The sequence below is a fragment of the Phyllostomus discolor genome, chromosome 4 (genome assembly GCF_004126475.2).
Source record: "Phyllostomus discolor isolate MPI-MPIP mPhyDis1 chromosome 4, mPhyDis1.pri.v3, whole genome shotgun sequence".
Taxonomy (NCBI): Eukaryota; Metazoa; Chordata; class Mammalia; order Chiroptera; family Phyllostomidae; genus Phyllostomus; species Phyllostomus discolor.
The window spans coordinates 81,815,231-81,887,319 of record NC_040906.2 but is presented as its reverse complement, the minus strand read 5'-3'; the positions used below and the strand labels follow the sequence as shown (position 1 = coordinate 81,887,319).

The 72,089-nt window shown below is 44.7% G+C and overlaps 1 long non-coding RNA gene and 1 pseudogene across 1 annotated transcript; both read right to left on the bottom strand.

The window, feature by feature from the left end:
* Positions 1-2,519: 2,519 nt before the first annotated feature.
* On the bottom strand, positions 2,520-7,948 carry LOC114494876 (annotated as a pseudogene).
* A 43,632-nt stretch (positions 7,949-51,580) lies between these two features.
* On the bottom strand, positions 51,581-56,499 carry LOC118499878. The gene is made up of 3 exons (XR_004902422.1): positions 56,489-56,499; positions 53,423-53,425; positions 51,581-51,677 (listed from the first exon to the last, which is right to left on the bottom strand). It is a non-coding gene; the product is annotated as an uncharacterized LOC118499878 (long non-coding RNA).
* Positions 56,500-72,089: the final 15,590 nt, after the last annotated feature.

Here is a 72,089-nt window from a genome sequence, read left to right as displayed (position 1 = left end):
CAAAGTAGGAGTGATCACAACACCTGATACCAAACTGTATTACAAGGCCACTGTAATCAAAACAGCCTGGTACTGGCATAAAAACAGGCACATGGACCAATGGAACAGAACAGAGAGCCCAGAAATAAACCCAATTCTCTATGGTCAATTAATATTTGACAAAGGAGCACAACAACATAAAATGGAGCAAAAATAGCCTCTTCAACAAATGGTGTTGGGAGAACTGGACAGCTACGTGCAAAAAAAAAAAAAAATGAAACTTGAGCACCAACTTACACCATACACAAAAGTAAATTAAAGGTGCATAAAAGATTTAAATATAAACTGTGACACCATTAAATCCCTAAAGGAGAACATAGGCAGGAAAATCTCAGATATTTCACGCAGCAACATTTTTACTGATATGTCCCCTAGAGCAAGGGACATAAAAGAAAGAGTAAACAAATGGGATCTCATCAAAATAAAAAGTTTCTGCACAGCTAAAGAAAACACTATTAAAATAAAAAGAAAACCAACTGTATGGGAAAACATATTTGCCAATGATACCTCAGACAAGGGTATAATCTCCAAAATATATAAAGAACTTACACAACTCCACTCCAAGAAGACAAGTAACCCAATTTAAAAATGGGCAAAGGACTTGAACAGACACTTCTCCAAGGACATACAGAAGATCCAGAGACACATAGAAAGATCCTCAATATCGGTAGCTATCAGAGAGCTGCAAATTAAAACCCCAGTGAAATACCACCTTACACCAGTCAGAATGGCCATCATAAACAAAGCAACAAACAACAAGTGTTGGAGAGCTTGTGGAGAAAAGGGGACCCTAGTGCACTGTTGGTGGGATGGCAGACTGGTGCAGCCACTGTGGAAAACAGTATGGAATTTCCTCAGAAAACTAAAAATGGATCTGCCTTTTGACCCAGCAATTCCACTGCTAGGATTATATCCTAGGAACAGTGAAACACAATCCAAAAGAACCTATGCACTCCAATGTTCATACCAGCACAATTTACAATAGCCAAGTGCTGGAAGCAACCTACGTGACCATCAATAATTGAACGGATCAAAAAACTGTGGTACATTTACACAATGGAACACTATGCAGTGGAAAGAAAGAAGGAGCTCCTATCCTTTGTGACAGCGTGGATGGAACTGGAAAGCAGTATGCTAAGCAAAATAAGCCAGGCGGTGAAAGACAAATACCATATGATCTCACCTTTAACAGGAACCTAAACAACAAAACAAACAAACAAGCTAAATATAACCAAAGACACTGAAATAAAGAACAGGCTGACACTGACCAGAGAGGAGAGGGGATGGAATTTCAGGGGAATTTCAGGAAAAGGGAAAGGGTTTACAGGAACAAATATAAAGGACACGTGGACAAAAACTAGGGGGAATGGAAATAGGAGGGAGATGAGGAGGAAAGTGTGGGCAGCCTGGGGTGGGAGTAAAAAACAGAAAACTGTACTTGAACAACAATTAAAATTAAACAATTTTTTAAAAGAGGAAAGGAGAGGGTTACCTACAAAGGGGTGACCATTAAACTATTAGCTGATGTCTCAAAAGAAACCTTGCCGGCAAGAAGAGGCTGAAAAGAAGTATTTTAAGTCATGAAAGGCAAGGACCTACAATCAAGATTACTCTATCCAGCAAAGCTTTCATTTAGAATGGAAGAGCAGATAAAGTGCTTCCCAGATAAGGTCAAGTTAAAGGAGTTTATCACCACCAACCCACTATTACATGTAATATTAAAGGGACTTATCTAAGAAAAAGAAGATCAAGAATATGAACAGTGAAAAGACAACAAACTTACAACTATCAATGAATGAACCTAAAAGAAAAGAAAAACAATGAAAACAAAAACTAAGCAAACAACCAGAACAGGAACAGAATCCAAGAAATTGATACCACATGGAGAGATTTTATTGGGGAGGGCGAAAGGAAGAATAGGGGAGAAAGGTACAGTGAAGAAGAAGCATAATTAGGAGGCATAAAATAGGGAGAGATAAAAATGGTATAGGAAACAGTGGATTCAAAGAACTTACATGTACAACTCATGGACATGAACTAAGGGAGGGGAGGGCATGCTGGAGGGTTGGGATGGCAGGGTGGATGGGGGATAAAGGGAGAAAAATGGAAAAGCTGTAATAGCATAATCAATAAAAAATACTTTAAAAAAGTTTTAGAGTCAGTCCTTCTTTTCCAAATACTGAACCACCAGTAGCAATAGCCATGCCTTTAAGGTGGTTCTTTCTATCATCACCAAAACATGGAGATTTGACTGGTACAAGCTGAAAACTAACTTTTAGTGTATTCAAAAAAGTATGCTTAGAGCTTCTTCATCAACATCTTCAGCATTTATGATGAAGGGCTTTCAGCGAGAATTGGCAATTTTGAGAGCAGGTACAATGGACTAAACACTAGAAATTTTCACTCAATAGAACATCGGTATCTTGGAATTCACATTTCTGACCTTTTGCTGTTGTAATAAAGTATGGATAAATGTAACCTCAGTCAAACTTCATGCCTTCAATAATTTCTAACTCAGCATTCAGTGGTTTTCCATCTTTTACTGTGGTGATGCCCTTTGACAGCCTTTCTTCTGACCTTTTTCACTGTATCAGAAATTACATTGCCCACTTCTTTGTCTCTATTTGCAAACATTGTAACAACCTGAGTTATTTCTTCATGGATTGCCAAAGGTGTGGACTACTTCTTAATTCAAAAAATACAGCATCAGCAGCTGACATCACACCTTTCCACTGGATTAGCACCTTTACTAATCTTCTCAAAGCCCTCTTTGGCAATAGTAAGTGCCAATACAGTAGCAGTGGTGGTGCCATCTTCAGCCATTTCGTTTGTATTGTTGACAACATCTTGCACAAGTTTAACGCCAATATCTTTATATTTATCTTTTAAGTCAATGGACTTTGCAATGGTCACACCATCTTTTGTTACTTTTGAACTTCCCCTGCCATGTTCAATAATCACCATTCTCTTCTTTGGCCCCAGAGTTATGCCTACAGCATCAGGTAAAAGGTCTACTCCTTGAAGCATTAAGGCTCAAGCACCTGCACCAAATTGTACATCTTTGACATAAGCCCAAGTGAGATGAGGAGCCAGTGCCCTGGACACTGACCTAATCTGTCCAAAGACTTTGTGTAATCAAAGGATTTCTATGAGACAGTGGCAGGGGTGCAAGTGGTGAAGCAGACCATAGGTGGACAGTGAGGGACAGTGCTCAGAGTTTTTCTATACTTCTTTTCAAGTATGTGCTACAGTCACTTGGTATAAAAGTTCATATGCCTGGATTAAAAAGTTCAATCAGCAGCTTTACTACTGTAAAGGCTGTAGTTTTTTGACAAAGAATTCTTCAATCCATCCTGAAAATAGGTATGTAATAGCTAAAATGTACTTAAATCCCATGGGGGCTGGAAGTTTGATAAAATCCATCTGGTTTTCAAGGGGCCCTTGAAGATTTGGTTTCTGGTCACACCCCACTTTCACAGTTTTTCCAGAATTATGTTCTTGACAGGTGACGTATAACCCCATTAGATTTTTTTTCTTTTTAAGTTTTCCCACAAATGTTGATTTAAGATAGTAACCAGTTTAGGTATACCATAAGGAGCAGCTTCATGGAGAAATTTAGTTCATATTTACTTGAATAATCTCATACCAGCTAGTAGACATCTTGGTAGCACCAGAATTTATCTGAATGAAGGGTGCAAAATCAGTGGCTAATCACTGATATTTTATAATAACCTCTTTAAATATTTTGTGTTTTCAGTTAAGGTTTTAACCTTGGTTAAGACTGCTTGTGTGACATAATCTGCTGGAGCATTTCTTTTAGCTTCCATGTTCTCTCTCTTTTCTTGGGCCTCAACATTTATCATAGCAACTTTCACAAAAAGCAGGTATATTTCTAAAGATTCCTTAAGTTTAGGAAGAAGTTCCAGCAGGGGTAAGAAACCTCCTTTGTTTGCAAAGCATCACAAATTTATGTACTACTCCAAAAGCATACCTGATATCTATATATTTGTTTGCTGTTTGTTTGTTTATTTGTTTGTTTGTCTACAAGGCAAGTTTTAGTAAGTGCAATATGTTTTGCCAGCTGGGTTGATTTTACCTCAGGTAAATACATTTCAGAGGATGGAATAGATTGGTATAGCATATTTTGCTTGATAGCATCCAATTTCAGCTTTGAGAAATTATCCACCAACAAATACTGTTGGAAAAGAGTTATCAGTGGAAGTCTCTAGTAAATCTGAGTGAATACAAAAAATGTTCTACTGAAGGAATAAAATTAACTGTGTCCTCCTAGTTCTTATAGTACAGGTGAATGTCAGGATTCAGGGTGTTGCAGCAGTGAATAATAATGTAAATCACAAGGGAAATTTAAATCTTTTAAGTCTTAAAGATCTGGAAAAAATAGGTGGAGGTTTCATTGAACCTTTGGGGCATAACTGTCTAGGCATATTTTTGCCCCAGCCAATTGAAAGCAAAATGGTATTGACCTTTCTGGGTTAGAGGCAACTGAGAAAGAAAGAGCAAAGATTCACTGCAGTGAAGCAGGTGACTCCAAAAGGAAATGATGACACTGTTGTTTTGGAGGTTAAGTAGTGTAGCAGAATAAAGGATAGTGATTTTGTTGGTGGCCTTAATTGTGTTGAACAAATCAATATCCTTATTCATTTGATTTCTTTACTGACAGGACAAGAGTGTTTTAAGGGCTACTGCAGACTATGAGAAGGGTTTTAAATAGAAGACATCTCTTTATAGATTTGAGTCCTTCCTTTGCTTCTTGTTTCCAGGAATGTTGAGAAAATTTGTATAACAGTTACATGCTATCTCAACTTTGATAGACTCTGCTCCAATTATTTTTCCTATCTCAGTGGAATTTTTAATCCCATAAAATGTCAGTATAGTTGTGATATGAATCAAATAAATGAAAAAGGCAAAAGTATATTCAGAGCAGAAATTACTCAATTATAAATAGAGGAGTCCTCTGGAACCTCAAGAAATAGTCCATCTGCTGTTCATATTATATTGCAATTCCATTTGCAAAATAAGTCTGTCCCTATTAAATGTACAAGGATTATATTACAGTACAGGAAGGACTATTTTCAGTCAAGGGCCAAAACATTACCAGTGAAATCTGGGAGATTGGAAAAACTGTGGGTTATTTAAAACATTTACAATTTGTTGTATGTTTACTGTGATGAAAAATTTGAGTAAAGGTAGTAGGGTTTAAAGTAGGAAGAGTAGCAGCCATATTCAACAGGAATTGATGAAGTTGGTCATCTATATTTATAGTTAATTTACTTTCAGTATTTAAGGGTAGTACAAGAGAGTGGGTGCTTTTTTCTTTCTTGTCAAATCACCCTCACAAATTTGAGTTAAGAAATTTTTCTTTGTCTTTTTACTTGCGAGATGAGACAATATGCTTTCCTGTGTATCTTCTATTTACAATATCTATGTGTCCTTGTCAGAAGGTGATCCACTGGGCAGTGTGCCACCTAACTATTTGACCTACAGGGCATACATTTATTTTCAGTCTTATTTCATTTTTATTTTAAATTTCTTTCAGAATGGTCTCACAGGTGTTGTATTTTAAATAAAAGGGACAGTTCTCTCTAATTTCTGTCTTCGTATTCTGTCTCCAATATCAGATTTAATTTCATGGCAAAATAAAATAATATTGCCTCTGTTGAAATGGTATCCTCTTTAGCTCCTGAGTGTTGTTGGAAAGTGTGTGTGTGTGTATGTGAAACTTGAATATCTATAGTTGAGTGTTTTCTCTGTTTTTCATGTTATCAAACTCAACCAGTTTGCATGTGAAACTGAAAGAAATGTACAATCAGTGTAGAAAAATAGCTTAATAGGAGAAAAAACACTTTATTAGGATTGATACTACTTCAGAGAATGGATGAGCTTGTGTTTCAAAACACCCAGCTCCTCAATGGCTTACAGACAAGAGGCATTATAGAGTAAAATTTATGTCATCATGAGCAAGGTATTTGTAGTAGTGGGTGAAACTGATTGGTCAAGAGTGAGGTAAGGGCAACAGATCCTGATTTCATGCCTTGAGCTTACATTCAAAGTCCATCAGTCTGGTTAAATAAGGATCTGGCCAGAGGATCATCCACTTTAGGGCTCAGGAGCTTAAACACAACTAAGGGTATGATGTTATCATTAGCTTAACAAAACCCATACCTTGTGATCATTTTTCAGGCCCTTGCCATTTTTAATGACTGCCTCAGGAAGTTAAAGATCAGTAAAGGAAAGGGCTGAGGTTTACCAGGAATTCTACAAAGAAACTGAATTGATTCCTCAGAAAACTAAAAATGGAACTGCCTTTGATGCAGCAATTCCACTGCTAGGATTATATCCTAACAGCCCTGAAACACCAATCCAAAATAACCTATGCACCCCAATATTCATAGCAGCACAATTTACAATAGCCAAGTGCTGGAAGCAACCTAAGTGCCCATCAGCAAGTGAGTGGATCAAAAAATTATGGTACATTTACACAATGGAATTCTACACAGCAGAGAGAAAGAAGGAGCTCCTACCCTTTGTGACAGCATAGATGGAACTGAAGAGCATTATGCTAAGTGAAATTGGCCAGACAGTGAAAGACAAATGCCACATGATCTCACCTTTAACTGGAACATAATCAACAAAAGAAAAAAGCAGGCACAATATAATCAGAGATGTTGAAATTAAGATCTATCCAACAATAGCCAGAGGGGAGGGGGAAAAGTGGGAAGAAGGGTTTTCAGGAACTACTATAAAGGACACATGGACAAGACCAAGGGGGAGGGTGGAAGCAAGGGAGGAAGATTGGTTTGACTGGAGTCAGGGGGAGGGGTGGGGATAAAATGCAGACAACTGTAATTGAACAACAATAAAGTAACTAAAAAAGAAACTGAACTGAGTGCTGGTTCTGCATGTTAAATCAAACATACTTTAAATCAGGACTTGGGTTTCATTCATGATGACATTGCAGTCTAATCAATTTTTATTGGAAATGTTTCAGGTATGGCTTTTAGGAGACAACTATTTTATACATTTTTAACCCTCCAGTTTATTATAGAAACAGGAATTCTGTAGACCCCTTTCTGGCTCAGCCTAATCAACTTTTAACTGCCAGGATTTAAAATCTGGGGTCTAACTAACAAGTAGGTCAGGTAACCCTAGATCATATGCACTCAAAATAATTCTGAAATTTTTTTTATAAAGAGTTGCATATCATGACTATGTTTAAAGAATTCCTTAACTTTGCTGAGGTCCAAAATTTAAATTCTACATTTGTAAGAATATCTGACCCATGGGAAGAGTGGATCTTTAGAGGCACTCATATTTTGGAACCCTAGGATAGTTTAGCAAAAAAGTAGGTGCTCTGGACAAAGGGAAGAAAAGGAAGAGGTTGACAATGGTGAGGAAGGAAAGATATCAGAAGGAGAAGGAGAAAGAGAGAAATGTGAATATGGAGAAGCATCTGGAGACAAGAAGGGAGACTTACTAAGAAAATGAGTCCAATTGTTGCATAAGTTATCAAGTTGCTCAGTAGCTTTGAGCAAACACTTTTAGTGAAGCAATTTTTGAATCAGAATGTCATCTGGGTGCTCTTCACACCAATCAAAAATGGTGCTCATTGGGTCTGAGGAAATCTATTCCTTTTCTTTTTAAGGTACCTTTTAAATTAACATTATTCCAGTCAAATCTTCCTCAGAATGGCCACTGAAAACCAAAATTTCCCTTGGTGAACTTATGCATCTTAGAGATAGGCACAAGAATTAGGATTGTAAGGAGAGTACATGTAATTAGCAAAAGGAAAAGATCTGGATTTAGACAAACCACGTGAGCTGGCAATGGTCAGCAGAAATGTGATGCTCATGCACTTCAGTTCTTGGGTCTCCAAAGTGATGGCTGGCATCCTCCAAATGTAAACCTGACAACCTGTGACTACAGCAGGAAGAGAGACAGAGACAGAGACAGAGACAGAGACAGAGATCAGAGAGAGGTCTCTTGGAATCAAAGTCAAGAAAGTAGGACAAATAACTAAGATGGAAGGACAACCTCATACAGTACCATTAGTCTCAGTAGACTCAAAATTTGCCCAAGTAGATATGCAGTGAGAATTGCAAAGTTGCCAATATATGAGGTGATTTTCCTTCTTATGAAAAATGATATTTTTAGAAAACTGAAATGTAGTAGCTACAAGTTGGGGAACTGCCCTTGCGCTTGTGACATTCCAAAAAACCACCCAGATGACCAGCAGGTGTGGACATGCTGTTTACTACTTAGATTGTGGGAGGTGATCTATGGTAGCAGGTTGGGCAGAAGAGACCACATCCCATCTCTGGCCTTGGCACTATTTATGGAGTTAAGGAGGGGACCAGCAGTGGGTGATAGAACAGCAGTAGCCTGTGATAACTCTATATTGTTATGATAAACACAGTTGCCTTGAGAAGGCAATCTCTGGATATATCTACCTACATCCAGATATAGACTGTTTTCTTCATTTCTTATGGCTACTGGCCTGGCAGCCACCTATTCTTTGAGGTCATGGAGGGTCCATGTTCTTAGTTACCCCACATTCCACCTGACATTGCTCCTTCACCTCACAATCTTCACATTTAGTTCTTCCAGACAGGGAGTCCCTGGTTGGTGAAAGCATTGGCTCATTAAATCCATATACCACAAATACAGTACAAAATACACTCTAGGAGGAGGAAAAGGCAGAGGCTGATAAGATTAAGGAGACCATGACACTACTAGCTTCCCAAAGAATTCCACCAGGAGGTGAAGGGGTTCAAAGCAAAAGCTGAGATGTGCATGACTTCATCACCCAAAGTGGCCAGGGCCTGATACACATTATGGAAATTATCAGCCAACTTCTGGCAAGATGGAGGCATAGGTGGATATACCGTACCTCCATGCACAACCAAGATTAGAACAACAACAATTTAGAGGCAGAATAACACCCAAAACTGACAGAGAATTTATCTGAATGGAAGTCAGACAGCCAAGAAGTTGAAGTAGATCCGTTCATCCAGACCAGTAGGAGGGGCAGAGAGGAGCAGCCAGGTGAGGGTCCTGGAGCATGGAGAACTGGGCACATAAGGCAACCGGGAGGGAGCGCATAAGGCATCTGGGGCGCACAAGATCACAGCGGGTGGACCCTGAGTACGCAAGTGGCAGCTGGCAGACCCAGTGAGGCAGTGATTGTGGACCAGGGCAGAGTGCACAACCCAGGATCCCAGAGAAGGGACTGAGGTCCCAGGAGAATGGAGCTACCGCCATTGTTCCCTCGCGCCCCCGCCCTCACATACAACCTCACAATCTAGCGACTGGGTTGTCCAGCCCCGGTGAACACCAAAGGCTCCACCCTCATCCTAACAGGAGCACCAGACCAAAAAAAAAAAAAGAGAGAGAGAGAGAGAGAGATGTCTCAAACAGAAGAACAGATCAATGCCCCAGGACTCATCCTTTTGAGCGACCAAGAGATAGCCAGTCTATCAGATGCACAGTTCAAAACACTGGTGATTAGGAAGCTCACAGAATTGATTTATTTAGGCACAATTAGATGAAAAAATGCAGGTTACCATAAAAGAGATGAAGGAAGATGCATAGAGAACCAATAGTGAAGGGAAGGAAACTGGGACTCAAAACTATAGAGTGGACCAGAAGGAAGAAAAAAACAACCAAACAGGAAAGAATAGAGAAATAAGAATTCAAAAAAATGAGGAGAAGCTTAGGAATCTCCAGGACATCTTTAAATGTTCCAATATCTGAATTATAGGGGTACCAGAAGGGGAAGAGGAAAAGCAACAGATTGAACATGTATTTGAACAAATAATAAAGGAGAACTTCCCCATTCTGGCAAAGGAAATAGACTTCCAGGAAATCCAGGAAGCTCAGAGAGCCCCAAAGAAGTTGGACCCAAGAAGAAACATACCAAGGCACATTATCATTACATTAGCCAAGGTAAAAATGAAGGAGAGAATCCTAGAAGCAGCAAGAAATAAGGAGACAGTAACCTACAAAGGAGTTCCCATCAGGCTGTCAGCTGATTTCTCAAATGAGACCTTATAGGCAAGAAGGGGCTGGAAAGAAGTATTCCAATTCATGAAAGACAAGGACCTATATCCCAGATTGCTCTATCCAGCAAAGCTCTCATTTAGAATGGAAGGGCAGATAAAGTGCTTCTCAGATAAGGTCAAGTTAAAGGAGTTCATCATCACCAAGCCCTTATTTTATGAAATGTTAAAGGGACTTATCTAAGAAAAGAAGATAAAGTAAAAACATGTATAGTAAAAGGACAGCAAACTCACAATTATTAACAACCACACCTAAAGCAAAACCAAAAGAAACTAAGCAAACAACTAAAACAGTAACAGAACCACAGAAATGGAGATTACATGGAGGGTTAGCAACAGGGGAGTGGGAGGAGGAGAGAGGGGGAAAAGGTACAGAGAATAAGTAGCATAGATTGTAGGTTGAAAATAGATAGGAGGAGGGTAAAAATAGTATGGGAAATGTAGAAGCTAAAGAACTCATAAGTATGACACATGGACATGACTAAAGGGGGGATGTGGGTAGGAGAGGGTGTACATGGTGGAGGGGAGTGAAGGGGGGAAAATGGGACAACTGTAATAGCATAATCAATAAAATATATTTAAAAAAAGAAAAAATTTCCTACAAGAGCCTGCAGAGTTTGTGCTGCCCATGGAAAAAGGAGTGAATCTAGATAGTTATGTAAATTTTGTTTGGTCCCTCTTCATAGAGGGAAAATGTTTTACGCAGTACCATATGTTAAAAAGTAGTAGGAGCTTTAATTGTTTAATTAGTTGTTTAATTGTTTTTGTAAATAAAAATGTTATAATTATTGAAAAAAATTATCAGGGATTTACACATGACATTCAGTATGTAAGATGGCACAGGTTCTTTCCTGGGCTGCCATTGGGGAGATATATAGCCATGTGGATCTGCAAAACAACCTTTTTCATTTCTGAGATCCTGGAACACTAAGGAAGGCTAGTGTTTCTCATGTGGTCAAGAGCTGAGGCAATATTATTTGCTAAAGTGGTTATGCAGTGTGCATAAGAATTGTGCCAGCAAGGGTTACAAATATGACAAAAGGGTAGAACCCCAGTCATCCTGTCTGACTCAATCGTGGGCCCAAATGCAGTCTCAATTCTAGGGGATACCTAGGAGAATGTCTATCACTTGACCTTGGATTTAGGTCTTCCCCCATGTACAGCATCTAGTGCAGTTGAGCTTAGGTAGGGCCACCTACAAGGTCCACAAGTCTAAAGGGTTCTCCATGCAACAGGGTGAGCCCTCATTCAGAGTGAAGCATTCTGTTTCTCCAAGGCATCTTCTGCTGTCAGGATGGTGATGTTTTTGCATAGGTCTCTGGGCATCCATCCCATTATTCAGGCAGTTTGGTTGGTGGTTCTATTGCAGTGTTCAATGCACAATGGCACAGAATGCTGCAGCTCTACCTGTGGGGCCACCAAGCACTCCAATATGTCCCAAATTGCATAGCTAAGACATGGTTTGGTCTGGTTTACCTGTTCCCATACAAGTGCACACACCGAGGCATGGGAGCAATTATAGAAGGGGTCAGAGTTGTTGCATGTTTGCAGCCAATTCCATTTGATCTGGTTGGCAGGGTGGCTCCACAAGAGGAAGTTCTGTGAAGGCCATGGTCAGGAGCTCTGTGCAGACCCAAAAGTCAGAATGGTTGTTTACAGTGGCCAGCATTCTCACCAACTGAAGAAAGGTACAGCTTCCATAAAATCCAAGCAGACAACCCCCAAGGATTTGGTAAAGAAACCAGGTAAACAAGGGCATAGTATACATTCTATGAAAACAGAAAGAACACAAAGTTTAATTAATGCAGTAAATCATAAGCAAGTTTCTTAGTCTGTAAGAGTGACATATGAGAAGATTTCCAAATTCAAAGCTTTTGTTGGAATGAAATTACTGAAATATTCCAAAGGAGGCAGACCTCAGATGTGGGGAGTAGCAATAAGGATTAATTTGCATGGTACAGAATTAGAAATTTTACCAGGTTAAAAGTCATACATTTATTTGTCTCCATGACAGAATATCCAAGGGCACTCTATTAGGCATGAAGAAATGTGGATGGATGGTGCTGGGATCCCCATAACAGTTTTCTGAACTTGTACCAACAGAAATGAAAAAAGGCTTTCAGGTATGAAAATTCCCCAGAATTTGCAGCATCTATATATCAGCCCTCATGGTTGCAATTTGGAAAATCAGATCCCACAGGAGCAAGGTGGTAAGAAATGATTGACAGTGAGACATGGCTAGAGAAATGAAGCTTACAAAAGAAAAGGTAAACTATCTATCCTCAATTCTTGCAAATTAAGGAAAATAGAATTCTTCCTCCAGAAAGCAAACCTCACAGAGATCTGAAGGTTTAGGCTCAAATTACCAGAGTCAAAGCTTATGCAGGAGACTAAAACCCCAACAAGGAAGGGTCCTTGGAAGATATTATTATTGAGCTCCTCAATTCTGGTCAGAAGGTATATTCAGAAGAACTCAGAAGCTTTGAAGAGTACTACACTTGTTCCCTTCCAGGTATGATGTCCCATGCAACATCCACAATATCCTTCAGAATACAAGCTCTTGTGGAACAAATTCAAGAAAATGTAGAACAATGCTTAACACTTTGGGAACAGCACTACAATTGTTTTGCCTTCAACTCTCAGTGGACATTCTGGACAAATTGCACCACAAAGAAGAATTCTATGTGGATTCTCCATAAATTGAGATCAGAGAATAAAGAAGAACCAGTTAATACAGATTTCCTCTCACAGTGGTAGCTCCCAAAATACATAGTCAGAGATATTTGCATAAACCCTGGCTCTAAGAGTGGAAGAAGTTGTAAAAGATCCAACCTAGGCAGCTAAGGTTCCACCCCTTGCAATACAACAGGTGCACTGAGATAAAGAAATATGGCCCAAATGAAAAAAACAGATCAGCCCTGGCTGGTGTAGCTCAGTGGATTGAGCACAGGTTATGAACCAAAGTGTCACAGGTTCGATTCCCAGTCAGGGTACGTGCCTGGGTTGCAGGCCATGACCCCCAGCAACCGCACATTGATGTTTCTCTCTCTTTCTCCCTCCATTCCCTCTCTAAAAATAAATAAATAAAATCTTAAAAAGAAAAAAAAAACAGATGAAAACTCCAGGAAAAGAACTAAGCAATGAGCAGATAGCCTACCCATAAGATGCAGAGTTCAAAACACTGGTAATCAGGATACTCACAGCAATGATTGAGTATGGATATGAAATAGAGGAAGAAGTGAAGGCTATGCAAGTTAAATAAATAAAAATATACAGTGAGCCAACAGTGAAGGGAAGGAAACTAGGACCCAAATAAATGATTTGGAACACAAGGAAGAAACAAACATTCAACTGGAACAGAATGAAGAAACAAGAATTTTAAAAAGTGAGGAGAAGCTTAGAAATGACTAGGATGACTTTAATCCAGCATGCATCTCATAAAGGTGCCAGAAGGAGAAGAAGAAGAGCAAGAAATTGAAAACTTTTTTGAAAAAAATAATGAAGGAAAACTTCCCCAATCTGGCAAAGGAAATAGACTTCCAGGAAGTCCAGGAAACTCAGAGTCCCAAAGAAGTTGGACTCAAGGAAGCACATACCAAGGCACATCATAATTACATTACCCAAGATTAAAGATAAGGAGAGAATCCTTAAAGCAGTAAGAGAAAATGAGACAGTTACCTATGAAGGAGTTCTCATAAGGCTATCAGCTGATTTCTCAAAAGAAACCTTGCAAGCAAGAAGGGGCTAGAGGGAAGCATTTGAAGTCATGTAAGGCAAGGACCTACATCCAAGATGATTCTCTCCAGCAAAGCTGTCATTTAGAATGGAAGGACAGATAAAGTGCTTCCCAGATAAGGTAAAGTTAAAAGAGATCATCATAACCAAGCCCTTATTTTATGAAATGTCAAGGGAACTTATCTAAGAAAAAGAACATAAAAATATGAACAGTAAAATGACAACAAACTCACAACTATCAATAACTGAACCTAAAAAAAAAAATGAACTAAGCAAACAACTAGAACAGGAACAGAATCACATAAATATATATCACATAGAGGGTTATCAGTGGGGAAAGGGGGGAAAATGGAGGAAGTACAGGGAATAAGAAGCATAATTCATAGGTAGTAAATAGGCAGGGGGAGGTTAAGAATAGTATAGGAAACAAACAAGTCAAAGAACTTACGTGTATGACCCATGGACATGAACTAAGGGGGTGGGATGCTTGTGGGAGGCGGACAGAGGGTGGAAGAGGAGAAATGAGAGAAAAAATGGGACAATTCTAATATCATAATCAAAATAATATACTTAAAAAAAGATATAGCCTGGGAATTATGGCTGTCCCCTTCAAATCCTCATGTAGTTGCCTCTGTACCCATGACAGTCAGAGGCTGTCAGTCTACCTGATCATACTGCCCTAGCTTGGCTAAGCTCCATATAAAAGAGAAAAGCTGTATCCCATATCCAGGCTATCAGTGAAATGGACCCCCATGCAGTGTCTCAGAGGAGAGCACACTATTTAACCTCCATCACACACCCCAATGTCTTTCATAAAGTCTCTCAGCATACAGAAGGCTGATCATATTCTGTGACAATTCTCCACTCTGCACCCCAACATCCTTCACAAATTTTCACAGCACTCAGGAAACTGGCCATAATCAGTGACTACCCTCCTCCTTCCCTAACACCCTAACATCCTTCAAAACATCTCTCAGCACACAGTGCTTGGCTGGAGTAGCTTTTCTCTTTTTGTGCAAATCACCTAAACAGAATACCCCTGAGCTCAGTTTATCATGGGATGTTACTGAGCCGACAGGAACTTCAGCAAGAGTAGAGACACAAGCCTCTGCTGAAGAAAAAGCTGAAAAACATCTGAGTGTGGGAATGTTCAGAACTTTCACAAACCCATAAACTTGGGGTAGAGCCAGTTTTAGCCAAATTTTCAGAGACCCGTGAGACTTCTAAGTTTATGAGATTTAATTAAAAAATAAAGAGTAGATTCTACTAGTATTTAATGCACTGCTTACCTCAGAATAGGAATTGATTCAATGTTTACTAAATGAAGGCTGACTTTTGGGTTTAAACTTTAAACATACTCTATGCATGAAGCTCTGCCAGGGACTATATCTCTGTTTCTAAGCATCTTACATTCCTTTGGAAAAGTCAGGGCCTATCCTCAATGATACCTGACCAATGGTTAACAAAGTATGGAGAAGTGCTCATGGAGGAAAGTGGAGACAGTACCAGGCTGGAAGGAAGGAGGCTGCACTAACACCAATAGTGACACCAAGGTTGGGGAATAATCAGGCAGTAGATGTATGGGATTTGTATATGTGTTGAGGATCAAGGAAGATGTTTTTTATTTCATACCACAAACTTGTATATAATATTTTGTTAAATATATTTCAATATAATTACATTCTTTTGTAATATTATATGTTTACTTTTCATTGAGGTCTAATTTACATACAATAAAATTTATAAGGTCTGTCCAGAAAAACTCTAGCCATTGTTAATATAACAAGAATGGTTTATGCAACATCGATGTAACCTGGAAGCCCAGGAAAGTGGACTAGAATGTACATACGTGGACAATGACTTCTCTACTAGTCAGTGGGTGTGGTATATATGCCGTTGAGTGAGCATGTGTACTGTGTGGTCCTTACATTCAAAATGACTGAGTAGAGTGATAAATCTGCATCAAATTTTGCATTAAGCTTGAACATTCCTCTGTGGAAATTAATGTATTTTGCCATATATAACATGCACTTTTTTGACCAGAATTTTTAGGGAATAAAATAAGGATGCACATTATACATGGATAGTGCCCCAAATACCTTGTATCTGATCTTGAATTTTGTAATTATTTGTTACATAAAATTACTTGTACCATAATATGTTCAAAAATGCTAAAATTCTTTTAAAATACAAAAAAGCATCTAAATATAAATAAATAGTTGAAGTAAGAAATTAAAATGATTTTTTTTTTCATGAAAGTTCGGGCCAAAATTTTGGGTATACATTATACATGGAAAAATATGGGTAATCAGATGATTCAGAAGGTCGCGGCTATGGGCAATTGGTGATTGACAACTTCATCACAACAACATGCCCACTCATACATCATGTCTCATGCAGGGTTTTTTAGTGAAACATCAAATAACCCAGGTGACTAAGCTCCCTCTACAGCCCAGATTTGGCTCCCTGCAACTTCTGGCTTTGCCCCAAACTAAAATCACCTTTGAAAGGAAGAGATTTCAGACTGTTAATGAGATTCAAGAAAATATATTGGGGCAGCTGATGGTGATTGGGAGAAATGTGTGAGGTCCCAGGACACCTAATTCAAAGGGGACTGAGATGTCATTATCGTATGTCCAATATTTCTTGTAGTTTGTGTCTTCTTCAATAAATGTCTTTATTTTTCATAGTACATGGTTGGATACCTTCTGGAAAGACCTTGTATATATAGGTTCACTGAATTTTAACAATTATATTTATTCACATAACCATCACCTCAATCATGGTAAAAAGTATTTTCTATACCTCAGGAAGTTCCCCCCTAGTGAGCCCGCATCTAAAACCATACACTTCCCCAGCTCTGCTAACACCCTGGGTTATTTTTGTTTGTTCTTGAACTTCACATGAACTCTTTGGCATGGGGTTTCTTTGCTCCACTTTATGTTCCTGTGATGTAGACCCAATTAGCCAGTGTCTTGGAAGGAAGATTCCATTTGGGAAGGGTTAGAGGAAATAAAGTGACTACAAAGTTGTGGGCATAGAATCAGCAATGTATCATCACTTTGGCTGAGTCACAACTCAGAGCCAGCACCTGAAGGAGAGGGCATGAGAGTGATCTCTTGACCCAGAAGAAAGAAAATGGCTGTGTTAGGTGGGGTGACCTACAGTCAGTGACACAACCAACTTGGGAAACCAAGCAGGAAAGAAGCTGGGACAAATCACATTGAATTGCCTGTCAGGCATCCAAGGGAATCTCTTCTGCAAACTACATGGAGGGAGCAGAGGGAGCAGAAATGAAGAACACATTCTCAGAGAGGCCAAGTGCTGGTCAAGTACTGAGAGTAGAGGAGACTGCTCAGACAGAAAGATGCTGACAAGAGAAAACAGCTGAGGCTGAAGTCCTTTCTTTTTTTAATGGCATACTCATTTTGGCATTATATTATTGCTATTTTTTATTTTTGTTCGAGTACAATTGTCTGCCTTTTCCCCCACCACTCTCCACCTCAACAAAACATTGGCAAACCACATCCAACAATACATTATAAAGATCGTACACCATGATCAAGTGGGATTCATCTCAAGGATGCAAGGATGGTACAATATTTGCAAATCAATAAACATAATATGTCACATAAACAAAATGAAAGACAAAAATCACCTGATCATATCAATAGATGCGGGAAAAGCATTTGATAAGGTACAGCACCCATTTATGATTAAAATACTCAGCAAAGTGGGAATAGAGGGAGCATTCTTCAACATAATAAAGACCATATACAAGAGACCTATAGCCAATATCATACTCAATGGGTGAAAACATAAAGCTTTCCCACTAATATCAGGAATAAGGCAAAGTTGTCCACTTTCCCCACTTTTTTTAACATAGTACTGGAAGTCCTAGCCACAGCAATCAGACAAGAAAAAGAAATAAAAGGCATCCAAATTGGAAAGGAGGAAGAAAACTGTCACTCTTTGCAGATAACATGATAGTGCACATAGAAAATCCTACAGACTCTACCAAAAAATTGCTGGACCTAATAAATGAATTTCGCAAAACAGTGAGATACAAAGTCAATATTCAGCAATCAAAGGCATTTTTGTTTACCAACAATGAAATATCAGAAATGGAAATCAGGAAAAAAATACCATTTGATATAGCAACAAGAAAAATAAAGTACCTAGGAATAAACCTAACCAAGGAGGTAAAAGACCTATATTAAAAAAAACTACATAACACTAAAGAAATAAATTAAAGAAGGCATAAACAAATGGAAGCATATACCGTGTTCATGGATTGAAATAATTTACATAATCAAAATGTCCATACTACTCAAAGTAATTTATAAACTCAATGCAATACCTATTGAAATACCAGTGGCATATTTCACAGATACAGAAAAAACACTTCAAAAATTTATATGGAACCATAAATGAGCCCGAATAGCTGCAGCAATCTTGAGAAAGAAGAACAAAGTAGGAGGGATCATGATACCTGGTATTACACTGTATTACAAGGCCACTGTAATCAAAACAACCTGGTATTTTCATGAGACTGAAGTCTTGAGGTCCCTCTACACTTGGCTCTTCAGACACCACAGCGTAAGCATCCAAGGATTTAGCAATTGTCAAATTACTAGCTGGCTGGTTTGTTTGTTTTTTGTGGGGGGGGGGGATATTTCAGAAGTACAATAATATTCCTTAAACCACAGATGGCATGTACACTTTCCTTAAGTTAAAAGTTGCTAGTGGTACTTATTTCTAGATCACTCTTTATTTATTTAAATCAAACCATCAGGAATTGTACATTGGGATAATGCTACACCAAACATATTAAATATTCAGCCATGCAGTTTATTTTTGTATTTTTCTTAAGAGTAAAAATTAAATTTTTAAGGGTCTGACATTTCCAAAAAGGCATACAGATCTGCCAGCAGGATCTCCCTGAGGTGTAGGGTAAATATTTCAGAGAAGGATTTCTTCACAGGACATGGGATTTGAACTGCAGTGGTAACCTTACACTGTACCTCTTTAAAATTATTTAGTTAGTTGATATTTTCAATTTGTGAAATGAAGCCATCAAGTGGAGTCATGGGGTCCACCTCTGACACAAAGAGAATACCACATCCCAGAGGAAGCAGACCAAACCTTCAATCAGGCCTTGGTTTCATACCAACTCACCAGAGGCACACACACAATGGCAGAGACAGACTTGAGAATATCCTAGGTTCAGCTACATCCCAACACAGAGAAGTACAAAAGCTGCCTAGGAACCTCCTCTGCCAGCAGTATCTCCCCAGTCCATTCATGCATTTTACCACTTAGGTAGTATTTTTACCTGAAAATTTCACAATATCATTCCCTGATTAAAAACCCAATGTTCCCACATTTATCTAGGACACTATGAGGGTCCTGAGATCTAACATCATGTGGCCTTTATACACCCACAGAATTCTAAAAAGTCTATGGGTATAAAAATTAATGGGTTTTATAACAGGAATTGTGTTCTATCCTATTCATCATGGAAATTGGCCCCAGCTCCAGCAAAACCACACACAGAGGAATCTCTTAAGAAATGTTTATGCAATCAATATAAAAATAACTAAATGATTATTAAATAAGGAAACATTCTTCTCTGAGGATTATACCTGGAAAATGAAAATAATTACAGTATGTACAAGATTTTAACAAAGATGGCACACACAAATGTTCTAGCTAAAGAAGATAGAAAAAAGGATGAGTTACAGATTCAGGCAGCCTTAAGGGAATCAACATAGGATGGGAAAACACCAGGACAGGAAGGGCAAAGAGAGAGAACACAGCCCCTGAGCCCAAGGGAACACTGAGAACGCTGTTTCTATACCAATAGTCTGCCTGTGGCACCTGAGATTCCAGGGGGATCAGCACCACCGGGAAAATTGTTAGACAAGGCAAGTCTTCAGTCCCCATTGCAGGTCTACAAAATCCTAATTCTGAGGTGGGCCTGTGACTGTGTGGGAATAGCCTTCCAAATGGTTCCAGAGACACACTGAAGTTCCACAAATTCTGCTCTAGACCAGGGGTCAACAAACTATAATCAGTGGACCATATCTGGCCTGCAGCCTATTTTGTTATAGCTCATGAACTAAGAATGATTTTACATTTTCAAATAGTCACATGTACAAATGGTCACTTATATAAAATGATTATATAATTACTTAAATCAAAATCTTAATTTTATAGTTGGGCCACAAATCTTAAAGCCTAAAATATTCACCATCTGACACTTCATTGAAACTGTTTACCAATCTCTGCTCCAAGGGAAAGCAATTAGGAAATAGGACAAAAAGCTACCCTGCTCTCTGTTCCCTGTCTTACTGCCTTCATGAGTTAGACATATGGGAAGCCAGAGAGTGAGGGAAGAGTCACAAATTTGAGCCCCTGTAACATGGAGCAGGGCAGAGAGAGCCAGAGAATCTATGAAGAAGTAGTGGGAGAGATGGCAAACAGAGAAAAATGAGTACACAGCATACCTACACTGTGGTTTTACAGAGACCACCTCCTCTTTACAGTAATATGTGTACTCTAAGAGAAGCAGCAAAACCATGAGTGAGGACAAAGGCCATGAAAAGAAACAAAAGATAGAAATAGTCATGTATCAAAGTGGTTAGACCAGAGCCTTCAAAGCATGATAAGCCAAGATTTGCTCCTATCTCCTTCACTTAGAGCTAAAAAATCCTAAATAAGTTACTTAACCTTTCTGTGCTTCAGGTGCCTCATCTGTGAAATAGAAGAAATCTATCTTACTGAGATGTTTGCAGATGAAATGAAATATTGCATGTGAAGTACTTAGCAGAAGGGCTGTGTTAACCATAGCACACATGGAAAGACGTCACTTAGCTCTCCTTGACCAAGCACAACTCTACATCAGGATGTGTGCTAAGACATAATGATAGCTATATAGGTCTAGTTGGGAAGAGAGAAGGGCAGACAATAAGGACTTCAAAAGGAAAAATGCCCCACTCATTAGCAAGGCTCCTCCCAAAGGAGGAGCCTTGGGCATGGCTATGGAGAAGGATTTTCTGAGGACATGTAATGGCATGCAAAGGCACCTTTGCAAAACCTCTTCAAGATATTTCAAAGAGCTCTGCATAACTGCAGCTTGGTTCCCATTTCCACTATAAGGGCTGGCAATGAGGCCAGAGATATCAAAGGAGGGATTACAGGGGACTTAACATGCAATAATGAAAAGTTTACATCCAATAAATTGGAAACCGTTTATAGAGGGAGTAATGAAACCACTGAGAAACATTCAATATAGAACATGGGGAAAGGAATGAGAGTTTGTTTGCAGAAGCACTAATTATACATCCATATTAAATCTCAATAGTTTCCTGGGTACCTTAAGGAACACACATGTTTGAATATTCCAGAGTACACAGATAAGAGTATACATCTTGATTAGATGATGACCATGTGGCTGCCAGAGAAAGTAGTGGAAGCTCAGGTCTGTGGTCAGAAGTGTAGCTATATGGGCAGTAGATGCACATTGGCAGGGGCCAGTAAATTTCTCCCAAAATGTACATTGAACAAAAGTCTCCTCTCATCACCCCAAATATGCAAGAAAACAAATGAAAAGTATTCATGACCATGGAAGGCCAGCAAAGATCATCTTCTCTTATCAAATAATGAGAGAGTGGTCTTCAGGAGCTGGACATAAAAGTAAATATATTACAAATATTGATTCCAGACATGATATAAAATACAGCATAATCACAGACTACCTGTGTTATTTCAAAAAATAAAAAATATATACTCCATCAATTCCAGGCACAATTAAAAATGCAAAGGTAATGAAGTGATAGAGGGAGAAAGAAGAGAAAAAAATCAGTTATAGAAGTATAGTTAACATTGAAGAAAAATTAATATTACTTTCTACTTTAACAGCAGAAAGTTTAATCCTGCTGAACTGGGGATTCAATTAACACACCAAATTTTAAGCTAAGCTCCAACAACAAAGTTAGCTGTGTTGACATATTAAAATTTTGCTCAAATCAATTTAAAATGATTTCCCCTCTGGTTTTGTTATAAATTAATTAGTAGACTCAATTGAAAGAATTATTTCATCCCCACAATTGACCTTTGAGATACAAGCCTAATACCTGAGGTCTACTAATGGAAAAATTGAAGTAAGAGAGACAGAGATGAGAAAATATGCACTTGGATGCCCACTCCACCATCCATATTTCTTGATGCACCAAAATGACAGTAGAGCAGACCAGACAAGAGTGGCTTCATTGCTGGGCAGATGGCATTTGCTCACACATCAGTGTGAATCAATGCATTCTGTAATAAACAAGAATACACCCAGAAAACAAAGACCAAATTTCACACTTTGGACTGTCTGTCCCAAGTGTGTGACCATAGTCACACTTGAAAGAAATTATAAAAGAAGGGAGGTGGATACAAGACTATAAAAAGAAGACCAAGCAGTAAGTGCTCCCTTTACCTATCTCCAACTGAACTCAAAACAATTGCCAAGTCCTGTGAATTCTGCCTCTTAAATAGCTGCTTTGCCAGTTCTGCCTGGTGCCTCTACTGACACTTTTCTGTTCAGGCCCACCTGCTATCCCCTGGATCATCTAGAAAGCCTCCCTATCCATCAGCCTTGGACAAGTCCTTTGTCACCCTTATCTATCCTCCCTTGAAATATGGCCATCAGAATGGCATGCCAAAAGGAAAATTATGGACTAAGCTCTTGCTTACCATTCTCCAATTGCTCCCATTTCCTAATGTGTAATCCTATATGACAACCATGGCCCTTCAGCTTATTTCACTACAGCCTTTATCTGTCCCCAGCTTTCCCACTAGGTCATCTCATGACCCTGGTCAACTTCAGTCTCCAGGGTGCATACTCGGGGGCTTCTCACTCCATGCCTGGACTCACACTGTTCACTTAGTCTGCAATGCCCTCCTCCTGTTTGTCCACCTGGAAAAATCCTGTCTGTGTTAGTCAGGTAAGATTCAGTCTTGTAAAAAACAACCCAAAACCTCAGTGCCCCAACACTAAGGAGGTTTGTACTTTCACTTCACCATTCAGTGCAGGTTGACTTGACTGAGGACTATTCAAGAATAAGGGCCTTGCTATCTGGTGGCTTCATATCCAGGGCCCCAGAGTTCTCTAGTGAATATTCTATAGCTTCTGGAGAGCAAAGGAAAAGACAGCTGGAATATTGGCAGGGTGGCTTATGGGCCAGGCCTGTATGGAGAGAGGCTGTTGTACCTTATTTCTGCCCACATTCCATTCTCTGAGAGGTGGAGTGTATCCATGTTCCCACTGGGAAAAAAAATCACCCCTTGAGAACAATTAGACTGTGTCTTTGGCAACATCTTCTCAGGGACAGGCACAGCACAATCTGCTCCTGAAGACTTTACTGCCTACCCCCTTCTTCCTAGCTACACTAAAAGATCTTTATCCTCTACCACAGCCAGACATTAGGAGCATTAAAGCACTGAGTCTTACTTAGCTTTTGTACCCCACGCCTATACCGCCAAAACAAGCCATAGAATATATATTTGAAAATGCCTATTTGTCTTTAACATACTGCAAAAAAGTGAAAGAAACAGAAGAGGAATTTATGCAGATGTGGATGCAGGAACTAAAGAAATGAACTTTTTCAAGTACCTCTCTCCTGCAGTGAAAGGTACTAGACAAACAGGTGTTCTAATGAGTGGATACAGAAGGAATGAGTGAGCAAGATTAAGATGAAAGAGTGTGTGTATCATTGAAGAAACAGTGACATTTTTATCTAGTTCATTGGTGGTCCAGGCACTGTGCTAAGCTCCTTTTATCTTTTATTTATTTTAATTCCCAGCCATCATCCCATTAGGCAGATGATATTAATATTACTCTTTTAGAAGGAAGCTGATATTCAGAGACAATCTTTCCAGATCCCTTCTCCAGAGAGTGATGCAGTTAGGATTTGCAAACTGCAAATTACTTTCAGATTACTCTTAATTTCAATGTCTCTGGCTATATTTTGCTTGCTTTTTTCTTTTGTTGATCTCACTTAAAGGTGAGATAATATGGTATACATTTCACCACCTGGCCTATTTCACTTAGCATAATGCTCTCCAGTTCCATCCATGCTGTTGGAAAGGGTAGGAGCTCCTTCTTTTTTCTGCTGCATAATATTCCATTGTGTAAATGTACCATAGTTTTTTATCCACTCATTCATTGATGACCACTTAGATTGGTTACAGCATGTGGGTATTATAAATTGTACTACAATGAATATTGGGGTGCATAGATTTTCTTGAATTGGTGTTTCAGGATTCTTAGGGTATAATGCCAACAATGGAATTCATGAGTCAAAGGGCAGTTCATTTTTAGTTTTCTGAGAAAATTCCATACTGCTTTCCACAGTGGCTGCAACAGTCTGTATTCCCACCAAGAGTGCACTAGGATTCCTTTTTCTCCACAACCTTGCTAGCACTTATTGTTTGATGATTTATTTGTGATGGTCATTCTGACCAGTGTGAAGTGATATCTCATTGTGATTTTAATTTATATCTCTCTGATGGCTAGTGATGCTGAGAATCTTTTCACATGTCTCTGGGCCTTCTGTAAGTCTTCCTTGAATAACCATCTGTTCAGGACCCTTGCCCATTTTTTAAATGTGTTGTTTTGTCTGCCTGGAGTGGACTTGTGTGAGTTCTTTATATATTTTGGATATCAAATCCTTGTCCTATGTATGTATCATTGGTAAATATATTTTCCCATATGGTTGGTTCCCATTTCACTTTGCTGATATCTTCTTTAGCCATAAAGAAGCTTTTTAAATTGATGAGCTCCAATTTTATTCTTTCCTTTATGTCCCTTGCTGTAGGGGACAAATCAGTGAAAATATTGCTGCATGGACTGTTTGAGATTTTCCTGCCTATGTTCTCTTGTATGACTTTTATGGTGTCACAACTTATATTTAAGTCTTTTATCCACCTTGAGTTTCTTTTTGCGTATGGTGTAAGATGGTGATCATTTCATTTTTTTGCATGTAGCTGTCTAGATATCACAAACTCACTTGTTGAAAAGTCTCTTTTTACTCCATTTTATGCTTCTTCCCCCTTTGCATATATTAATTGACCACAGGTACATGGGTTTTTTCCTGGGCTCTATATTCTGTTGCATTGATTTATGTGTCTATTCTTATGCCAGTACCAGACTGTTTTCATTACAGTGGCCTTGTGATATAGGTTGATGTCAGGTATTGATTTTTCTTACTTTGTTTTTCCTTCTCAGTGTTGCTGTGGCTATTTGGAGATGTTTATGGTTCCATATACATTTTTGAAATGTTCATTCTATATCTGTAAAATACATCACTGGTATTTTTATAGGAATTGTAATGAATCTATAAATATTTTGGGGCTTTATGAACATTTTAATGATGTTAATTTTTGAAATCCATGAACATGGTATATGCTTCAATTTATTTCTATCTTCCTGAATTTCTTTCTTCAGTGTTGTATAGTTTTCTGAGTACAGGTGTTTTATCTGCTTAGTTAGGTTTATTCCTAGGTACTTTAATTTTCTTGTTGCTATAATGAATGGGATTTTTTTCCTAATTTCTGTTTATTTTTTATTTTACTTTTATTCCTTTATTTTTTTAGAGTGGGTAATGGAGGAAAAAAGAGAGAGAGATCAAAATCAATCTGTGGTTTCCTCTGGGATGCCCTTACTGGGCACCAGGACTGCTACCCATGCATGTGCCTTAGACTGAGAATCGAACAGGGGACTCTTTGATATGCAGGCCAGCACTCAACCAATGAGCCTCACCATCAAGGCTGATTCCTATTTCTTAAATTTTGTTGTTGATGTACAAAAAAGCCTTCAATTTCTGAATATTTACTTTGTATCCCACTGCTTTGCCAAATTAACTTACTAGGTCAAGTAGTATTTGAATGAAGTCTATAGGATTTTCTATGTGCACTATAATGTCACCTGCAAACAATGACACTTTGCTTCCTCCTGTCCTATTTGGATGCCTTTTATTTCTTTTTCTTGTCTGATTGCTGTGGCTAGGACTTCCAGTACTATGTTGAATAGAAGTGGTGAATGTGGACAACCTTGCCTTATTCCTGATATTAGTGGGAAAGCTTTATGTTTTCACCCATTGAGTATTGTATTGGCTGTAGGTCTCTTGCATATGGTCTTTATTATGTTGAGGAATGCTCCCTCTATTCCCACTTTGCTGAGTGTTTTAATCATAAATGGGTGCTGTACCTTATTAAATGCTTTTCTCACAACTGTTGATATGATAATGTGATTTTTGTCTTTCCTTTGATTTATGTGACTATGTGTATTATGTTTACTGATTTGCAAATATTGTACCATCCTTGCATCTCTGGGATGAATCCCATTTGATCATGGTGTATGATCTTTTTTAATGTATTGCTGGGTGCAGTTTGCCTATATATCATTGAGGATTTTAGTATCTATGTTTATCAGCCATATTGGCCCATAATTTTGTATCTTTGTTGTATCTTTATCTGGTTTGGGGATACAATGATGCTGGCTGGATAAAAAGAGTTTGGGAGTCTTCTATTTTCTTGGGTTATTTGGAATAGTTTGTGAAGGATAGGTGTTCTCTCTTCCTTAAATGTTTTGTAAAATACCATGGAGGTAAAAAAAAAACCTATAATCATAAAACTACACAACACTGAAAAAAGAAATTAAGGAGGACACAAACAAATAGGAGCATATACCATGTTCATGTAGTGAAAGAATTAACATCATCAAAATGCCCATACTACCCAAAGCAATTTATAGATCCAATGCAATACCTATTAAAGTACCAGTGGCATATTTCACAGATATAGAATAAAAATTTCAAAAAATTATATGGAACCATAATGACCCTGAATAACTGCATCAATTTTTGAGAAAGAAGAACAAGGTAGGAGGGATCACAATACCTGACTTCATACTGTATGACAAGGCCACTCTAATCAGAACAGTGTGGTACTGGCATGAGAACAAATACATAGACCAATGGAACAGAATAAAGAGACCAGAAATAAACCCAAGTCTCTATGGTCAATTAATATTTGACAAAGGAGGCAGAAGCATAACATGAAGTAAAAAGAGCTTCTTCAACAAATGGTGTTGGGAATGCTGAACAGCTACATGCAAAAAAAAAAAAAAAAAAAAGAAATGAAACTCAATCACCAAACTTACACCATACACAAAAATAAATTCAAGGTGGATAAAAAACTTAAATATGTCATGACACCATAAAAGTTATACAGGAGAAAATAGGCAGGAAAATCTCAGATAATACATGCAGCAATATTTTCACTGATATATTCACTAAAATTTCATTATTTTCACCTAAAGTAAGGGTCATAAAGGAAAGAATAAACAAATGGGATCTTGTCAAAATAAAAAGCTTTTGCACAGCTAAAGAAAACAGCTTTAAAATAAAAAAAGGAACAAACCATATGGGCAAACGTATTTTCCAATGATATCTAGGACAAGGGTTTGATATCCAAAATATATAAAGGACTCACAAGACTCTACCCCAGTAAGACAAACAACCCAATTAATAAATGGGTGAAGGACTTGAACAGACACTTCTCCAAGAAGGATATAGAAAGTTTCCAAAGACATATGAAAAGATGCTCAGCATCACTAGCCATCAGACAGATGTAAATTAAAACCACAATGAGAAAGCACTTCGCACCTGTGAGAATGGCCATTATATACAAATCAACAAACAAGTGTTGGAAAGGATGTGAAGAAAAGGGAACCCTAGTGCACTGTTGGTGGGAATACAGACTGGTGCAACCACTATAAAAATGTATGGAATTCCCTCAGAAAACTAAAAATGGATCTACCTTTTGACTCAGCAATTCTACTGCTGGGATTATCTCCTAAGAACCTTGAAATACTAATCCCCAATACCTATGCACCCCAATGTTCATAGCAGCACAATTTACAATAGTCAAGTGCTGGAAGCAAACTAAGTACCCATCAGCAAATGAATGGATCAAAAATTATGGTACAATTAAATGATGAAATACTATGTGGCAGAAAGAAAGAAGCTTCTACCCTTTGTGACAGCATAGATGGAACTGGAGAGCACTATGGTAAATGAAATAAGCCAGGCAGTGAAACAGATACCATATGATCTCACCTTTAAGTGGAACCTAATCAACAAAACAAGCAGGCAAAATATAACCAGAGACATTGAAATCAGGGACAATCTGACAGGAACCAGAGGGAAGATGGGAGAGGATAATGGGGGGTAAAGGGTTAAGGGTTTACAGGAGCAACTGTAAAAGGCTGATGGGCAAAAGGAAGTTGGGGTGGAATCAGGAGAGAAAGGTCGGAATGGCAGGGGTGCAATGGAGTAGTTGGAGGAAAGACAGACAACTGTACTTGAATAGCAATAAATAAAATTAAATAAAAGTTAAACAACACAAATTATCTTTCTTGAAAAAATAAATTAAAAGATTATATTTTTCCAGAAATTTGTCCATCACCCAGGTGTTCATATTTCTGAGCATATAACTGTTCATCGTAATTTCTTACAATCCTTTGTATTTCTCTGATATCATTTGTAATCTCTTCTCTTTTACTTCTTATTTTGTTTTTTGCATCCTTTCTCTTTTTTTTTTTTTTTTTTGAAGAATCTGGTAAAGACTTGTCAATTTTTTTTGATCTTTCAAAGAGAGAGCTCTGGATTTATTGATCCTTTGAATTGTTCTTTTAGTCTCTATTTCATTTAATTATGCTCCAATTTTAGTCATTTCCTTCCTTCTACTTGCTCTGGGCTGTTTTTGTTGTTCCTCCATTTCTTGTAGATATAGGGTTAGGTCATTTATTTGAAACATTTCTACCTTTTTTAGGTAGACCTGTACCTCTATGAACTCCCTCTCTGGACTACCTTTGCTGTGTCCCATAAGTTTAGTACTGTTGTGTGTCCATTTTCATTTGTTTCCAGGAATATTTTGATTTCTTCCTTGATCTCTTTATTAACCCATTCATTGTTTAAGGATGCTATTTAATCTTCAAGAGTTTGAATGCTTTTCTAGTTTCAGGATGTGTGTTCTGACAAAATGCTTGATAGGATTTCAATTTTCTTGAATTTGTTGAGGCTTCTTTGGGGTCTTATCCTGTGGTCTATCCTTGAAAATTTTCCAAAGCTTTTAAATAGAATGTGTATTTTGGTTCTTTGGGATGAAAGGTTCTATATATATATGTGATCAGTCCATTTAATCCAGGTCACTGTTCAATGCCACAATATCCTTGTGGATATTTTGTTTGGAAGATCTATTCATTTTTGACACTGGGTTGTAAAAATTCCCTACCATCTATATGGTGTTGCTATCTATGTCTTTTGTAAAGACCTCCAAAATTTCCTTAGATATTTGGGTGCTCCTATGTTGAGTACATATACATTTACAATGTTTATGTCTTCTTGATGGATTCTTCCCTTGAATATTATGAAGTGCTTTTCTGTGTCTCTCTTTATGGGTTTTGCTTTAGGTCTATTTTTCTGATATAAGTATTGCCACCCCAGCTTTTTTTCTTGTCCATTTGCTTGGAATATTTTTTTCAAACCCTTCACTTTCAGTCTGTGTAGGTCTTTTATTCTGAGGTGGGTCTCTTATACGCAGCATGTGTATGGGTCATGTTTTCTTATCCATTCAGCTAGCCTGTCTGTCTTTTGGTTGGAGCATTTAATCCATTTACATTTAATGTTATTGATATGTACTTATTCATTGTCATTTTATCTCATTTGTACCTCTGTTGCTTTCTATCTCACTGTTTTTCTTCCTTTTCTTAAAACAGTCCTTTTTTAAAAATATATTTTATTGATTATGCTATTACAGTTGTCCCATTTCCCCCTTCTCTCCCCTCCCCCCTGTACCCCCTCCCACCCACATATCCCCCCTTTAGTTCATGTCCATATATCATACTTATGAGTTCTTTAGCTTCTACATTTCCCGTACTATTCTTGCCCTCCCCCTATCTATTTTCAACCTACATTCTATGCTACTTATTCTCTATACCTTTTCCCCCTCTCTCCTCCTCCCACCCCCCTGCTGCTAACCCTCCATGTGCCCTCCATTTCTGTGGTTCTGTTCCTGTTCTAATTGTTTACTTAGTTTCTTTTGGTTTTGCTTTAGGTGTGGTTGTTAATATTTGTGAGTTTGCTGTCCTTTTACTATACATGTCTTTTCTTTATCTTCTTTTCTTAGATAAGTCCCTTTAGCATTTCATAAAATAAGGGCTTGGTGATGATGAACTCCTTTAACTTGACCTTATCTGAGAAGCACTTTATCTGCCCTTCCATTCTAAATGAGAGCTTTGCTGGATAGGGCAATCTGGGATGTAGGTCCTTGTCTTTCATGACTTGGAATATTTCTTTCCAGCCCCTTCTTGCCTGTAAGGTCTCTTTTGAGAAATCGGCTGACAGTCTGATGGGAACTCCTTTGTAGGTTACTGTCCCCTTATCTCTTGCTGCTTCTAGGATTCTCTCCTTCGTTTTTACCTTGGCTAATGTAATTATGATGTGCTTGGTGTGTTTCTTCTTGGGTCCAACTTCTTTGGGGCTCTCTGAGCTTCTTGGATTTCTTGGAAGACTGTTCCCTTTGCCATATTGGGGAAGTTCTCCTTTATTATTTGTTCAAATACGTGCTCAATCTGTTGCTTTTCCCCTTCTGATTCTGGTACCCCTATAATTCGGATATTGGAACGTTTAAAGGTGTCTTGGATGCTCTTAATCTTTTCCTCGATTTTTTGAATTCTTATTTCATCATGCTTTCCTGCTTGGTTGATTCTATCTTCCTTCTGGTCCACTGTATTGTTTTGAGACTCAGATTCCTTCCTTTCACTATTGGCTCTCCTCCGCGTATCTTCCTGCATCTCTTTATGGTAACCTGCATCCTTTCATCTAAATTGCGTCCAAAATCAACCAATTCCGTGAGCTTTCTGATCACCAGTGTTTTGAACTGCGCATCTGATAGATTGGCTATTTCTTGGTCGCTCAAAAGGACGAGTCCTGGGGGACTGATCTGCTCTCTTGAAAACATATTTTTCCCCTATCTCTCCCTTTTTTTTTGTTTCTCCGGTCTGGTTGCTCCAGTTACGGTGGGGGGCAGAGCCGTAGGTGTTTCACCAGGGCTGGGCACCCTAGTCCCTAGATTGTGACGTTATACGTGGGGGCAGGGCGGGAGTGGGAGCGGGAGCGGGGACGGGAGAAAATAATGGTGGTAGTTCCGTTCTCCTGGATTCAGACCCTTTTCTGGGCTCCTGGGCCTCGAGTTCTGCCCTGGTCCACAATTGCTGCCCCTCTGGGTCTGCCAGCCTCAGCTTGCATACTCAGGGATCACCGCTGTGTTCTTGCGCCCCGGATGGCTGTCGCGCCAATTTCGCACCAAACTTTCCCTGACCTCTGCGCGCCGCCGACCCATGCCAGCCCCGCGCCTGCCCGGCTCATCTTCTCCTACCAGTCCGGATGAACACATCTACTTCAACTTCTTGGCTGCCCGACTTGCATTTAGATAAATCCTCTGCCGGATCTGGGCGTTATTCTGACTGTAAATTATTATTGTAAATTATTGTTGTTCTAATCTTAGTTGTGCGAGGAGGTACGGTGCGTCCACCTATTCCTCCATCTTGCCGGAAGTCTCAAAACAGTCCTTTTATAACATCTTGCAGTTCGGGTTTGATGGAGGTGTATTCTTTCAGCCTTCTTTTGTCTGGGAAACTCCTGATTTCTCCTTCCATTTTAAATGAAAGACTTGCTGGGTAGAGTAGTGTTGGTTGCACACATTTGCTTTTCATTATTTGGAATATTTCTTGCCATTCTCTTCTGGCTTGGAGCATTTCCATCAAGAAGTCAGCTGCTAGCCTTATCAGGGCTTCTTTTTATGACACTTCTGGTTCCTCCCTTGCTGCCTTTAAGATTCTTTCTTCATCTTGGAATTTTGCCATTTTAATTATGATGTGTCTTGGAGTGGGCTTCTTTGAGTTCCTCTTGATTGGGACCCTCTCTGCTTCCTGGACTTGTGTGACTTTATTTCTCACAAAATTAGAGAAGTTTTTATCATTACTTTTTAAAACAGGTTTTCTATCCCTTGCTCCTCTTGTCCTTCTTGTATTCCTATTATATGGATATTATTGTGCTTCATTTTGGCCTGTAGATCTCTTAACCCCTTTCTAGTTTGGTTTTGTTTTATTTTGTTTTGTTTTAGCTTTTATTCCTTTTCCTGCTCTTTCTTAGTATTTTTTATACCTTACCTTCCAGCTCACTGATTTGATCCTCTGCTTCACCTAACCTGCTTTTGATTCTTTTTACTGTATTCTTCTACTCAGAAATTTTATTATTCATTTCCTCTTGGCTCTAGGTGATACTTTCTATGTTTTTTTTATGCTCATATACTTTGCAGTAAATTCCTCTTCACTTCCCCACAGATTTTTGTAATTCTCACTGAGTTCATTGACCTCCCTTATAACCATTGTTTTAAACTTAATATCTCATAGTTTTCTTGCCTCTATTTCATTTAGCACTCTTTCTGAGGATTCCTCCTTTTCTTTCATTTGGGGGTTGTTTCTTTGCCTTCCCATTATTTGTGAAACTTCTTGTTTGCTTCTGCTTTGTAAATTGATCTGTTTTGACTCCCTGAGTTTGTGGTGTAAACTTTGTTGGTAGTAGGAGACCTGTGAGATTCAGTGGTACAGGCTCCTTGATCTCCTGAACTTGATGTTCTTGGAATGCTCTTGATGCCATTTATGTTGACTCTCTAGAGTGGAATTGGAATTGGATTTTGATTATGTTGGTACATTCTTTGGTGGATCCTTCCCACCAGCTCATTTACTGAGGTTCACTCCACCTACCATATCTTGTATGTTCTTGTGAAGGTGCAGTTTTTTCTATCTGGATCCACCTCTGCTGATATCAGATGTTGACTCTGTCTTACCTTCTTAGTCAGCCATTTCAAGAATTTCAAGGTTCAGCTCTCTGCTACTGTCTCTTCACTTGTTAATCTAATCACTCTGCACTAAACAAGCCAGTTTAAGCACCATAGGGTGGGGCATAACCCCTCTTAGCATCAAAGCTATTGTTTTCCCTCAGGTTGCTACCATTCTGAAGAGAATGGCTACCCTGAGCATGATGGCTGATGCCATATGGGGAATGGCTCAACACTGGGATCTTGGTAGGTACCCTCTCAGTTCTCTTCACAAAGACTCTGTCCCCAGTCTCTCCTCAGGTGTCTCTAGCTCCTTGTGTCCCCACCATTGCCAGAGCCCAGGATTAGTGGCTACAAATGAAAATTTGTGTGTTGGTCCTTTAAATGGTTCTTTGTATCTGGCCTTCTGTGTGTGGCAGAGAGCAACCTAGCCACTTTATCTGTGTACTTTTGGGGCTCTGGTGCTCTAGGCTTGGAACCCTAGCTTATGGTTTAGACCTCACTCTTCTCAGGGGGATCCAACCATTTGCTTAATTATCCCTCTGGTGCTGGTGCCTGTTAGCATACAGCCAGCCTTCTTGAGAATCCACCACTCCTCTTACAAGTCTGGTTGTGCTGAAGCTGATTCTTCCGTGTGAGTTTATAAGGTTTTTCTCTTGCTATTGTTCAGTTGTTTGTTCCAGGTGGTTGCTACACAATTTGGTTGTAATTACAGATTGGTCTTGAGAAGTTAGTGTGACTTCCATTCACTCTTCTGCTATCTTGTGCCCAAGAACCTTTGTTCATTTTTGTAATTGGATTGTTTTTTTTTTTTTGGGGGGGGGGTTGTTTTGTTTTGTTTTTGGTGTTCAGTTGGATCAGTTCTTTATATTTTTGGATATCAAACCTTCATCAGAAGCTGTTGCTTGCAAAAATCATTTTTCATTCAGTCAGTTTCCTTTTTGTTTCATTGTTGGTTCTTTTTGCTATGCAGAGGCTTTTTGGTTCTTATTTATTTTTGCCTTTACTTTCCTTGCATTTGGGGTCAAATTCACAAAATGTTATCTATAGCCAAGGTCTATAATTTTGGTACCTATATTTTTATCTATGTACTGTATTTTTCCAGTACTTGTATTTTAGTCTTTGAGCTATTTTGAATTATTTTTTGTATACCAAAACTGTCATCCAGGTTCATTATTTTGCATATCTCTTTACAAATTTCCCACCATTTATTGAAGGGGGTTTTCTCTCCTTTGTATATTTTTTGGTTCTATTGTAACAAATTATTTGACCACATACATGTGGTTTTATTTCTGAGTTCTCAATTCTGGCCCATTGGTTTGTGTGTTTGTTCTTCAGCCAAGACCATGCTAATTTGATTTCTAGTCAGATACTTTGATACCTCTGGCTTTGTCCTCCTTACTCATGGATTGCTTTAGCTTTGGGGGGTCCTTTGTGGTTCCATACAAATGTATCAATTATCTGCTGTATTTCTTTAAAAAATGACATTGGGATTTTGATGGGTATTGCATTGATGGGCTATTTTAACTATGTTGCTTCTCCAACCCATGAACATGGAATATCTCTATTTCGTTTTGTCTTTTTTTAACTCTCTTTTAACAATGCTTTGCAGTTTTCATTATGAATGCCTTTCACATCCTTTGTTAAGTTTATTGCTAGGTATTAGATTATTTTGTTTGCAAATGCAAAAATTTTTTTCATTTCTTTTTCTGAAGTTTCAGTACACAAATTTTAAATCCCTCCCAAGTTTGTGCTCAGGCTTTCCTTCCAGGGCCATCCTCTTCTCTCACTTTTTAAGAAAAAATGCACCCTTAACATTTCAAGTGTTCTGAGACACTCTCTTGGCTTTCTTATCTGCCCAACTTTATTGTAAACATTTACTTTCCATTTTGTTTTGTTTGTCAGCAAGTCCAACCTAAGGGTCAGGGAACACTTAAACCTTTCAAATACAGTGAAATGCAGTTTTTAGTTTTAGAAACACCTTTAAAGTAATTCTAAACACCATGCTAGAACTTGGGATGTTTAAGAAAAACCTTAACTTAGACCATCCTCCAGAAAACATAATTTGAATTCTGTTTTACTTTTGTGTTTTGTAGTATCATTCTGTCTATGTGTTTGTATATGTAGGTATAAGACAGATGGGGCATAATTTTACTGTTAAATGGCATTACCAAAAATTAATTTCCAATTTTAATATTAGGTTACAATACAGACATGTCCAATTGGCTTAAAATAAATCAGTACTCATAGGAAATTAACAAATAATAGAAACTCACCCAACTGCTTTTCAAGTGCTCATGAACTAGGATTAATTTTTCATGTATAGTACCAAGCTTAAGGATGTTGGTTTGATTAAAACAGGAAAGAAGGGGGAAGGGTCAAGTCAAGAAACATGTACAAAGGACCCATGAACTAAGACAATGGGGGGCAGGATTGAAAGTGGAAGGTGGGGGTGGGTAGGACACTAGAGAACAATGGGGGGGAGGGGATAGGGACAACTATAATTGAAAGTAAAAAAGTAAAAAATAAGTAAAACAGGCATGCTTTTAGAGACAATGGCTTATGTATGGATAGAGCTGACTCCATCTTAAAAAAACAAAAAACTTCATCTTTAAACTAATCCACAATCTTAAGTTCTTAGTGAATAAACCTGGACTTTGATCTCTTCCCCTTCCCTGGGGTCTAATCCCTTTTGGTCTAATCACAGAATTTCCACTATTTTTTTCTCTGAGGTGAGCACCCTCAATGTTATGCATCTCTTATCTCATCTTGGTGCCAGAACTTCCTCAGAGCTGATCTCTTTGTTTCCTTTAATCACCCATGCATTCCTTTCTAGCATGTAGGTATCTCTCTAAGGCAGAGGGACGGGGACAGGCAGAAAAGCAAGTGGTTTGGGGGATAAAAGTTGTAAATATCTGAATGTCCTGCTGCCCCCATGGACCACATTTCTATACATAGTTCCCTATTAAACTTATTAACTAAGAAGCTAAACTCGTCTGTCTCATTCTTTGGTCTCTTGGCTCCATCAGTATTTGGGGACCACTTTTTATATATGGCCTTTTCACAAAACAATTGGCAGATTAGGGAAGACATATAAGAAATAGCCCTTTAAAAGAGGTATCTGTGGGGAAAATCATGGGTTGGTCATCTATTTTCATACAGAAAGGAGTGTCCCTTATGCCAGATGTGTTGTGGGGACACCTAAAATCACTAGCTGCTTTGATGGATTTGTTGAAGAAGCATGCATCATGCACTGTGCCAAGGAAGAAAACTGTATGGCTACAGCTGTGCCCTGGATCCCATGGGTGGTTCAGCTATCAATTCCAGCTAGAGGCAGATCCAGGGTTAGAAACTAAAAACTAGAGAAAGAACTAAAACTACAAAATATTAGAATGTCCACAACTCCATTAACATGGAAAATAGCTGAAAAGGTGTTGGGGAGGAAAGACACTTAGAACAGATCCCATTTCTTTCATAGAGGCCATTAGATCTTTCTTTACATCTGTTTATGTGCTCATTGTTCATGTGCTCATTGTCCATGTGCATTGTCCATGTGTGTGTGTGTCATTTTCCATCCTAAAATGGTATTGCTAATTTATAAAAGAGCTATGTTTAACTGACTTAAAAGCAAACAAGTACTCGTAAAGTCTGGGTACTTAAAATTCTCAGGAATATAGAAATTAACCCAAATGCTTTTGAAGTTTATGTGATTTAAAATTAATCTTTACTAAATAAAATCTAGCTTACTTGTTTGTTTATATAGAAAATGTCAATAGACTTATGTAAAGATTGATAATTCCAATTAAAATGAAAGAAAATAACATATATTGTTAGTAAATAAGAAGGTGTGGGGGTTTTTTGAGGAAAAAGAAGTAATTTTGTTCTCTGGAGTGGCTGGTTATTTTAGAATAGGAAAGAGAAAAGCAGAACCAAATCTGAATGTAAAAATAAAAGTATAAAAGATTTGTAAAAAGTTATCTTGAGAAAGGAAATTTTGTGTGGTTAAGCTGAATAGATTGGAATAAATTTAATTAAGTACATGAATTTAAATATCAAAGGAAGCTGATGCAAAAGGCTAGAGCCTTTCTCTTGACCTGGACATGGCTTTGGAGTGTTCCAGAGGGCTCCTGAAATATTTTAAAAGATCTGTTTGTTTATCCTTAAAAAAGATATTAAACTAACAAGTCTTATTCGGTATGTTGAAATTCCATAGGGAACATTGTAAAATAATAGATAACATTGAGCCTTCTTTATGTTGTATTTGTATAAATATATAAGTGTTTCAGAAATTATATGAAATTCATGGAAATCTGAGATGCGCTAGCTTAAGATGTCTGTCATCAAAATTGAGGCTCTAACTAAAAGGACCGAACTTAAGTATCAGATTGTGGCACATGAAGATGAAGTACATTCTGTTTCTGCAAGAGTGATTACTCAGTGCCAGACTTTTATCCCCATAATATGGCAAAAGTCTGCTCCTGAATCACACATTAAGATGGGTTAAAAATGGTTGTAAAAGACAATGGAATACTACACAGCAGAAAGAAAGAAGGAACTTCTACCCTTCCTGACAGCATGGATGGAACTGGAGAATATTATGCTAAATGAAATAAGCCAGGCATTGAAAGACAAATACCCAAGGGTGACATATGATCTCACCCAAGTAGAGCCTAATCAACAGAACAAAAAAACTGAGAAAAATAGAACCAGAGACTTGGAAATACAGGAAAAAATTGGCAGTGACCAGAGCCGAGGGGAAGGGAGATAATAGGGGAAAGATGGGGAAGGTGCAAGAAAAGGAACACAAGTAAAGGACTCATGGGCATGGACTATGGGTGAAATGACTGTGGCAGAGGGGGGAATAGGATAGAGCACTGGGGAAAAATGCTGAACAACTATAACTGAACAACAGTAAAAAATAAAATAAAATAATGGTTGTAAAAGAAATGAATACCTGGGCTCTAACAAATCCAAAATGGCTGCTTGGTTCTTCCCTAGCTCTCTAACAATCCTTATCTTTCATTTTTTTTCATTCTTTTATGCACAATAGTGCATTTAAAATAGTGTTTATCCAACAGCTATGTAGTATGATTTATCACTATGTTCTTGTTATGTGTATATTTTCTGGATGGGTTGAGGCCTTTTCATGCTGCAAGGCCTAGAAAATGTTTTTCACTTGGAATATACCTTCCAAGTACTTCTTCAAGGGTATTTAACCTCACCATGTGCCATAAGATGGTAGTTCAGGACCAGTCACTAGTCACTGCCTTCCTTCCCCACTTCTGTGAAATGGGGTGAGTATATTGATGACACAATGTTAACCAGTGAAAAATTTGCCTCTGCTGCAGGTTTTACTGGACCAACCACAGCAGGGAGGATGGGCAGTGAATCTGCAGAAAATTCAAGGTCCCAAAACCATTGTAAAATTTTTGAGAGTCCTATTTTCAGTTAAAACCTTTATTGTTCCTAAGGTTATCATAAACAAGTTTACTCCATACCAAAAAAAAAAAATGGAAAAAAGGTAAAGGCTTTTGTGATAATTCTGGGGTACTGGGAAAATGATAAACCCATTTAACTCAATTATTTCACCCATTTATCTCCTAGTTAAGAAGGGACATGTATGGGACTGGGGAGAGTCAAATAACAGGCTGCCTTTGAGAATGCAAAAATACTATTAGATTAAAAACCCCTAGAACCTCACAGGTGGGGCTATTATTTGAAGGTGTTTCAGTTACCCCAAAAGGCATAGGCAGGGAATTAAGGCAAAAACAGCCATAGGAATGAGTGCCCTTTTAATTTTGCTTCTAATTGTAGAAAGGGACAGAAATAAAATAGACCCCAAAAGAACAGGCAGTACAGTGAGAACTTTCTTTCCCAAAAAGAGGTGGATAGACAAGATGGTCTACTGACCAGACTCTGTTTGGCTCAGACTCTCATGCTGACCAAAATGGCATGCCTATTTTAAACAGAAGGATTCTTTGTCTCTAGAAATGCAGCACCTGTTAAGCCCTGTTGAAAATATATATATATATATATATATATATATATATATATAGATATATAAATAAACCCTCAAGTTTTTTCTGCTCCTATCCTGTGTCAGCACCTGCAACCTGCAAAGAAACAGGGGAAGTTTTGCCTGGAGCCTGGTACAGTGATGGCTCTAACCAGAATAATTGTCTACCGGGATGGCAGTTGTCATTCAACCATCTGTTGACACCATCTGGAAGAAAACAAGAAGAGTGGCCTGATTGGTAAATCATGTTGAACCTGGCTGTTGACCCTGTGTGCTGACACTTGGGCCATTCTAAAGGGAATGACTCTGGCTTGGCCAGTGGGAGACAAAGGGGTGGATGACCATGAACAAACCTTTATTGGAACAAGAGATGTGGAAAGATATCTGGGCTTACTTACCAGATCCTGAGGCAAATCTTGTTGTCTTCCATGACCCTGCTGATAGGGTGTCTATACCTCCAGTTAATCAGGAAGCAGATGTATTAGAAAAACTATGTGGTTTAGCAACTGATTCATCAGTGGAAACTGAAGATTGAAAACATGGCAAAAGTGCACACCATAGTGCCCTGCAGGATGCACATACTGAGGAGGAGATGCTGGAGCTTAAGCTAAGGGCAGAGGCTCTGAAATCAGCAAAGGGCCTTGTTTAGCCTATCATACACTAAAATTCCCAAACTGGAAGTGACTGACAAATTAACTACATGGGGGTCCCTTTCCTTGAGCAAGGGCTCCAAATATGCTAAGGTGTGTACTAAATATTTGTCTTTTCTACCATACTAACTTCTACCTTTGAAGGATTTAGTTACAGGGATTGTTCAAGTGAATTTTGTGTATTTCCTACCAGATGAATTTGATGAATATTTCTCTTCTTCTTTGTTACCACATATAAACACCAAGCAAAAACCCTAAGTGATTCAACCCAGCCTAAGAGACCATTAGCACACTGGTATTGGTCTTGGTAGGGAGGTCACAGAGAAAAAGTTGTTACCAATATTTGGGTTGCTTCTTTTAACTTGTCTTTTTTTTTACATGTGTCTATGTAGTTTCGATTAACTGTGTAGCAAATGTAGTCAATTGGCAACCAAATGAGCTACCTCCCTGCTAATAAAGCCCCTTATTGACCACTCAGGGCACCTTGTGCAAGATGGTAGCCTGTGAGATTATGAGAGTCAGTTATGAGGAGTGGATTATGAAGAAGAGACTGTCACATGACATGACCACAGCCTGATCCTGCCTGACTGCTGTTGGACCTTCATGTTAGCACCAGCAAGATCCAGGGCAGAACAAAGATTGCTTCTCAAAAACACCCTCAAGGATCGTCTGACCACTCCTCTGTGATTCAGGCATGCTGGTTCCTGGAACAGACCCTGACCTTGCCCTGAAAATAGATATAATGCATTTTTTCCTTACCTGGAGAGGATCATTCTACAGAATCCCTATTATCCTGCTCTGTTCTGTATAACCTCTTAGCACCTGCCACATGATACGCAGAGTATTCGTGTCATATTGTCACTGCCCAAAACATGCCTCACATGTAAGTTCCCTTTATACACTCTAAAAGTTATAATAAAATTGTCAGCCTCTTTCTCTAGTCTCTCCACCCCCAAGAAATTTTATGTAACAGTTCATCACTTTGATGTTTTGTGAGACCTTTGTGGAATAATCTAAAATTGATTTGAAAGAAATGACTTACCTAGACAAATACCATATGATTTCACCTCTAAGTGAAATCTAACCAACAAAACAAACAAGCAAGCAAAATATAACAAGAGACATTGAAATTAAGAACAATTTGATAGTAAACAGAGGAGAGGTGGGAGGGGACAATGGGAGGAAAAGGAGGAAGAGCTCTCAGGAACTACTATAAAGGACACATGGACAAAACCAAGCGGGACCGGAAGCAGGGGAGGGAGGTGGGAATGCCTGGGGTGGGGGGAATGGTGAGGGGTAAATGCACACAACTGTACTTGAACAATAAAATAATTCAAATAAATAAAAATGACAAAGATTGGCCCTCCGGCCCGGTTCTCCCTACACAGCCCTAAGGCAGCAGTTCTCCCAGCTTGGCCCTGCGGCCAACTTTATCCAGCCTCGGCCCTCCAGCCCCGGTTCCCCCGGCCGGCGGGCTCCGGCTGAGACCGAGCTTCTCTCCCTTTGCCCCGCCAGGCCATTGTCCCACAGGCTAGCTCCTCCAGCCTCGGTGTGCGGGGCTCCGCCCCGCTGCAGGAGTTATCCCGGCTCTGCCCTCCCGCCACGGTTCTCCCAGTTCGGCCCAACTGTGGTCGTTCTCTCGCCTCCTCCACCAGCCGCAGTTCTCGCGCCTCCTCCCTCCAACCACAGTTCAACCCGGCTCTCTCGCTGCGCTACTCCCAGCTCAACCCTCCGGCAGCGGTTCTCAGGGCTCAGCCCTTTCCAAGGCAGTTCTCTCAGCTCGGCCCTCCTGCTGCCGTTCTCCTGGCTTGGCCCTCAAGCCGCTTTTTTCTCGGCTCTGCCCTCTGGTGGTGGTTCTCCCAGCTCAGCCCTCCATCACTGCTGTGCACCCACGCACAGTCCACACACGGGTCGGACCCACACACGTGCAACAACGCACACACATGCACCCACGCACAGACCACACATGCACCCATGCAAAGTCCACACACATGCACTACGCACACCCTTTCATCCACGCACACAATCCACAAGCACCCACGCACAGTCCATAAACCTACACGCACGCACAAACATGCACCCACGAACATAGTCCACAAACGCAACCACGCAGTCCACACGCATGCAACCTCACACATGTGTGCACCCAAGCACACAGTCCACACAAGCACATGTGCACAGTTCAGACATATGGACCTGCACACACACATGCACCACGCACAATCCACACACATGCACACACGGAAAAGCGTGCAGCCATGCATAGTCACACACTTTCACCCACGCACACTGGTGCAACCACGCACAGCCCACACACTGGCTCCCACGAATACACATGCACCCAAGCACACGTGTGCACCAATGAACAGTCCACACACGCGCACCCACACACAAACATGCAACCAACATGCATGTGCACCCACACAACCAGCACCCCCACACAGCACACACGTGTGTGTCCACACAAGTGTGCACCCACACACCTGTGTAGTCCCATGTACACTCCACATACACGCACACAAGCAAAGACCACGCATGTGCACCCATGCACACGTGTGAACCCATACACATTCACCCGTGCACAGAGCACACATGCACCCACGCACTGTCCACACACATGCACCCAGAGTCCACACAAGTGCACACATGCACACACGTACAACCACGCACACATATGCACCCATGCACAGTTCACACACGTGCACCCACGCATAAGTGTGCGCCCAAGCACACAGCACACATGTACCCACACACAGTACACACACCTGCTCCCATGCACATTCACCCATGCACACACATGCACCCACGCACAAAGGGCACATGCACCCATGCTCCATCCACACACGTGCACCCACGCACAGGCGTGCACCCAGGCAAATGTGTAGACCCACGTACAGTCCACACACATACACCCACACAGAGTCCATATGGGTGCACCCACGCACACATGTGCACACACATTTACCCACACACAGCGCACACGCTCCCACGCACACTCCATACAAAGTTAACAAACGCACTAACATGCACCCATACACAGTCCACACGTGTGCACCCTCAACACACATGTACCTATGCATAGTCACACACGTGTACCCATGCATACTGGTGCACCCACAGCCCACATACTTGAACCCACACACACGTGTGCACCCACACACATGTGTGCACCCATGCACCCTCACACAGTCCGCACACGAGCTCCTACATGCACATGTACACCCATGCACGCACACATGCACCCGTGCACAAAGCAGACACGCACCCATGCAGTCCACACACATACACCCAAACACAGGTGTGCACTGACACACACTTGTACATCCATGCACAGTCCACACACATGCACTCACGCAGAGTCCACACAGTGCACTCATGCGCACACATGCACCCATGCACTGTCCACACACGTGCGTCCATGTGCAACCAAACACGCACAAGCATGCACCCACGCACTGTCCACACACATGCACCCACGCAGACTCCACACAAGTGCACCCATGCACACACACACGCACACATTGACCCATGCACACAGCACGTGCACACCCACGCAGTCCACACAAAGTGCACACATGCACTCACACACACAACGCACAGGCATGCAGAGTCCACAAGAGTACACCCACGCACAAACATGCACCCATGAACATAGTCCACCCACGCAGTTTACTCGCAGCACCCACGCGCACCAGTGCACACACACATAGTCCATACATGCACGCACAGTTCTCACATGTGCACCCCCACACATGTGCACCCTTGCACACAGTGTGCGCGTACCCACACACAGTCCACGCAAGCACACACGCGCACACTTATACACTCACGCACAATCCACTCGCACCCACGCACACATGTGCACCACCACACAGTCCACACACGTGTGCCCACACACAAAGTGCACCCACGCACACAGTCTTCTGGGCTCGCTGGTAAAACTACACTTCTCCCGGCTCGGCCCTCCGTCTGCGTTTCTTCAGGCTGGTCCTGCTAGGCTCACTTCTCCCGCCTCAGCCCTTCAGCCCTCATTCTGGATAGGCAATCTGGCCGCTCTTGTCCCTGCTTCGGTGTAGAGCCACCGTTCTATTGGCTTGGATCTCACGCTGAGGTTGTCTAGAGTTTTCCCTCCGCCGCAGTTCTCCCGCCTCGGCCCTCTGACCGCCCATCTCCCGGCTAGGTCCTTCGACCGCGGTTCTCCCAGCTCCGCCCTATGGCCGAGCTTCTGTCGGCTGGGCTCTACGGCCACCCACTTCCCGGTTCGGCCCTCCAGCAGTGGTTCTCCTGACTCGGGCCTTCAGCCATCATTCTCTTGGCTAGAAAATCCGGCTGCTCCTGTCCCTGCTCGGCCATCTGGCCGTCGTTCTCATAGCTTGGCCTTCTGCCCTTGGTTCTCCTTGGTCGGCACCCCGGCAGCCCTCCTGGCTCATCCCTCCGACTGCCCTTCTCCTGGCTCAGCCCTGCGGCTGACGTCCTCCCTGCTCCGACCTCCGGCCTTGGTTCTCACGGGTCAGCCCTCTGGTCACGATTCTCCCAGCTTGGCCTTCCGGCTGCGGTTCTCCGGGATTGGCCGGCCGGCCACAGTTCGCCAGGCTTGTCCCTCTGGTCGCGGTTCTCCCATCTGGGCCCTACAGACACGGTTCTCCCAGGTGGGACCTCCACAGTGGTTCTAACGGCTCGGCCATAGCGGCTGCGGTTCTCTGGTCTCGGCCCTCCGGGCGCACTTCTCCCGCCTCAGCCCTTCGGCCGTCATTCTCCTGAATAGGCATTTTGGCAGCTCTTGTCGCTGCTCTGGTATAGAGCCAGGGTTCTCTTGGCTCGGTTGTCACACCGCGGTTCTCCGGAGTTTCCCCTCTGGCCGAGTACTCCCACCTCGGCCCTCCAGCGGCTGTGCTCCCGGCTCGGCCCTAAGGTTGCTTTTCTCCCAGCGGGGGCCTCCGGCCCCTTTTCTCGGGGTCGGCCCTCCGGCGGTGATTCTCCCGGTTTGGCCCTCAAGCCGCTCGGCCCTACGGCCTCGGTTCTACCGGCTCATCCCTCTGGCCACTTTTCCCCTGACTTGGCACTCCGGCTGCGGTTCTCCCGGCTCAGCCCTACAGCCGCTGTTCTCACAGCGTGGGCCTCTGTTCCCTTTTCTCCGGGTCGACCCTTCTGTCACAGGTGGGCACAGGTAACCAGGTTCTTAGTGATCGGGACAAAGAATTGAACCGAACACCCATAGTTCATAGAAGAGAACATGGGAGCAGGCCAACTCCAAGCAGAGATTGACCTCATGGGCTGGGGGGACTCTATTCTTAGAGGGAGGACCCTTTATGGCTAGTTTTGGTGGGCTTTTACTGAGTATATACAAGTAGTTGTATTACTTTAAAGCTACTGCGCATGTGGTTTCCCATGATCCTCCCGGATTGGCCACCAGGGAAGAGGGTACCACAATGCTACCGAATTGACCCCCGTTTCTCCTGGGGTCCCCCTGTACTAGGTTCACCATTCCCTAAGCCAGAGAATTATAGCTCTCCATGCTAGAGATTGGTGAAGAAGAAAAGAGTTATTTATTCAAGTTATACAGACTAAAAGTAATGACTTAATGTCTTTGTTAAAATCCCAAAGTCCCTTGAAACACCCACAAACACACACAGTCCTTCCTCCCCCCCTTTGCCCAGTCTGGGGTACCGTATCTCAGGAAAAGAAATAGAAATCCGTGGCTTAGGCAGCTCTCAGTTTTTCCTAGTAATTCGTGCTCAGCTGACAGGCCTTCCTTAGTTCCCAGCACCACTGGTTGTGTTGCCAGGATCTCCAGCTAAAGCCTCGTGGTGATTCTTCTCATGGCTGGGGTTGATCCCCTTTCTGGGAGAGTGACGGCAGCAGCAGCAGCAGCACCGAGAGGGCTAGCGCGGAGCTCATCACGTCCTGGCCAGAGCAGGTGGCTGCAAGGTTGGCTAGGCCCGAGAGTGCGGGCGCAGCGTGGGGAGGCCTGGCGGTGGCTGCGGCGGCCGGGTTAGGGCCGTTGTTCTCTCCGCTTGTCCTTCTGCTCACAATTTTGGGTCTCACTGCGGCAGCCCATCTCCTGGCATGGTCCTCTGTCCGCAGTTCTCCCATTTCAGACCTCTGGCCCCGGTTCTCCCAGCTCGACCCTCTGGGAGTGGTCCTCCCCCCTTGAGCCTCTGTTCCCCCTTTTTCCGGCTGGGCTCTGCGGTCACCCTACGCCCAGCTCGGCCCGGCGGGACTCCGACTACGGTCCGGGGCGTCCGTAGTCGACCAGCCGTCTCAGCCGGAAAGCAGGCTCAGGTCCCGGGCAGCCACAGAAGTCGAGCCGGCCCAGCAAGACTCCGTCTCGGGGCCGGGGTATACAGGGTCAACCAGCTGGGCCGGGCCGTATCCAGGCTCCGGTCATGGGCGGCCACAACAACTCCGTGTAGGCGCATCTGTGGAAATCCACCCAGCCCTGAAGAACTCCATTCCCGATCCGGGGCGGCCGTGATCGACCAGCCTGCCCAGGCGGGACCTAAGCTCCATTGCCAGGCAGCCGCCGAAACCCCGGGCCGGGGCAGCCCTGGAGGTCCAGCCGGCCTGGAGGGTACCCGTCTCAGGGCCAGGGCGGCCATGGCAACTCCGGCCTGGGGTAGCACAGGAAGTCCCGCTGTCCCGCCGGGACTCCCTCTCTGGGCCTGGGAGCCCGGGATCCACTAGCCCGACCGGCCGGGACCCAGGGCAGAAGCGACAGAAGCGACAACTCGGACCGAGGCACCTGCACCAGCGCAGCTGTCAAGGCGGGACTACGTCTACAGGCCGGGGCGGGCGGGGTCTACCAGCAGGCCCGACCCGGATAGAAACTTTGGTCCCGGGCGGCCCCAGTAACTCCGGGCCGGTAAAAACACGGGAGTCCAGCCAGCCTGGCAGGACTCAACTCCGGGCCGGTGCGACCGTGGTCGACGGGCCGTCTCAGCCGGGACCCAGGCTCCTGGCCCTGGAGGAAGCGACAACTCGGCCTGGGCAGCTGCGGCAGCCCAATGGGCCCGACAGGACTCCGTCTCCCGGAAGGGGGGTTCGAGGTCGCACAGAGCGCTCGGCCGGGACCCAAGCTCTGGTCAGGGGCCACCGCGGCAAAATCGGCCAGGGCAACCGCGGACGTCGAGCCGGCCCGGCGGGACTCCGTCTCAGGGCCGGGGCGTACAGGGCTGACCAGCCAGCTCGGCCGGGACCCAGGCTCCCATCTCTGGCGTAGCGGCAACTTGACCCAGGCAGCTGCGGCAGTCCAACCGGCCAGGCACGACTCCGTCTCCGGGAAGGGGACTCCGAGGTTCAGCAAATGGCTCGGCCAGGACCCAAGCTCCGGGCCCGGGTGGCCGCGGCAAAATAGGCCTGGGCAGCCGCGGAAGTCCAGCCAGCCCGGCGGGACTCCGTCTCTGGGCGCAGGCTGCCGAGGTCGACCAGCTGGCCCACCTCCCCGCGCTCCACTGTGGATTGTGTGTGTACATGCAGAGACTAGGCCATAGATGAGAACGCGATTTTTTTATTTTGTATTTTTTTAATTTTTTAATTTTTACTATATATTTTTTTAGTTTTACTCTTACTATTATTACTATTACAAATAATTCTTTGCTTTTTCCCCCTTTGGTTGTAAGACACGGCCATTCGACAGCCACCTTGCTTCCCACGCGATCACCGCAGAGTCCGTTCCTGGCAATTAGCGCCTCCCCCCCCCACCCCGACCCCCCCGCCCCTCCTCTAATAAAATGAAATCCAGCAGCAGTCGCGCCAGCACGGACGACATCGCCACCACTCTCGTTGCCGTTTCTATCACTGTCTGTCGTTCAGGGAAGTTAGGCGGCTGCGGCTGCGGCACCGAAAGCGGCACCGGCACCACAACAGAGCGATCCCAGTCGAGCTTCTCTGCCCGGGCGGCCACAGAGGACGTTCGCTTCTCGTCGCAGAGACGTCCAGGTCGCTCCCGCCCGCGACCTCTCCCCGAGTCCAGGCGACCACGGCCTTTCGCCAGTTGGCAGGGGAGGAGTCCTTCGTGGGCGCGGCAAAGGTGCCGGTTCCGGTCCCGGGGTCCGGGTCGTTCCGACGGAAGAAGGAGGAAGAGAGGACACAGGATGGCCGGGTCTCCCGAGGGGGTCTCCCCTCCGCTGCCGTGACTCGAGACGAGGCCCGAATCCTGACTGGTGTACCTCGGCGGCCGCTTTTATAATCGCCCCAGAAAAGCGGTCGGCCACATGGCCGCACCCAAAGTGAGCGAGACAGCGGGACTCTGGAAGGTTAGGCGCAGGGACGAGGGGGAAGAGGGCTCCCGGCGGTCAGCCGCGGGAGGGGGCGGGGGACGGGGTTTGGCGGCGCGGCGCGGGGTGGGGGAGGTGGACCCGCGGGGAGAAGCGGCCCACGTGCTCCTGGATGCACACCTTTCAGAAATAGCACATAGGCCCCGCCTGCCGGCCTACCTGCCTGCCTGCTTTAGCTCAGTGGATGGGGCGTCTGCTTGGGACCCGAAAGGTCGCCGGTTCCATTCCCAGTCAGAGCACATGCCTGGGTTGCCAGCCAGGTCCCCAGGTGGGGCATGCAAAAGGCAACCACACATAGATGTTTCCCTGCTTACCCCCTCCCCCCTTCCCCTCTCTAGAAATCAGTCAATCGATTGATCAATCAACCAATAAAATCATTCAAAACAAAACGGGATCATGACTTAGGAATCACAGCATGTTCCCTGGCACAACCCCCACAGCAGAACCTCCCCTCCTTCCTTCAGAGTTGCCATCTATAAGGTTCTTTCACATCTTTTCAACTTCCTTCCTCTTTTGCACGATGAGGAGGAGACGAGTGAAATCATCAGCGAGTGTGTGAAGTGACACTGAGGATTTCCTGTGGAAACCAGGTGGGTGGAGGGAGGGCGGCTCTGAAGCAGGAGGCAGCATAGGAAGAACTCTGAGACTGCAATACTCTGGCCAGCATTTAGCACCCTGGTTGCCAGGAAACACCTTTTACCAATTAGGTAGAATAAATAGTAAACCGAGGCAGGGAGGAGGAAGGAGACAAGTCTCACATATGAACTCAGCAGTCCTAAGCCTGTTCTGATAATATTGCCAGGTATTTCAATATCACAAGAAACACTATATTAACAAGAAAGAAAGCCTTGAAACTGTGCTTTCATCCCAAGGCCTGAATGTGGGAGAGGGTCCCGGGGCCCAAAGAAAGAGCCCATAAAACAACTTTGGTTAATTGCCTACCTCTGGTCACTATCCATTTTACTAGGGGGCCCCTGATGCTTTACAGAAAAGCCCGTAAATAACTTTGGAAATTGCCCCCCAATTTTAATTAACTGCCTCCTGTCACATATTCTTTTACAACAGGATGACCAAATGGAGTCTGGAGCAAGATAAGAATTCTGCAGACAGACCCCCATTTATCCCTAAATTTGGGTAGTCACATTTCCCAGGAAAGCTGGTGCCACATTTACCTGTTAATCAATATGTAACTTTTTCCCTCCTATCCCACCAAACTATGTAAGTCCTGAGAACAAATGACACTTCTCTCTCTTTCTCTGGGGCTGTTGGCTCTCTGGCCACCCAGCCTTAGGCTGCCCAGGGGCTTGCACCCTGGTCTTCAGCTGCTCTTGCTTTTTCTCACCCTGCTTTACTCTGAAACTGGCCTTCCACCCCTACTCTACCCAGTCCTGTTCTCTTCCATGGAAGTGAGCCACTAATAAACTGATTACATACTACCAGATTTGCTGATATGTAATTTTTTACATGCGTCAGCAAGAAGAACCAGGTCTCTCCCCTCAACAGCTCCATCCACCCATCCCTCCGGTGCTTGCAGTACAGTGTTGTTGTGGGAGCATGTCTGCTGGCCCCCTGACCCAGGGTTTTGGAGTCCCTTCACCCGGTACCCAGGCCTCCCCGGGCCCTGCTCCCTCCCTGCCTCACCACCCAGAGCTGGGCCTAGGGCATCTAAGGTCACGGAGAGCTACTGTCTACTGTCCCCCCGACACTCGACCCTCGGCCCTCACCACCCCCCCATTCCACCCCCCCCTCCCCACTGCACCCCAACCGCCACCCCGGATTCTGAAATGGTGGTGGGAGGGCTATCTCTTCTGGGCTGGGAAATGGTGGGGCGGGTTGGGGGAGCAGAAGACGGATTCTTTTTCGCTTGGGACTAGTCGGGCCGGTTTCTCCAACATCTTCTTCCCGTCCCCTCCCCCACTCCCTGGAGTTTGGAAGCTGTGGCTGCGGACTGAGAGGGGGAAATCAAAGGAGCGGATGCTCTGAATTCCGACAGAGAGAGCTTTCTGCATTTGAATTGTCACAGGTGTGCACAGGTAACCAGGTTCTTAGTGATCGAGGACAAAGAATTGAACCGAACACACAAAGTTTATAGCATAAAGAAAGAGGGAAGATTTATTAAGTGATAGTACACTCCACAGGACATGGGAGTGGGCCAACTCTGAGCAGAGAAGGAACACGTGGGCTGGGGGATTCTAACAGGTGCAGAAGGCAGAAGCTCCCTCGCTAGTCTTTAGCGGGCTTTTCCAGCGCAAGGTACAAGGAGTTGGATTTCAAAGCTACTGCGCATGTGTGGTTCCCATCATTTTCTTGATTGGCTACTGGAGAAGGGAGTCCCACAATGTTATTTCATTATAATGATATTCTAACAAATCAGGGGTAGCGCGCAGGTGCATTCTATGATTCAGAGTTATCCCAGAAAAACAGGAACAACCCGTCTTAGGGGGTCTTTGTCATGTATAGATGTTTTCTACATCAGCCCTGTGAGGGCCTCTGGAGCTTCCTTCCTGACTATCTCCTGCCTCAAGGGGGGCCACCCGCCAGGGGTACGGGAGCTAAACTCAACTCTCATCCTGCTTAGGAAAAGGCCCCGAGGCGAGCCAGCCCAGGTTCTTGAGATTTTTCTGATCCACGAACTGTCCCGCATCCTCTCGTCCTACCCAGCTTTCTGCAGGGATGCCCCCACGTTCTTTCCATTTGCCCATAGAAAAGAAACAGACCTGAGGAGAAGTCATGCCCACCCTCCCCCCCAACCCCCGCACAGCACGACCCATTCTTTGACTTCAGGAAGTCCAGTCACTTTCAATTCAGCTCGATCTTTTGCATAAACACAGCAGGAAGAGTGATGGATTGTATACTAGGTGACGTTTTCACTATTCTTTCATTGTTCTCCTCCCCACCCCCCTCCGCCATCACTATCTATCTAGTCCGTTTATCTCCCTCACCCCAGCCAAACAGGCCTTCTCCAAGCCACTTGGCTGGAATATGACAGGGGCATGGGGTAGGGAAAGACAGATCGATGCCTCCACATTGCTCATGCCAGTGTACAGCATGGATTTGCTTCGAGAAACACAGACTGTTCTCATGTTTGAAAAACAGGTGATTCAAGATGAGTGATACTTTTACACACACACACACAGAGTGATAGAGGCCACGCTCATCTTCAGTGTATTGATGACATCCCGTGATGAATTTCTGTCTATCCAGATCATTGCACAGACCTCTGGCAACCTTCATTCAGAGGGAGGCAGATGTCCTCTCCAGATGTGAACCCTCCCGAGACAACCTCCTCTCTTTCTGCAAATGCATGAGAGGGAAATGATGACTACTATTAACAACAGAACCGAAAAACGACACAGTTCATGGCAGAGCCCAGTGTGATGCAGTAGGGTCGACCCGAGGGAATTCCCTTTCCTGCTCTGCATTTCCAGAGGACGACTCATGTGCCCAAAGAATCCAGGTCGGAACTCATTGGATGTCTAGAACATCTGCTTGAAGAATAAAAATGTGTGCATCCCCTCAAAACACACTCTTTGTGTCTTTCTCAGACAGAGCTTCCCTTGTACTTTAAGCCCATGAAGTAGGCCTCACCAGTTCCAAAACTTCTCTTTCATTGTACTTTTGTTTTTTTAAAGATTTTACTTTATTTATTTTTAGATAGAGGGGAAGGGAGGGAGGAAGAGAGGGACAGAAACATCAGTGTGTAGTTGCCTCTCATGCACCCCAAACTGGGGACCTGGCCTGTAACCTAGGCATGTGCCCTGCCAGGGAATCCAACTGGCGATCCTTTGGTTCTCAGGCTGGTGCTCAATCCACTGAGCCACACCAGCAAGGGCTCATTGTACTTTTTAACCAAAGAGCAGACACCAATTTCTTTGGCACTGAGACTTTCTCTTGGGACATAACTCAACTGTGTCACCCACCACCACCACCACTGTCACCACCCCCACCTTGAAAAAGGGTTCATAGGGTGAATGTCATGAAGCGGATAGGCACATGAACTGACAGAGAAAACCTCCCTTCACATAATGACATGCCCTGGGATTCAACATCAGGAGAGAATCTCAAAAGCAGCGAGAGAAAAACAGACAGTGACCTACGGAGGACTTCCTGTGAGGCTGTCTATTGACCAATTTCTCAAAAGAAATCTTTGAGGTGAGAAGGGGCTGGAGAGAAGTATTCAAAGCATGAAAAGCCGGGACCCACACACAAGATGACTATATCCAGCAAAGCTATCCTTCGGAATGGAAGGGCAGATAGTGTGCTTCCTAGATAAGGTCAGGTGAAAGGAGACCATCATCACCGAGCCCTCACTGGATGAAATGTTCAAGGGACTGATCTAGGAAAGACAAGATGATCAACAATACGAACAGTAAAATGACAACAAACTCACCACTGTCGACCACGGAACCTAAAATATAAACAAAAACAAGCTAAGCAAACAACTAGAAGGGAAAACGATCACAGACATGGAGATCACAAGGAGGGTGACCACTGGGACTAGGGAGGGGCGGGGCAGAAGGGGGGGCAAGGTACAGGGAAGAAGAAGGACACGTAGTAGGTTAGGGAAACAAAATAGATAGGGGAAGGTTAAGAAGACCATAGGAAAGGGAGAAGCCCAAGAACTTCTGCGTAGGACCCATGGACGTGACCTAAAGGAAGGTGGGGGTCGGGGGGGATTGCAGGGCAGAGGGAAATAAAGAGGAGAAAAAAGGAAATAGGATGAACATAACGGCACCATCAATGACATATATTTCAGAAAATAGAAAAGTTTCCTTCGATATCGGCATAATGATGTTTAAGGAAGGAAAGGAAGGAAAGGAAAGGCGAGCAAGCCCTGGCTGTTATGGCTCTCTGGGTGGAGCGCCAGCAGGCAAACCTGAGGGTCGCTGGTTTGATTCCCAGGTCCAGGCACATAGGTATGCCTGGGCAGCATGTAAGCTTCTCAGATGCCAAGGGTCTGAGAAGAGTGGAAATCTTTTTTAGTCTTTGTGGACACCTTTTTCCAAGGTGGATAGGAGCTTATCCTACTGAAATGGAAAAATCCTTGGAGACAGAGAAAGCTTTACTGAGGGAAATAATGCCCCCATCTGGCCTCCCTGGCAGCATCCAGATGGATCACAGACCTGATTTTATTAAAAAATATATAAATAAATAAATGACACAGGAAGTTAGTCAATTTTAGGAATCAAGTGGAGACTCCACATAGCATGGAGACCTCAGGCTTCTGGGAAGTAGAGAAGATGAATCACCTTAAAAAAATTCATACTCACATATGTATGTATGTACCTATACATATATATACACATATATAAATAAATGTTTATGTACTCCTATATTTATAGGATATAAATATGTATCCTGTCTATTCATAGGACAAGGGTGGCTCCTCAAAGTGGGATTCCATTTAACCCCTATGACATTGTATACAGCTGGCCATTTCAGGTCACCTTTGGGGTAAGAAATAGGTGTATAAGTAAGAAACTGCAGGTAAAGAATGTGGACAGTAGTGAAGTCAGACCTTAGCTGTGATGAATGACCTTGCCTGTATTAGAGACTTTTCCTCCACAGGTTTGCTGCATTCCTTCCTTGGAGCCTGCCAACAAGGTGCTCCTCCAGATTAGGGTGATGGCATCTCCAGAAACCCAATCAGGAGGAAAGTGGACTGGACTTAGGGACATGCTCCTCACCACCCCCACCATGGTGAAACTAGCAGAAATAAAACCTTGGGCTCGGCACACCAGAATAGAGAAAGCACTGGAGGAAGATCTGAAAGTCGTTTTTGGAAAACAGTGACTTACGTTCTTTTCTTGACCTTGTGTTTCACCCCTTGTCACAGATGACTTAGTCCTTCAGATGAGATGAAAATACTTGCGTCTATTGAGCAAAGATGGGTCTGAATGTTTCTGGCTTTGGCTTTGCAGGAGGAACTTACGTGGAAGAAATTTTCACTTCGTGTCTTCATTTCCAAGGTGTCTGGACTCCTTTGGAAAGCCTTAGAAATTATACTGTGTTGAAGCATATCGAAAAGAAAATGACCTACTCTTATCTTTGTCATCGGGGACCGGCGGCGACTATCAAGGATGGAGAAATGTTTTCCTTAGAGGTCACTCATGGACCCCAGCTACAGTGTGTGCAACTTTTTAAAAATATATATTTTATTGATTGTGCTATTACAGTTGTCCCATCCCCCCCCCACTTCATTCCCCTCCACCCTGCACACCTTCTCTCACCCACATGCCCCCCCTTTAGTTCATGTCCACATGTCATAAGTTCTTTGGCTTCTACATTTCCTATACTATCCTTGCCCTCCCCCTGTCTGTCTTCTACCTACCATCTATGCTACTTATTCTCCATACCTCTTCCCCCTCTCTCCTCTTCCCACTCGCCTGTTGCTAACCCTCCATGTGTTCTTCATTTCTGTGCATGTGCTCCTGTTCTAGTTGTTTGCTTAGTTTCATTTTGTTTTTGTTTTAGGTGTGGTTGTCAATAATTGTGAGTTTGCTGTCATTTTACTATCCATGTTTTTAATCTTCTTTTTCTTAGATAAGTCCCTTTAACATTTCATAAAATAAGGGCTTGGTGATGATGAACTCCTTTAACTTGACCTTATCTGAAAAGCACTTTATCTGCCCCTCCATGCTAAATGCAAGCTTTGCTGGATAGAGCAATCTTGGATGTAGGTACTTGCCTTTCATGACTTGGAATACTTCTTTCCAGCCCCTTCTTGCCTGCAAGGTCTCTTTTGAGAAATCAGCTGACAGTCTGATGGGAACTCCTTTGTAGGTGACTGTCCCCTTATCTCTTGCTGCTTCTAGGATTCTCTCCTTCATTTTTACCTTGGCTAATGTAATTATGATGTGCCTTGGTGTGTTTTTTCTTGGATCCAACTTCTTTGGGACTCTCTGAGCTTCCTGGAATTCCTGGAAGTCTGTTCTTCTATTTGACAGAATGGAGAAGCTCTCCTTTATTATTTGTTCAAATAAGTTTTCTACTGGTTGCTCTTCCTCTTCTCCTTCTGTTACCACCCCCCCCCCCCCCCCCCCCAGCCATAATTCGGATGTTGGATCATTTAAAGATGTCCTGGAGGTTCCTAAGCCTCTCCTCATTTTTTTTTGAATTCTTATTTCTTCAATCTTTTCTGGTTGTATTTTTTTTCTTCCTTCTGGTCCACTCCATTGATGTGAGACCCAGCTTTCACTCCATCACTACTGGTTCCCTGTGCATTTTTCTTCATTTCACTTATTGTAGCCTTCAGTTGTTCATCTAACTTGCAACCAAAATCAACAAATTCTGTGATCATCCTGATCACCAGTGCTTTAAACTGTGCATCTGACAGGTTTGCTATCTCTTAGTTGCTTTAAAAAATTGACTCTGGGGCTTTCAATACTGTTTGAGTCATCTCCCCCCCACTTTGGTCTGGTAGAGCCTGTTACGTGTAAGGGGCAGAGCCTTAGATGTTCACCAGGGCGGGGCACCCTAGTCACTGGGTTGTGATGTTATATGTGGGGGTGGGGTCTGAGAGAGAACAATGGTGCTTGCTCTGCTTTCTGTGAGACCTCAGTCCCTTCTGTTGCTTCCTTCAAGCAAACTGGGCCCCTCTGGTGCCAATTCCTGTGTGGGTGGGCTTCTGCATGCTGTGGGACCCTCTGAGGACCTCTACTGTGAGGCTGGGAGTCCCTCCCTGTGCCTCAGTCCCCACAGGGTCCTCAATCATTGCCCCAAGGCTTTATTTCGCAGCACTGTGATCCTGGGTTGCACGCAGTGCCTTGCTTCACAATCGTTGCCTTGCTGGGTCTGCCAGTTGCCACCCCTCGGCCGGGGTCTGCCAGCTGCCACTTGCATGTTTGGGGCCCACCCACTGCTTTCTTGCGTGCCCTGGAGGCTTTACATGCCCAGTCCCAACTCTCTCTGCTCTCCCCGCTGCTCCCCATGTCCGGCTGCCTGACTCTGCCCCTCCTACCATTCTGGATAAACATGTCTATTTTAACTTCTTGGTTGTCTGACTTCCATTCAGATCAATTTCTGTCAGTTTTGGTTGTTATTCTGTTTCTAAATTGTTGTTGTCTCTATCTTGGTTGTGCAAGGAGGCACAGTATGTCTACCTATACCTCCATCTTGGCCTCCATCTTGATAAATTGAAGTCTTGACTTTCAATTTATCATTCTTTTAAATGTAAACCACCCTTGTGTTCGGGTCATTCAATTCCATCACAGTGGTGCTTGATGTGTGCTTGTTTCAATGCTACTTTGGGTCACCTGTCAGGTATTTAACACCAAAACCAATCCTCTTTCCTGAGTCACCATTTCAGATGTTTTTCCTAAAATGGGCTGTCTTCCTGAAATCTATAAGTATTTGTCACTTTTCTAAAGCTGAAATCTCCCTCATGAGAGGATCGAAAGTCAATTTAAAAGGAAAACAATAAGCAAGCAGTGTCTTCATTTAAAATCAAGAAGATTCTTTTTTTGTGTGTGTTGTTACTGTGCCCTGTCTCCACACTGGGGACAAGTGACATTACCATATTCTTTCCCTTCATGTCAAGGGCAGAACAAGCCTCAGAGCTTAAAGGGAATATGGTTCATCCAGACTTTAGAGGGCTCTCAGTTCTGGGGTGGGTGTAGGACCACAGGCAGCCAAATGAAATCTCCATGCTTCTCTCATTTCTATAATCAGACAGACTCCCATTCTTTTTCAAAATTCAGAGGGGTACTCAGATTTGGTAACATGTGGAAAAAATCCATCAACTATTTATGCTGTGTGAAAGGCTCATGATGGGAAATTTTGAAACCATACAGAGGAAGAAAGCACTGATACTTGCAAAAATGCGGGTGAGTCTGGAAAACCATGTGCTTCATGAGATGTGCCCAGTCATCAAAGATGATGGTAAGTACATTTCCCTTCTTAGGAAATAGCCAGGAAAGTCAAAACCTGGATGGAGACAGCAGCAGATTGGGTGGTCTGAAGTTGGGGACTGGGGAGAAAGTGGTGGTGGTGTTGATGGTATGTGGTGTGGGATGGGGTAGGATGGATTACTGTGAGGTGGGAGAGAAGGAGGAGGAGGAGGAGACGATGAAGAAGGAGGGGGAGGAGGAGAAGAAGAAGGAGAAAGTAAGGAAAAGAGAGAACATCTAAGGAGCTACTTAGTTAATGAGACTGGATATGCGTATTATTCTGAGTGTTTTGTTGTTGTTGTTGTTGTTGTTGTTGTTGTTTTATTCCCTTTTCCCTGAACACACAAAAAATAGCCTGTGTGGAGTTAAACGAGGATGAGTTGCCACACCACCACTGGCACTTGACAGAAAATAAAAATGAAGGCAGGGGGAGGAATGGGAAGAAACCGTTTATTTACATTTCTGCAGGTCACCAGGCATCAGTATTCTGAAAGTAGTGTGGCCTCATTTTTCCTGTACATGAAATAAATTCATATTTATGACACTTCTATGTGTTATTTCTAAATGATATGCATAAATGTCCACAATGACAACTGCTCTTATGAGCACCTTCCAGGAACCTCTAAACTACCTTCCACTCATGGCTGTATGTGGTGTGCTCTCGTCTTCCCTCCTTTCCTATGCCCTTTCTCTGCTTGCTTCCATCCTCAGCCCACCACATCTCCTGCCACTCTCAGCCCAGCCATGGAGTTGACTTTTTTTTTCCCTGTGGAAGTTATAAAATTAGCCTCCTGTCAGGGGGGACTGACTACCAGGTTGCATACTGAGCCCTCCAGGTTGGACACACAGCCAGCCACTCAGCAGTTAGGTTTTCTCCCATACAGAGCAGCAGAAGGGGGCTTTGGAAAATTTATTGTCTCTCTTCTCCTCTCTTCCTTCCTCTCTCTCTTGTCTGTCCTTTCTCCTTTCCTTTTCGGTTCCAAAGCCCCTGGGTCTGAGATGTTCAGCAAGTCAAGGAAGGACTCCTCCCCAACATTTCTAAAGTGCCAACATAAGGCCATCTGGTGAACTTGGAAAAGTCGCACACGGCTCCTACCCAGGGCAACCAGTTCCTGAGCAAATTTAGAAATGTCCTTGAAGGAAAGCTCTCCCTTCTCTGCATCAGCTAGGGTCAAGTGGGAACCCTTTCCAGTAGGGAAACTTGCCTGGGATCTTTGTTTTGTAGTCGCTGATGCTACCGCCAAACATCTCTGAAACACAGTAATAGAAAAGGTAATCACCGCAATTATAATTCATCTTTTTTTTAATAAAGAGAGGTATAAATTTGTAATCAGTTTGCCTGGTAGCAAGAAGTGAACAGACTGTGGGGTGATTGCATTGTAGGCAAGGTAAACGTCAGATAGCTGTGTCGTATACTTGAAAGTAACAGACTGTTGTATACCAAGTGTACTTAGAGGAAATTATAAAGAAAACAGTGTTAACATTTACTTCCTGTGACCAGACTCTGCACAATGCCTCAGCTTTCCTTTCCTGTCCACTTTTGCAAAAGCATTACTTGCCAGTGTACAGTCTTCAGGTGAGGAAATTGGCAAGGAGGGGACTGACCGGTCATCTGGTGGAGGCAGGTAGGTGCTGTGGCAAAAATTCTACGTCCAAGTCCAGTCATCTGGGGGACCTTGGTGCACAGAATCCCCCATTGTGATACCAATGGCTGTGGATGGCAGACGCAGAGACTGCAGCTCCTGGGCTGCTAGTTCCATGACCTTGTCCTTTGAAAAAACCAGACTTGTGTAAAAACTCCACAGGACTGTTGACTCTCACCCACAACCCCTCTCTAAATATCATGAGGTATTCACCAGGGGCCTTCCTCCCCATCGCCACCCCCCACCAGCCCGCTTTCTTCCAAGAAATGTAACCTATTGTCTGAGACTTTGGAAAGGAGACCTCAGTGTAGAGTGTGGTTTCCTGATGAGTTTAGTGTCCCGGAGAAGCCACTGTGTCTCTCCAGGCTTCACTGGAGGCCCTATGTCCACAGTGTGGATGGTACCAGAAACTCATTTATAAAGACATCAATCATCATGTGTCTATGATGTCAGGTGGAGGACGAGGCCTGTGAGCTGGTATTTCATGTGTTTCATAAAGAAAACCTCAGATGTGGCAAAGTTACAAGGAAGGGTGAGATGGACCTCGAAATATCACCTGATAAAGGTCTGGGTTGTGGGCCCTGTGGTCTTTGACAATGCTCACCACTTGGGCCACATTATTACCGCTTTGCCTTTTGTGTGTGGAGGTGGGGGGGCAAATTCAGGAAATTAATGCATTATCGAACATGCCTGCCATCACATCTTCCATAGCTCCCGTCACACTGAGGATCAAACCCTGTGCCTCCCATGAGCCTGCAAGCTGGGCTGTCTGCACAGTGACTTCTAATGGACCCTCCCTCCTGAAACACACATCTTTGTTTTGACACTCTGTCTCGACCTACTGGTTTCCCCCTAAACACAATACAGACCGTGTGATCTGAACACTGAATTCCAGATTCCATAAAAATAATGTCATTTTCCTTTTATTGACTTCTTTAAGTTCTCTTCCTTTTCCTCTAGTTCTATTTAAAACTGTCTCTCTCTCCATTCCGGTACTATCATCTGTGTCATAGAGCCTTGCATGGTGTCCTCCTTTCCGTAGTACGAGACACGGTGCCTCCTGTGAGCTTACGTGTTTGCTGGTCTCCACAATGTCTCTGGGCAAATCCCGCCTGCTGATACGGACATAGTCGTGTCACTGAGGAGGGAGGGGCTGCAGACCGGCTGAAGCAGGACTTGGAACATCCTTTTTGGGCAGTGGCTGGGACAGAAAGCTAGCTGGGTGACACAAACTGGGAAAGAATTTCCTGGAGTCACCAATGTGAGACCCAAGCTTTGGGGTGAGGTGTGAGTCATTCCCTGTCCTAATAAAAAACACTTTTTGGCCCAAGAGTGTCCATCCTGAGGGAGGTAAATGTCCCGAGGACAACAACTCATGAATCCGTGTCTCTGATTTTCTTCTTTTCCAAAGAGTTCATCTACCTATGGTGAGTCGGAGGGGAAGGTTGGGGTGGGGGGAGAGATCCACGTGTGGTTGCCTCTCACACGCCGACCACTGGGGACCTGGACCACCACTGAGGCTTCTGCCCTCAAGGACAGAACCTGTGACCCTTGTTTCCCAGGCAGGTGCTCAATCCACCCAGCCACACCATCAGCCAGGGATGATGATCTTCTTCTCTTTTCTCTTTTGGTCTCACATGGTGTTGACTGGGGTGACATCGGTTCATGAAACGATACAAGTTTTAAAATGAAACTCATGAAATGAAGTCACACATAAGAGGAGTCACTGTATGAACCTCCTGACAATAAAACAAAAGACCCATAGAAGATTTTCCAGTGTCCCACACAGAGAATGAATGAACTGCACTCTGCACTAACCGCTCATGGCCCGAAATAACAGATCTCTTTTACTCTGAGGATCCCATCCTTGTTACAGCTTTTTCCTCTCTTTTCCTTTTGTGTGGGGTTGGGGATCAGAACACAGTGGAGGAGAGAGAGGATCCCGGGAGAGTGTGGCCCTAGTACGTTTTCACAGCTTTGCACCCATATATGGATCCACGGTGACGGTGTCCTCGTTCGACGGATAGACGGATGCTCCTCCCTCTCCATGCTGTCCTAGTTCGTGACAGGCAGTGTGGTGTCTGAGAAAACAGAGGGGAGGTTTTCACCCCAGGCTTGGTGGGACGGGGAATGAGCGCACAGGCATGAAATCTACCACTCTGTCACAAGTCGCTTGCGTTGTTCTCTTTGTTATTTATATTGATACGTTGATTTCAGAGAGAGAGAAAGGAAGGGGGAGGAGGGGGCAGGTGGATGGGGAGAGGGAGGGGGAGAGGGAGGGAGAAAGGGAGGGAGGGCGAGAACCAGAGCGAGAGAGGTGACTTGAAAAAATATTTCTTGTATTGTTTCCCATTACCACTCAGTCCCCTTATACGCTCTCCGCCCTCGCTGCTTTTCCAATCATGGAAGCGTTTGTTGTTAGATTCAGGTGTGCGCGGGCACACCCTTGTGTGTTTCACCCTCCATGTTTCTGTCGTTAAAACACACGTACTTCTCCCCCGGTTCCGCCCGGAGTGTGGTGGTGGTTGTTCAGGTGGAGGGACGCTGAAATCCACAACTTGCTATCGACGGGGGCACCGATGTTCCCCACACCCACCCTCTTCTCTTCTCTGGGTTTCGTGGTGATCCACTCAGAGACGGATTTCTTGTAGGCTTCACTGTGGTCACCGTTACTGCTTATTGCCCATAGGGCTGACAGGCTCTGTTTTTCAGTTTTGGATACACCCACTCCCGGTGTTGGAAGTGATTGACTGGGGTGCAGGGGAAGGATCCAAAAGGAAAGAAAAGAGAAGGGCTAGAAAGGGATGGGGGGCATTGGGGAGAGACGGGGACAAAGACAGACTTTATACTTTGGGGAAACGGTGTGGGTTTCTTCTTTCCTCTCTCCTCACCCCCCCCCCCTCCGCCTTTTTCTTCCAGGAGTAGTCCCATCCGGTCTCCCGGCTCTCATTTCATGTTCAGTCCCGTGTGCTTGTGTGAATCGATGCGACAGAGTCGGTGTGTGTGAAACGAGCGAAGAGGAAATAAGGATGGGGAATTGACACACACACACACACACACACACACACACACAAGCCCAACAAAAAACAAACAAACCAAAAAACCCACCACAGAGAGACGAAAGGAAAGGAAAGGAAAGGAAAGGAAAGGAAAGGAAAGGAAAGGAAAGGAAAGGAAAGGAAAGGAAAGGAAAAAAAAAAAAAAAAGGTAAAGAATTTTCTCTGGGCCCTCCCGGGACTCGGCGCGCCGGAGGCGGGCGGGGTGATGGGGCGGGGTGGAGGGTGAGGGGAGGGGGAAGTTCGGCCGCGGGTCGGGTCCGGTCCTTCCGGTCTCGCCCGCCGGCGACTCCGGGGGAAATTGTGTCGCGTGCCAGTTGCCCGGCCGCAGCGGGCCCCGGAGCCGGAGGTCTTCTTCCCGAGTCCCCCCGCCGCTGCCGCGGTCGCGCCGTGGCGGCCGTGAGCTCCGAGGCGGACGTGGTGTGCCGGGACGAGATCGGTCCTCCGGGCCGGCGGCGGGGTGCCCCGGCCGGCCCGCGATCCGGCTCCGTCCCGCTGACGCTGGCGACGGTTGTCGGGCGCCACCTGGCGGCCGCTTTTATATCGTCTGTTCCTTCCGGAGCCGCCAGGGAGGCCATCTGGCGGCGTCGCCCGCGGTGGACTTCCAGCAGCCCGGCGACGCTGGCGGGATCGTGCCGGTGGCGCCGGTGTGTCGGCGCCCGACCTCCTGGCCGGAGACTGTCCCTGCAGGCTTATAAGGTGTGTGTGGCCGCCCGTGCCGGTCGACCAGCACGCGCCGGCTCCGCCGCGCCCGCCCGCCCCGGCCCCCCCCAGCCGACGTCTGGGCGCGGTGACGGGCCGACCGGACGACGGGCCGGGTCGCTCGAGGGGGAACGCTCGGGGTGGGTGCCTCGCGGCTGCTCGGGAGGTGCCGACCGGCGCGTGCCGGGTCGGGTGGCTGGACGCGGCGCCGCGGACTCGGTTGGAGCTCGCTCCTGGCGTCGGTGCGTTCTTCGGTGGCGCCTCTGCGGAATTTTTTCCAAGTCCGGAGGCCACCCGGGAGACGCGAGGGGACGGGCGCCGCCACGCCCGGGTGGCCTCCCGGGCTCTTCCCTGCCCGTTGCCTTTCCGCCTGGGTCCCGCTCGCGGCGCGCGCGTGCGAGGCTTGTGTCGCCGCCCGAGCTTTCCGAGTGCCGCTCGTGAGGCGGGCGGGGACTGGCACGGGCGGCCGCGCGTGGAGGCCCTCGGAGGGCGAGGTGGGCCCTCCGTCGGGCACACGTGGGTCCCGGGCGCCGTACTCGGTTCCTCTCCGCCGTTTTCTTCTCCGGAGTCCCCGTACGGAGTCGAGGAGCGCCGCTGAGCCGTCCCGCGCGTGGCCCTTGGCCGGGGCCGGGGGCTGGGGCGTTCCCTCCTCGAGAGGAGGCCGGCTCGCCGTGGGCGCCTTTGCGCGGTTGTTGGCAAGGGCCGGCGCGGAAAGCGCGTTCTGGGCGTGCGTCCCGCTCCTGAGGCACCCGCGTGTGCTCCTGTCCGCGGTCCGCTCGTCCGGGGGCTCCTTGGGGGCCGGGGGGGTGGGGTCGACCAGATGGCCCGTGGGGCGTTTGCTGCCGCCCCCCCCCCCCCCCCCCCCCGGTTCTCTAGGGGTGATGGGGTCGTGCTGGGTGGCATGTGGCCGCGCCTCCCTTCCGGGAGGTCCCCGAGACCCGCGGATGGAGCCCCGCCTCCGTGACCCGTCGTTGTTCAGCCCCGATTCGGCAGATTGTACCACGAGAAGAGTGGGGACACGCTGTCTGTCGGCGGTCCTGTGGGGCTCTCGGACTGCGAGTCGTAGCCTGGCTTTCCCGTCCCTGTTTCCGCGTGGAAAAGAGGAGCGTGTGAGGTGTGCCAGGGGCCCGTGCGCGTCGGCCCCGGCTTGTGCTCCGTGTGTTGCCCCCGCAGGCTGCGTTCTTCTGCCACGCTTGTGTGGTGAGGTTAGCTGGTGGTCCCCGCCACACAGATCCCGGGTTTGTCTGCGCTTCTTGTCCTTTCTGGCAGGGATGCTGGGTGAGCTTGCTTCCGGGCTTGATCGATGTGGTAACATTGTGCTCACCCGGGCTGTGCCTAAGCCGTGCTGGGTGGGGGACCGACATTCACGGCAAAAGGGAGCGCTCTTTTCGCTCCGCCCGCGGGCTCCTTTTCTCGCCCTGCCGTCTTCTGCTGGTGTGTCAAAAGGGAAGAGGTGTGGAACCCCAGCTGGGGGTGCTGGGCCACACCTCCCACTCCTCTTTCTCTGGCGAATGGGGGCCGAGGGTGGCGTGGCTGGAGGAGGGGCGGACTGTCCCGGCGCGCCACCGAGCCTGGGGGGTTTTCTGTGGTCTACGCCACCCAAGCGAAGCGAGGGCACGGGCCGGCGGCGATGTCGGCCACACACTCGACCCTTCTTGAAACACGAACCAAAGAGTCTGACACGTGCGCGAGTTAGGGGTTTGCACGAAAGCCCCTGTGGCGAGGTGGAGGCCTCTGCCCACCTCTGCGGTGCCACCGCGGATGCGGGGCCGGGGTGGGATCCAGAGGCCTCGCTGGTGTGGAGCTGGGCCCACCAGCTCGCTGGTGTGGAGAGTGCCCAGTGGGCCACTTTTTGGTAAGCAGAACTGGTGGTGTGGGATGAACCAAACACTGGGTTAAGGTGCCCACTGCTGACGCTCATTAGACCTCCAGAAAAGGTCTTGGTTGACGGCAGAATAGTGGCCATGGAAGTCAGAATCCACTAAGGGTGTGTGTAACAACTCACCTGCCGAGTCAACTAGCCCTGAAAATGGGGGTGGTACTGGAGCGTCGAGCCCATAACCAGCCGTTGCTGGCAGTCGGTGGCGCACAAATAGGGGACCGGTGGCGGGCAGCGGGGCTCGCCACACCCCGCGGGATGCTATGTCGCGATGAGTAGGAAGAGGGCTGCTGCGGTGAGCCTTGAAGCCTAGGGCCCGGACCCGGGTGGAGCAGTCGCAGGTGCAGAAGTGGGTGATAGTAGCAAATATCCAAAGGGGAAATTTGAAGGCCGAAGTGGAGGGTTTGATGTGAACAGCAGTTGAATATGTCAATGGCTCCGGAGAGATGGGCGAGCGGTGTTCCGAAGGGATGGACGATGGGCTCTTTCGCCCTCCGCGGGTTGAAAGGGAGTTGGGTTCAGATCCCGAATCCAGAGTGGTGGAGACCCGCGCTGTGAGGCGCGCCTAGTGTGGTAATGCTACCGGTACCAGAGAAGCTGGTGGGAGCCCCGGGTGAAGGGCAGAGTGCCCTGGAGTGGGTTCTCCCCGAGAGAGGGGCCCGCGCCTTGGAAAGTGTCGCGGTTCTGGCGGCATCTGGTGAGCTGTCGCCGGCACTTGAAAGTCCGGGGTGTGGGGTGTAAATCTCCGGCCGGGGTGTACCGTATTCGCAACAGGTCTCCAAAGTAGACAGATTCTGGCATGTGGGAACAATGTAGTAGGAAGTTGGTAAGCCGGATCTGTAACTCTCGGGATAAGCTTGGGCTCTTAAGGGGGGTGGTCGGTTGAGCTAGGGCGGGGCTTGCAGTGTGCCGCGCCAGTACCTGGTGCCGCTGGCCCCGCCCCCACGCCAGGGGCCGCCCTTGCAGGGCCTTTGCCGTTCTGTCCCGCCTCCCCCCGCGGAGGCCGCAGGTCCCCCCCTTCCATCTCCCGCTCCCTCCGGTTGGGGGTTGTGGGAGAGGGCTGAGGGCCGGGGGTGGTCGGGGCCGGGCTTTGGTGGTGGCGGTGGTGACTCTGGACGCGAGCCAGGCCCTTCCCGTGGATCGCCCCTTGTGGCGGGCGTCGTGGCCACGCCCCGGGAGCCCAGAGGAGGGGGCATCAGCACGTGTGCGCGGAGAGCGAGGTCATGTTGGGGGAGGGGGGTTCCAGGTGGAAGCGGCCGGGTACAGGTTTGCCCCTCTTCCAACACCTCGCCTCTCTCTCCCTCGGTGTATGCGGGAGCCACCCTCCCCCGCGCCTGGCGCTGGGTGCTGGTCCCCAGCCCCGGGATCCGTCCTCCTGACAGCTTTTCCACGCGCCGCCTCGACCGACGCCTAGGAGCCGACTTACAAGTGGTGGGGACCTAGGGGAATCCGACCGTTTAAAATAAAGCATCAAGAAGGGCCCGCGGTGGGTGTTTACGCGGTGTGATTTCTCTCCCCCGTGCTCCGAACGTCAAAGTGAAGAAAAACTCAATGAAGCGCGAGTAAAGGGCGGGACCAGGGTCGGGAGCCCCTTGTCCCGGAAAGGTGGCCGCCCTCTCGCTTGTCAGGCACTTGCATGTTCGCTGGGGAGGGGTGGGGAGGTGGAACCTGGCGCTGAACCATTTGTAGATGACATGCTTCTGGTTCGGCGGTTCGTGCAGAGTAGCTCCCAAGCTGTGATTTATTGAAAGTCAGCCACTTGACCCACAAGGGTTTGCGCTCTCTCGCGTTCTCCTGTGTTTTGCTCCCCGTCCTTTTCCCTCACACCGACCAGCTGGCTGCGGTTCAGCGGCAGCTGGGATGGACGGGGGTGGGGAGGGTGCTTGGACAGGAATATCGGCTCAATGGAGGCATCCTTGCACGCTGGCGCAAGTGGACAAACCGGGCACGAGTCCCCTGGCACTAGCGTGGCCGCCGCCCATCCTGGTTTCCCAGGCGGGAGGGGCCTCGGCCCTGTGGACTGGGATGGGGAGAGGAGGGAGACTGGCCTTGGCATGGTGGGCGGCAGTGCCTGAGGCACTTGCTCCAGGGGTGGGACATTGGTGCAGTAGTGCACACGACTTCGGGTCGCACACGTGTTCCCTTCCATTTTTCCTCTGCCTTTCAAATTGGCACGGGTCGACCAGTACTCTCCCGCTCGCTCCAGGGGCCTGGGCAGCGGCGGAAATCCCTCCGGTATACCGGGGCTCCATCTCCTAGCAGCCGAGGCCGAGATCCACCTGCCCGGACCCAAGTCCGCCTAGGTCGTTTCCTTCCCTCTGGTTACCCGACCCCTTCTGCCCAGCCCACATGGAGACTGAGTTCCTTCGTGTCAGCTGGCAGACCCTGGCAGCCTGGCCACCCCGGAGACTGAGTCCCCCCTTGCTGGCTGGGCAACCCGGGCCTTCGGGCCAGCCCACCCACTGAGTCCCCCCTTGCCCGCTGGCAACCCCGACCCACCATCCAGCCCTGTGACGGAGTCCGGTGGGCCAGCTGGACCACTCTGGCCATTCGGGTCCGGAGAATGAGTCTCGCCAGGCCCCCTGGTGTACACCGGCCGCCCTGACACAGAGACGTAATTTTGCCGAGCCAGCTGGTCGACCCCAGCCATCGGGCCCGGAGACTGAGTCCGGCCATGCTGGCTATTCGACCCGGGTGCCCAGGTACGGAGACTGAGTCCCGCTGGGCTGGCAGTTCCCCAGCCTCCCGGACCTGGAGACTGAGTCCTGCCAACCCGGCTGTTCGACCCTGACCACCTGGGTCCACAGACTGAGTCTCAGCGGGCGAACTAGTCGAACCTGGCCTCCCAGACCCAGAGAGTGAGACCTGCCAAGCCAGCTGGTAGACCCCAGCCACCCGGGGCCCGGAGACTGAGTCCGGTCAGGCTGGCTAGTTGATCCGGGCCCCCAGGCCCAGAGACTGAGTCCTGTCCCACTGGCTGGTCGACCCTTGCAGCCCGGGCCCACAGACTGAGTACAGCCGGGTGAGTTGGTTGACCCCGGCCGCCTGGGCCCAGAGAATGAGTCCCGCAGGGCCGTTTGGTCTGCTCCAGCTACCCAGGCCCAGAGACTGAGTCCTGGTGGGCCCAGAGACAGAGTTCCACCAGGCAGGCTAGTTGACCTGGGCGCCCAGGCCCAGAGACTGAGTCCCCCCCAGGGGCGGGTCGACCCCGAAGTTCGGGCCCACAGACTGAGTCGCCCCGGGTGATCGGGTGATGTGGTCGACCTTGGCCGCAGGGGCAGGGGTGGGGGTGGGGACCTAGAGAATGAGTCCCGCCAGGCCGGCTGGTCGATCCCGGCTGCCCCGGCTCACAGACTAAGTCCAGCCAGGGGAGCTGTTTGTCCCGGGCCACCTGGACCCGGAGACTGAGTCCTGCTGCACCGGCTGGCCTTCCTCAGCCTCTTGGGGCCGGAGACTGAGTCCAGCTGGGCCTGCTGGTCTTCCCGTGCAGCAGTAAATACTCACAGGATATTTTACAATAGCATACAATGGTGCATGCCTGCAGACGTGTAACAATGACAACAGCATGTGAGTAGACCTAAGGTAATTCTAAGGTGACTGACAAATAGCAACCAAACTATTCTAGATAATTGAAGGTACAAAAATGAAAAGAGGAAAGATTTTCTATTTAAGTGAAAAATTATATATATTATACATTATATATATATATATATATATATATATATATATATATACAAAGACAGTGGCGTGAGCTGAATGATAATGCAGATTAGAATGAAATGTAAGAAGCAATCTGCTCCAATCATCTTCACAGCTTCTCTGCACTCTGCTCAAGTTTCGGCCTCCTGGGCACGTGTCATCAAGGACTGGGCAGAGGCCAAGGCAGTCTGAAGGCAGCAAACTCCTCTCTGGAAGCAGTGAGTCTGGAAGCAGAAGCCCTAAAACTCCCCAGTTCTCAAGTGCAGACTCCCCACTCCCAGTTGACAGTAAAGGTGCCAAGTAGTGTGAAATTCCTGGAATTTTTGCTGCTGATCGGAAGTCCAAACCCACTTTCTTCAAGGTGATCTGTCTTTATCTTTGTGACTGATGCCAACATTTCGTCACACATACTCTCCTAGAAAGATGTGTGTATGGTACTGCCATCTCTGACTTAAGGAGAGAATAGATGCAGAACAGGCCTGTCTCGTGCTTTGTGGGGCTCCCCTAGGGAACCAGCCCACTCTGGAGAAGTGACTTCCCACAGTGGGTGGAGTGATTTCAGAGACTTCGAATGTCCTGTGGTTCCCAAATTGCCAGGAGCTGCCTTGTTGGCCAAAATAGACCTTAATATCCTTTGTGTGAATTATAGACATGGTTGGATAACTAAAAGCAAAACCATAGTGGAATGTGACTAAAGACAGCTATAGCTTCTCCAGGGCATCAGTGTATGTACATAAAGTTTCACCAGGCAAACAGGAGAATGCCCTGGAGAGCTGGAGGCATGAATGCTCTAATAATATTCTAGACAAGCCAGCAAAGTCTCAGATTTTTAGGTTTAAAATTCTCTTCTTCCTCATTATGGTTTATCTTTGGTGAAGGGGCACACAAGTAATGGCAAACAAGTTACATTTTAATAACCTCATTTGCTTCCAGGAGAAAGAGATAGGATGTGAGTACATGCCAGGTCCACTTTGGTCCAGATTTTTGTTCTTAAGCTTTTAATAGTTATAGTATACTCTCTGAATATAATTCTTGCAGGTAATAATTGTTCCATGTTATCAAAAAAGCTACAAATAATGAAACAGCTTATGGTATATACAATTATAACATAATATATACTATATAGCATGTATATATACAATCATAAATTTTAAATGCATTATAGACATATACATATATGCATGTAGAAGGAATAAAAGAACATATTGTACATTAAAATTATAGGCCTGTGGGAGGTGGGATTGTGGTGGTTTAATTTTTTTCTATATTCTAATACCTTAAAATATGAATAAATTATAAAATAATTTCTCTTGTTTAGAAACAACACACAGGGGAGTAAAACTTGGAAAAGTGGTTATGATTTGATCAACATTTATACTTTAAAATCCACTCTGAGAGGGAAGAGCTCACATCAAAAGATGAACCAAGCTTTGCTCTTACAGAACATGAGCTTTAGTGTCCTCCTTGTCATGAAGCAAGAGTCGTGCTCACAGAGGAGCAATGGTCAGCTTTGAAAGCAATATTTCAGATAACGTTTCAAAGCAAGCATTTCTAAGTCTTTTTCCAATGCTACTTTATTAAAATGGAATGAAAACTATTCTTCAAATAGAAACATTTTTATTAAAAAAAAAAAAAACTGCCCTGGCTCGTGTGGCTTAGTTAGTTGGAGCATCATCCCATAACCAAAAAAATGCGGGTTTGATTACTGGTCAGGGCTAAGGCTTACAGGGCCTTAGATTTCAGGTTCGATTCCCAGTCCAGATGCCTATGATTCCTGGTCTGGGTGTGTATAGAAGGCATCCATGTTTCTCTCTCTCCCTCCCTCCCTTTCTCTCTAAAAAGCAAGGAAAAAAATGTCCTTAGGTGAGGAGGATAATAGAGCAACAACAACACAATCTTCCTTAAGTTAAAATATAAGATTAGCTGCTCTGGCAATTGGAATGTGAAGAGATAGTGAAAGGGTTACTACTTTTGGCCTGATCTGCAGTTTCTGCAAAGCCTGCAACCTTCACTGTGATCTGGCTGTTACTGAATCAGTGGGATAATTGGCCACGAGAGGGCATCCTCATCCAGTGAGAAAAGATTTCTAGTGAGCTCCATAAATAGCACTAGAAGGGTCAAGCACAATCTTGACCAGTTTAACTGTCTCTGTTTTCTGTGTTTTAAGCATTATATTTGGAGCACATTAGATTTGACTCTGAGGATGTTAACTTCATACATGTAAAGAAATTTACCAATTTTATTCAGCAGCTTGGAGCAATCACAAACCCAAGTCTGGAAGTTACCAGCTCAGAAGCTAGCTGCCTTATATCTGAATGTTTCTCTGAAAAAAGCTTCATACCAGTGGTCACAAATCTCTCCTAGCAGGATACAAGTGATAAAAATGCTACAAAATATAAGACACATTCCAGCAAATGCAGAGAATATAGAAAGGTCAGTTATGGAAGAGACATTTGGTCAGATGTAACAAAGCTAATGCTAATTTGCCTAAGCAACTTAATTGGCAATCATGTGCTAATGCTGGCCAAATATATCAGAGAAATCATATTAAGAAACTTAATTTGCAACCTTTTTTAAGAATGGGAACGTGGAAGTGAGTGAATGTTGAGCACAATTTGGAGTTATGGTTATAAGAACCTACATCTAGAATTAGCCATAGAATATTCTCTTAGGAAAAAAAAACACCTATTTCTCAGTTATAATTCTTATTAGTTTTTTTTTCACTTTTTTAGATGCAAAATCCTCAGCAGTGTAATTTTGAGAAAAATCAATTAACCCCTCAGACCCTCAGTTTCCTCAAATATATTTAATCTATACTCCCAAGACCTCTTTTCAAGGGAATACTGAGGTCTTTGGCAAGGTGCATTTTGACAGTTCTTTTTTCCCTTCCTGCATACTTCCCACTTCAAAGGCAGAATTTATGTCATCTTTTCCCTCATATATCCCTAATCTACCTGCCTTTAAATAAAATCTATATTCTTTCTTCCCCTCTCTGATTTATTTTAATTATTATTTTCAACTTAATCTATTTCTTCATATTATTTTCCCTTCACTAGGTCTTCTAATTAACCCTGTGCATTTTCGGCACTGTTGTGGAGAAAATAAAATAATTTTGTCCTTCACAAAGGATGGCTATACCTGTCTAGCATTAAAATGAAGAAGAGTGACATGTTACAATAATAAACATTAACTCATCTGGCTGTACACACAGACTTATCACTGCAAGGCTTTCAGTGCCTCCCCACTGTTGCTTATCTTGTTTTTGTCTCTGGAAGTTTCTGGAGGAATCTCATAAACAAGGTATCAGCCAGGACCAAAGGCTGCTGCTCTCTTGTGCGGACCCTGAAGGGCTGGTTCCTGCCATTCCCCAGCCCACAGTAGTGCTGCTTCCAACTTGCCTTTGTAGCTGCCACCAATCTGAGAATAACCTCTACCAGGCACTTCCCCTCATATACCATGACACCCTGCTCCAAGAACAGGCTGTGTCCTAGCATGAGGTGTTCCTGGTCCTCCCTTCAGTGTTCCAAAGTAACCTTGTTTTACCCATAACATTCCTGTGTGGAAGCTGCAGTAAGTTTCACACTCAAGTGGGAAGAAGTGTGCACTCCATCTCTGCCCCTGCTCTCCCTATCCCCATCTACTCCAATCCTCTTCACCAGCTACATATGTGCATGGCCTTTAGTTTCTGTGCTTTATTCTAAGTGTCTTGCATCACCTGAACTAGCTGGAAACAGCTAGTTCAACCCCACAAGGAGAGAGCTTACATTTCTCTGAGGCAACCAGCCTGTAACCTAGACAGACTATTGTAAGAGTATGACAGCCTGGTTCTTTTGCCTCAGTGGGGCAAATTCTGATCAATTGGGTTGGCCCAAAACTTCATGTGGTTTTTTTCCTGTAAAATAGAAGACACATTTTTCATTTTCACCTGTAACTTATTGATTTGGATATTTTGAGTATGTCAGCTATCTCCTGTGAGGTATAACATTGATTCTTCTCAATTAATGTCTTGGTTTCATTGCTTTCAACTTCAACTGGTCTACCTGACTGTGGAGCATCGTCCAGCAAGAAGTCTCCAGCACAAAACTTAGCAAACCACTTTTGACATGTTTGATCAATCACAGCATCTTCTCCATACACTGCACAAATCTCTTTTTGTATTTCAGTTGTGTTTTTATCTTTCTTGAAATAGCAAAGCATAATATGCCACAAATGTGTATTTTCTTCTATCTTCACTATTAAAATGGCTATACTTGGCCCTGGCTGGCATAGCTCAGTGGATTGAGCGCGGGCCACGAACCAAAGTGTTGCAGGTTCGATTCCCAGCCAGGGTACATGCTTGGGTTGCAGGCCATAACCCCCAGCAACCTCACATTGATGTTTCTCTCTCTCTCTCTCTCTCTCTCTCTCTCTCTCTCCCCCTCCCTCCCTCCCCTCTCTAAAAGTGAATAAATTTAAAAAAATGGCTGTACACAACAC